The 72,089-nt window shown below is 36.5% G+C and overlaps 1 protein-coding gene across 4 annotated transcripts; it reads left to right on the plus strand.

The window, feature by feature from the left end:
- The first annotated feature begins 21,275 nt into the window (after window positions 1–21,275).
- MBIP (MAP3K12 binding inhibitory protein 1) lies at window positions 21,276–43,399 on the plus strand. Of its 4 annotated transcripts, none has more exons than XM_055291505.2 (9): window positions 21,276–21,509; window positions 25,173–25,292; window positions 27,075–27,299; window positions 27,382–27,478; window positions 29,959–30,024; window positions 30,257–30,409; window positions 33,866–33,963; window positions 41,162–41,200; window positions 42,777–43,399. In XM_055291505.2, the coding sequence occupies exons 1-9, from the start codon at window positions 21,381–21,383 to the stop codon at window positions 42,882–42,884; spliced, it is 1,035 nt and encodes a 344-aa protein (XP_055147480.1). In that variant the 5' UTR covers window positions 21,276–21,380; the 3' UTR covers window positions 42,885–43,399. The 4 variants fall into 4 exon arrangements, with proteins under 4 accessions (XP_055147480.1, XP_055147481.1, XP_055147482.1 ...); XM_055291506.2 differs by having other exon boundaries at window positions 21,289–21,509; window positions 42,780–43,399; XM_055291507.2 differs by lacking the exon at window positions 33,866–33,963 and having other exon boundaries at window positions 21,289–21,509.
- Window positions 43,400–72,089: the final 28,690 nt, after the last annotated feature.

Below are 72,089 nucleotides of genomic sequence, written 5' to 3' on the forward strand. Positions count from 1 at the left end.
AGAATTGGTTAGAAGAGTTGCCATCTCTAATCTTTCTTGTGGAAATTTCCTGTGGAAATCATTAGTGCACTAAATATTCTGGCTTTTTTCCTTCTAGGCACATGAGGGGATTACTCTTCTTGACCCCATTTGAAATTAACATGGCCATGTGATTTGCTTTGATCAATTAGTGTGATCAGAAGTGACAAATGGTAATTCTAGGGAGAAGCTTTAATAGTCTGTGTGCTATTTGCCATTTTACTTTTTCTTTGCTGCAGTATTCGTGGAAGAATGAAGATGGAGCCTCCTCCTCAGCCAGGGTCCTTAAATGAGGAAAATGTAGAGCAGAGTCCCCGGCCAACTTATGGCCACCATGAAAAAAGGAGTAAGAAACAAACTTGCCATTTTAAGCCATCAACGTTGATTACTGCAGCACAGCCTCTCCTATGCTGACCAATAACTTCTTAATGTCAAGGTGGGACACAATATGCCAAAATGGGAGGAGACTGAAAAACAGAATGACTGGCTAAATTAAAGCATCTTCAAATATGATCCAGAAGTATATTAGATTAGGCATTTCATTTCTGAAACTGGTAGGTAAAGAATTAAGCTCAATAGATCCTTCAAACATCTTCTTACTGAGTTGTTCACAATTACATTTCTTTCTCCCCTTTGGTATGCATTGTCCCTTCACACTTGGCACATTATTTTGAAATTTTAAAATTTTATAGTGATCACACACTCCACTAAAATCTTAACCACCAGAAAATTTAGTGGCAGATTTCTGTAACTTTTGTATGTAATATTTCTGATTGAATATTAAAATATCATTTGTGTCCTCATAGATGCAGCTGTAAAATTGTATGCCTATTTTTGGCTTTATTTTGCTGTTGGTATGTCCATTTAGTCAAGATAATAAATTGCTGATCTGGCTCTGCTGATCTATTTAAGAGTTGTTTTTACCTATTTATAGCATAAATATATAAACGTTTTCATGTGTTTCAAAAAAGGAACATATATCCAAAGTTTCAAATATGAAATATGAGAACCTACTGAGTATTCTTATTGTTTTTACTTTTATTCTCTTTTATATATCAGTATGCTGACAGATACATTCCCCTATGACTACATTCTTCACCACACATAAGTACTGTATAGTTATGAATAATGAAATGATTAAAAAGCATAATGAAAGAATGACACAACTTTTTTTTTAATTTTTAAAATTTCTCACTCTTGAGGACTCATTGCAATATTTCCTGCTCCATATTAAACTTGAGAGCTTCTGAGAAGTATTCTTAGAATTCTGATCTTTTGGAAAGAATAATGATTCAATTAGAGTTTTTTTAATCACGATGATTACCTTATGATAATGATCTTACATGGCTAAGACGTTGCACTTACATTGCACTTAGATGCAGCATTTCATTTTAGCAAATTGCAAGAACCATTCACGACTTTATTATTGTACCTGATTTTTACAAGTTCTTTATCCAAGAAGCTCTTCATTCTTAGTCAAAATGGGGAAGCTATTTGACAGGTACAGTGATACCAGCACCCACTGAAAAACATAACAAAATGAGGAACATCAGAACCATTTGAAAGCAAATCAGAAATCCTCATTTGTAGTCTTAAGTAATACATCTTGGAATTGGTTCAGAAATCAGTCTGTCAGAGGTCCTTTGAAATTGTCTTGAAGTTTTATTGGATAAATTGAATCTTTTGTAACACATATTATATTAGACATTAGTTTCCTCCCACAATAGAACGAAGGAACTAAGATATCACTATCAACCATTTCTAACAATGTCTTGCTAGCTAAGACTGAAACTAGACAAATGTCTGAAAACTTCATTCATTTGAGTGACGACATGAAAAGAAATGGCATTAAAAATTGTTGGAGTTATTACACAAAAAAAGTACATTGTAAAACTTTAATCATTTTTTAATTTTGCCATTCCCATTTAAGGTATTCAGTTTATCAATGCTCATTCAACCAATATTTATTGAACCCTGATTATGTTAGGGAAATGAAACCCATGATATTGCATGGAAATAGAAAACAGATGCTATGGTTTGAATGTCCCCTCCAAAACTCGTTAAATTTTAATTGCCATTGTGACAGTATTAAGACATGGGACCTTTAAGTAGTGATGACACATTATCACAGGAGTGGGTTAGTTATCACAGGAGTGGATTCCTTACATTAATAAAACAGATGAGTTTGGACCCCTTCCTGCTCTTGTTCTCACACTCTGTGCCCTTCTACCTTTCACCATGGGCAACCCCTCACCAGATGCTGAGCAGATGCCAGTACCAGCCTCCAGAACCATAAGCCAGATAAATTTTTCTTTATAAATTACCCAGTCTGTGGTATTCTGTTATAGCAACACAAAACAACTAAGACAGGAGGTAACGACATATGTCATAGGAATAGCACAGACAATGCTGGCTCTCTCAAGGAAGCTTCCAGTTATGAGGGGGCCAGAGAAAGCCTGGTGGAAAGGGTGAGTCTCAAGCTGAGTCTTAGAAAAAATAGGTGAGATTTTACCTATTTTAAATAGGAGTAATAAAACAGAAGTAAAAATGCAGGGGGACAATATGGATGGCAAGGAAATGAGTATACTGTAGAAACTGCAAATGACTTATGCAAAATAGAAGTATGAAAATAGGATGCTTCCAGCTAACAGGACATGGTAGAGTTTTAGTTGTTGAAGCTGGTGGTGGATAGTGTGTGAGCATATGAGTATATGTGTTCAGGTATAGTGAAGATGTCCTCCTTTGGGAGACACAAATCAAGTTCAAAGAGGAAGCACAAAGGGATGGTATGAGTTTAGTCTTGGGAATAAAAAACACTTCTTCCTTTGAGAGAGCAACAATCCTACTTTACCATGAAAGAACATCTGAGGAGGTCACAATACCTATTGTGGGTTTCCTTAGTTTCCCTCTCCTCTGGCTAAGGCATCTCAGCCACTAGATCTATTTTTTCATTCATAGGTACTTTCATTTTAACATTTATTGAACACCTACTATGTGCCAGGAACTGTTCTGGGTGTGATGGGTACAAAAATCAATCAGCTACATCACTACTGGCATACCATTGCCTAGGATATGGTTGATACTCAATAAACATTTGCTGCTTTAAGGTAGAGATAACAGAAATGAGAAAGCACTCACTAGTTATCTGTGAATTTCTCAGTAAAGTAGGATGGTTATTGTCTGTTGAGAATAGAAAGGGTAAGTAGTGAATTAGATGTGTGAGCAACGAGAGACCTGAAGCATCAGCTAAGGGAAGTGTGCTGGGGAATAAATGGGAGATCAATATCAAGATAGCCTAGCAGCAACGAGAACCCAGTTGGAATAGGAGAGATTGATTTTTGTAGTAGGCCACAGTACATATGGTGGTATGACTTTCTCCAAGAATACTATTTTAACAAAATTATCTATCATACAGGAAAAAGATCACGGGAAACACATAGGTAGGATGGTGGTGGAAGGTGAGAATTGGCCTGGACAAAAGATAGGGATTTAATAAATGCAAAGTGGAGTTTTAAATTTTGCTAAAGGCAAGCCCTGTCTCCCTCAAATAGCTTGATGTTACATGATATTTCCCCCATATTCTTAACCCATAAAAAATGAATTACTGTCTTCTAAACTGTTCTATTCTAAATTGCATTTCAACATGACTTCTGAAATAGCTGTACCATTACTAAACCTGTTGTAGAATTATCAGGATGTCCACAGAAGTGCCTTTTCATGATAAACTCCTACCCTGAACTTTTGTAAAAGTATATAAATGTTAAATGCAAGATATTATAAAAATTAATATTAAAGTAATAAATAATATTTACTTCTTCCATTGTGAGATTTGGGAAATTCCATACAATAAACCCTATAAATTCCCTTTTTGAATAAATGAGACCCTTTTAGAGGACATTAAATCTATAAAAATTAAAGAACAGCCTCCACTGATTTAGCTACTATGATTTTTATTTATGCTGTTCCTTATCTACCTAGAATTTACATATTCCATGTGTCTGCATATTTGAAATGACTGTAAGAACATATGGCAATATGGCATTAGCTTATCCAAAAATGATATGATTGAATATAGCACAATTCTAAAACTCTTTATGGCAGAGTTAGTATCTTTTATTTTAACCAATTTTCTGACACCTGGATTTTCCTCAGTTTAAATGGATTCCTAGTTTTAGACGAAAAGAAGCTGACTGACTCTGTTCTCAATTCCCCTCTCTTAGAAAACTAGGTAGGTGGGTCAATGTAAGTTGCTGTGAAGTTCTCAGGAAAATACCACTCAAGAGGATAAGAACTCAGAAGCTCTTCAAGCATATGGAGTATCTTTTCCTTTAAAATTCCCAGGACAGGGCCAGACTCACATTAGACACTTGAATATTTGTGTGACTAGACTCTGCACAACCCACGAGTAGGGCTGTATCTGACTTGTTCACAGTTGAATCTCCATTGCCTACCAAAGCATCAGACATATAATTAATGTTGAGGAGAAAGAAAGCCTAAAGGCCCAAGATAGTTAGCTTCAGTTCTAAGTAACAACATTCTCTTAGACAGTGTACTGAAAGGGTCAGGCACTGAACAAAACATCTGCACTTTAACAACTGTCTTAATAATAGCACATGTTATTAAACACCAAAGAACTTTTGGAACTACTCACATTAAAAAAATTTAGAAAATTGCATTCAAATTACAGGTAATTTACATACGAAATTGCTTGCAGTTAACGTGTTGCTTAATAGGCACACATTTGTTCGTATAAATTTTAGTATTTTCTTTGCCCATAATTTAACTAACTTACCTTTTCAAGAAAGTTGCTGTAAAACTATACTTGAAATCTCAATAGTTTTTCCTTTTTTCTTTGTGAGGGAGATGATGCTGCTGTTTGGGTGTAAGGATAGGAGGTAAAGCCAGCTGAAAGGGTTTAAAAACAATAACAAAGCATATAGTACAGTTTATTTTCTTCAGGGAGATTTTCCAAGTGTTTTGGAAACCCATTTGTATTGACAAAAATAAATGAGATTAAATTGACTGAAAAGAGAGCTCCCATTAAAAAAGTTCAAAATATAAACTGTATTACCCTTCAGTTATTGATAATAACAAGAATTTACCTATTTCAGTTTACAGTTTACAACATGCTTTTACATACTCTATCGCAATGGATTTGAACAACTAATAAGTTGTCATGCAGCTAATATTTGCCCATTGATTGTTTTCCATTTCCTGGATTATTCAAGTAATTCTTAGTCATTACGGAAAGTTAAAATATGGGGAAACACACAGAAAAAGTTCATTCTAAACCAATCACAATACTTTGGTGAATTTCTTCAGTCTTTTTAATGCACTCTTACTACATTGTAGTTAACAGACTATGTATAGTTTATTATTTATCTTTTTCTTTTCACAGTATAACAAGCATTTTCCCACTTTGTTCAAATATTATTTGAATAACTGCATATTTCTAGTTTTTAAACATGCATAAATAGAAAGATATTGTGGATATAATTATGCTAAAAAGTTTTTGTATTTCAGAATATTTTCTTAAATTACAAGATTACATTTAGCAAATAGTAGAATCAACCACAGAATCAGACAAGTTTATTTTATGTAGCCAATCTTACTGCCAATGAGAAGAATTTTATTTTTGCCTCCCTTAAAAATCTATAGAAAATTTTCCTTCCATCTCTCTTAAAGACAGGAGCCCTCAAATCACAGTTTGCATTATCTCTTCTCACTATGTTACCCAGTAAAGAAAACATCTAGTGCTATCTTGATATAAAAATATATTTAAAGAATATCATCAATATTTATATCATTCTCTTTTCAAAATAATGTTTGTTTCTTAAATCTTTCTCCGTATGTTGTTTTCCCATTGTTTTTGTGGCTTTCCTGTGCATGCACTCGTCTGCATGATTTATGACATAATAAAATGCAAGGCTTAAACTATAATAAGTACTATGATTTTATTACTTTAAAATAGAATTATAAATAGTAAATTTAAGCATTGAAGAATTTTAAGAAACTGTAAAATCTGAACATTAGAACTATAGATGAATATGATAATAATAATGATAGCAACCAACTTAACTGAGAACTCATTATTTACTTGGCAGAGTAACTCAGTAAAGATAATGACATGATTGAGAAAAAAGAAGATAATCACCTCAACAGCTAGGAGTGGTGAGCCAACTTACTGACGCAGGAAGTAAGTTTAGCCTTCCCTTAAATACATGTATATAGAATATTAAGAAGAACTTCCCCTAGTTAACCAAGAGGTATACAAAAAGACACTTTCTGATCTTGAGGGTTGTTGTGGAATCTATACTTAGAGACTATTAAAAATGAAAGGGGAGAACAATTGGCAGAAGGAGCATGACTTATTGAGTACACTTTTCTTTTCTTTCTTTTTAAAATAATAGATGGCTGAAAACAGAAGAGTAAGAATGGGAATATAAATGAGGATCATGGCCAGGCGCGGTGGCTCACACCTGTAATCCCAGCACTTTGGGAGGCTGAGGCGAGCAGATCACTTGAGCTCAGGAGTTCGAGACCAGCCTGGCCAACACGGTGAAACTTCATCTCTACTAAAATTATAAAAATTAGCCAGGTGTGGGGTCGTGTACCATAATCCCAGCTACTTGGGAGGCTGAGGCTCCAGAAACACTTGAAGCTGGGAGGCAGAAATTGTAGTGAGCGAGATCATGCTACTGCACTCCAGCCTGGGTGACACAGCAAGACTCTATCTCAAAAAATAAAAATTAAAAAACAGCTGGGTGCAGTGGCTCACACCTGTAATCCCAGGTCTTTGGGAGGCTGAGGCGGGGGGATCACTTGAGGTCAAGAGTTCGAGACCAGCCTGGCCAACATGGTGAAACCCCCTCTCTACTAAAAATACAAAAATTAGTTAGGCGTGATGGCAGGTGCCTATAATCCCAGCTACTCGGGAAGGTTGAGGCAGGAGAATCGCTTGAACCTGGGAGGGAGAAGTTACAGTGAGCTGAGAATATGCCACTGCACTCCAGCCTGGGCAACAGAGCGAGACTCTTTCTCAAATAAATAAATAAATAAATGTGGATCAAAGAAAGGAAAATAATCAAATGTCTTGAAAAAAGGGATAAAAATAGTAGGCTTATTATATGTGCCAATCACTATGCTGAGAAATTTTTTATGTTATCTAATTTTCATATTCACAATGCTATGAAGTAAAATTATTCCCACACAAACCAGGGAAGAAACTGACCAGCAAATGCATTACGGGGTATAGAAGTCTGGGTTGGGAAGGGGAAAAGATGGCTGGATAAAAGTGAGATAAATGGATACGTAAAATTTTTATTAAAAATAAACAATTGAGACAAGGGGAGCACTAAAAAGATAAGCAATTAGAAATAAATCTGTCTTTAAAAACTGAATAAAATATAGAAAGCCATGAAAATTGTTTGTCCTTACTCAATACCTGTCTATTATACAAGTATTTTTTTTCTGTAACACTGGGCTAGTCACCATGGAAAAAGAACAACTGAAAAAAATGACATGATCCCTGATCTTATAAGCCTACTATCTTTTAGAGAAATAATAATAACAATTATTTATTTACTTAATTGCCTGCCATTATACACACATCTCATTGAATCCTTAAAACATCCCCGTGAGGCAGGTCTTATTGCTCCAACCCAAATAATGGGGAAACTGCCCCTTAAAGAGGCTAGGTAAACTTCCTAAAGTCACATGGGAAGTTAATGCAAGAGCCAGGACTCTAATTCTAAAGTCCTTAAACACCACTATCTTTTAGAAGACTTTCAAATGTGAAGTATTTAGAAAGGAAACAAGTCAAACATAAAGTAGAGCATGAAATGCATTATATTCATTTATATTCTGTCTTGTTCTATATAATTGCTATATAATCTATACAATTGCTATATTTTAGATATAGCAATCTGACATGACAAAACAGACAATATAAATAATAAGTTATTTGGCACATTGCAAAGGCCTGTAAGAATTAGTTTTTTGTTATATATGGACCTCGAGATAACCTTTAAAAGGATTGCAAGTCTTGGATTGGAAAAAAGTAGAACATTCAAGACTTCAGGGCACAGCAGAAAGAAAGCTCCAAAGACAGTAAAAATGAAAGCGAGAAAGAGAGAGAGAGAGAGAGAGACAGCAAGCAAGCAGGCAGGCACAAGTAGTTCAGTCAAGCTACATTTGCAAATATATTTTGAGATAATGAGTGTATAGGAGGATGCCTGAAGATCGGGTTGGAATGGCACCAGCAGTTATTTCAAAAATGCCACAGGCTATGCTTGTCTGGGCTAAGCTGAGAAACTAACTGTATGACGTCCATGGTTTATTAATGGCATAACCAGTAGATAGAAGCTAATGTATTTTACTAACAAACAATGGCCTGAGACAAAAAAAAAAAAAAAAAAAAATCATAGAATGGTTAAGCCAGTGAACTTGAAAATAAGTATTTTTAAAAATTTGAATGTCATATCCACATAAGATTTTCTCAAATTCATCTTTTAAAACATGAATTTTTTATACCATAAAAAGGATGTGCATAAAAACGTGAAAATTAAAATGTACATACTTAAGTAATCTGCAGATTCAAATATGCAAAGGTAAATCAAAGATAACATACACATTTAGAGGAAAATCAATCTACCCTCTTAATTGAACTGCTAGTCAGTTCCTTGGTGCCAGTGCTCTGCCCTCACTGATGTACACCATTAGGAGTTGCAGGAATGAGAGACAATCACGGGTCTGGTGGGTGAAAGATAAAGCACGTTGAGTTTTGAGGCTATATTTAGGAGAAAAAAAAGGACATGAAAATGTACCTAGTAGGAGTAAAGATACCCATTATGTACTGTGTTGTTTTATAGTAAGACTTGTGGCAAATGGGGACTGTATTAAGGTGACATTTACCTGTACCAGAAAGTTACTGGCTAGGAAAAATCAATAGAAGAGAACTACCAGGTCTGAAACTGAGCCTGTTCCTGAATGTAGGCAAAGGGGGCAACTTCTATAGTAACATCTAGACAAGGGTAAAGTACCATGTTGGCAACATAGAGTTCTCATATCAAACTATTCATGGGAACTCAAATGCCTTCTGTATATTCTCTGTCATATCTAAATCCTTGGGCAATGGCTTCAGGAGAGAAAATGGCAGGGCAGAGAAAATATCACTTTTACTACCTGAAAGCAGGACCTCTCCTCCATATGGTCATTTACGTGTATTAGATCATGCACAGACAGGGTTAGGGCTGAATAAACTAGGCACATGGTTAGTGCTTCATAAATGTTACTTTATTGTTATTATTCCCCAGGATTACCACAGTGATTTGCTATGCATTGGCCTGTCAGGTGACTTTTGTTCATCACTAGGACTAGCATGATCACAGAAACAAGTTGTAGCTCCAAGATTTAGGGGAGTGACTTTGCCCTATGTTCTTTTGCTGATATAGCAAGCCTACCCTCTCCCCAGCCTTCACTGTCACACTAACCACATCCTATAATGAGCACACTCCCTTTACATATGCTCCACCATTCTTAATATTCCAGGCAAGATTTTTCCAGGATGGCCTTTGCCTTGAAAGCTGAACATCATTCAACACATTCTACCTAGTGAACTCTGTGATTAATTCATTATCAGTTTCTGCTGCTATTTTGCTTGACTCCAGGTATCTTTTGCTCTGAAAATACATACCATGCTTAACCTGTACAACTCCTTTCTTTATCTACCTAGAAAGATTACTAATCCCATAAAGCAACCCTCATCATATATGACTTCAATTGCTACTCCCTGCCACATGAACTTGTGATTGCTGGTCTAATTACCAACATATTTTACTCTTCTAACAGAAAATTCTTTCCCCAACCTTAATTATGATTAGTCACATATATCTTAAGTTCTCCAAAAAGGAAACAAAAAGTCATAGCTTTTATTGGTGACTTTTGTGCAAAGCGTTTAATGTTGTATGCTGAAAAACACCATAATTTAAAAGTTAACAGTTGGATAAAGAAAATGTGGCACATATACATGATGGAATACTATGTAGCCAAAAAAAAGAATGAGATCATGTCCTTTGCCGGGACATGGATGAAGCTGGAAGCCATCATTCTTAGCAATCTAACACAGGAACAGAAAAATCAAACATAGCATGTTCTCACTCATAAATGGGAGTTGAACAATGAGAACACATGGACACGGGGAGGGAAACAACACAGGGAGTGGAGGGCAAGGGGGAGGGCATTAGGACAAATACCTAATGCATGGAGGGCTTAAAACCTAGATGATGGGTCGATAGGTGCAGCAAACCACCATGGCACATGTATACCTATGTAACAAACCTGCACATTCTGCACATGTATCCTGAAATGTAAAATAAAATAAAAAATAAAAATATATAAAAAATAAAATTTAAAAAGTAACAATAACTAACATTGAGTGCTTACTAAGTGCCATGATCTCTAAGCACTTCACATGTATTAAAATAAATTTACTCCTTACACAACCATATAAGGTCGGACTATAGTTATTCCCATTTTACAGATAAGGAAACAGGCACAGAGAGGTTATCTAACTCAGCAGTCACCAACCTTTTTGGCACCAGGGACCAGTTTTATGGAAGACAGTATGTCCATGGCCTGGGGTTGTCAGGGGATGAGGGAAGCAGGGGATTGTTTCAGGATGAAACTGTTCCACCTTGGATCATTGAGTATTAGATTCTCGTAAGGAGAGCGCAACCTAGAATCCCTCATATGCGTGGTTCACAATAGGATTCACACTCCTGTGAGTAGTGAATGCTGCTGATCTGACAGGAGGTGAAGCTCAGGGGGCAATGCTCACTCGCCCACCACTCACCTCCTTCTCTGCGGCCCGGTTCCTAACAGGCCACAGACCAGTAATTGTTCACAACCCAGGGGTTGAGGAGCCCTGATCTAACTTACTTAAAACCATACTGCTATTAAGTGTTAGAATTAGCAAAAGAAGAGACAGGAAAAATAAACAGAATAGATAAACCAAAGGTAGATACTTATGTATAGAAGAATGATACTGAGGTGCTACGTTCAAAAAAACGGTTAGTGTATTAGTTTCCTAGGTCTGTTGTAACAAGTTATCACAAACTGGTAGCTTAAAACAACATACATTTATTATCTCACAGTTGTGGAGGAAAGAAGTGCAAAGTCAAGTTGTCAGCAGGGTTGGTTCCTTCTGGAGATTATGAAAGAGAAACCGTTCCATGCCTTTTTCCTAAGCTATTGTCAGTCCTTGGCATTCCTTGGTTTGTTGCTCCATATCTTCAACCTCTGCTTCCACGCTCACAGGACCTTCTCTCTCACTGTCTCCTTCTTTTTTGTTCCTTATAAAGATACTTGTCATTGGATTTAAGACTTGCCCTAATCTAGAATGATCTCATCTTGAGATCTTTACCTCAATTAGATCTACAAAGACCCTTATTTAAAATAAGGTCACATTCTGAGGTTCTGGGTACACGTCTGTTTTAGGGGCCATAATTCCCACTACAGTTAGACAGTATTATTCACCATTAACTGCTGTAACAAACAACCCTAATATCTCAGATGCTCAAGCAACAAAGATTTATTTTTTGTTCACATCACAGGTCAACCTGGGTGCTATGGGCCCTTTGGGAGTCTGGTGAATGCTTTGGACTTGTTCTCAGAATGATTTTTTTTTAAAGTATAAGTGAAATGCAGACAATAAATAAGATTACAAATAAGATACATAAGATTATAATAAACAAAACACAGAATTACAAATGAAAACAATTATATTGAAATACAGTTATCAAAATAACAAAATAGCAATAGATGCTTCTTTACTAAGGTATTGAAATAAAATCCAGAAATGAATCTAGTAATTATAATAATTTCAAAGAAGTAATTAATGCAAATGATCTACAACTATCCTGTGATTAAAGAAAAATCTGTGAATTCTGTTGATATCAAAGTCACAGGTACTAATTTGGTAGGTTTTTTTTGCCTTCAATCATGACTGAAGATAATGCTAAATTTCAGATAAAAGATAGTGAAAATAAATATGTGATTTTTCTTCCATAATCAAGTTTATGAACTCCCTGATTTCTATCTGTAAATTGTTTAGGGGATCTGTGGATCCTAGAATGGAAACTCCTAAACTTGTGGCTGTGGCATTCCTTACACCTCAAAATCCTGTCCTGGATTCTCTACATCTTGTCAGCAGACAGGGAAGAGATAGAACACAGAGAACCATGCAGCAGGTTTTAGGAGCCAAGTCTCGAAAAGGTGCACATCACTTCTGCTCACATTTCACTGGTCAAAACTCAGTCATATACCAGCACCTAACTGTAAGAGAAGCTGAAACTAAATCTCCAATACTGGAAGAAGTCCACATGTCCAAAGTCTGACAATATACCTCCACCTTTTTCTCATGCAAGATGGGGCTAAATCCCCTGAGAGACAGCTGGGTTTTTACAATTCTTTTGGGAAAAAAGTTCTTAAAGCAGGTGTCTTCACAATCAGAGGTTATTTCACAATCAAAAACAGAAGATCTAGGGCTGGGTCTTGTGGATCATGCCTGTAATCCCATTACTTTCTGAGGCTGGAGTTCAAGAGCAGCCTGAGCAACATAGGAAAGACACAGTCTCAACAACAACAACAAAAAAAATTAGGCTGGCATGGTGGCACATGCCTGTAGTCCCAGGTGCTTACAGTCTGAGGCAGGAGGATCACTTAAACTCAGGAGTTTGAGGTTACAATGAGGTATGGATACATCACTGAAATCTGGCCTGGGTTGTACAGCAAGACCCTGTCTCTAAAAATAAATAAATAACCCAGTAAAATCAAAGTGTATCAGCAATCAAACACACAAAAAGTCCAGTTAAAAGAAATAGAAGACCAATATCACGAAAAAACAAGTACATTTAGTAAACAGAAGAATTTACTCCAGGCTAAAGGTAACAGAGTGAAAAGAATTTTTAAAGGAATAATTTTAATATCTTCAGAAAGACATAAAGGAGGAAATCGACAAGCAGGTAAAAATAGAATATAATAAAACAGGAATGATAAGAAAAATAACCAATTAGACATTCTACAAATAAAACTCTATTTGAAATTTTAAAAAACTCAAAATATGGGCTAAATAGAAAACTAAATACAGAGGAAAAACAAATTAGTGAGCCAGAAGATGGAACTGAGGAAAGCTCCCAGCACCAACAAATAAAAAGACATGAAATATAAAAGAAATATTATAAGACATTTAGGATAAATCTTTTCAGAAAGAAAGAACAGAGGGAATGATCAGAAGGCATATCGTAAGCAAGAACAACTAACAATTTCCCAGAAGTTAAAAAAAAAAAAGACTTCATCTTCCTATTTTAAAAGTTTATCTCATGCTGAGCAAATTTAATTTTAAAAAGCTCCATATGGTAGAAGAATCAATTCAAGAGGGATTAAAGACTTAAATGTAAGACCCAAAAACGATAAAAACCCTGGAAGAAAACCTAGGCAATACCATTCTGGACATAGGAACGGACAAAGACTTCATGACAAAAATGCCAAAAGCAATTGCAGCAAATGCAAAAATCGACAAATGGGATCTATTTAAACTAAGCTTCCACACAGCAAAGGAAACTATCAACAGAGTGAACAGACAATCTACAGAATGGGAGAAAATTTTTTAAAACTATGCATCTGGCAAAGGTCTAATATCCAGCATCTATAAGGAACTTAAACAAATTTACAAGAAAACAACCCATTAAAAAGTGGGCAAAGGACATGAACAGACACTTTTCAAAAAAAGACATACATATGGCTAACAAGCTTATGAATAAAAGCTCAACATCACTGATTACAGAAATGCAAATCAAAACCACAATGAGATACTATCTCACACAAGTCAGAATGACTATTACTAAAACGTCAAAAAAGAACAGGTGCTGATGAGATTGTAGAGAAAAAGCAATGCTTGCTTATGCACTGTTGCTGGGAGAGTAAATTAGTTCAACCATTGTGGACAACGGTGTGGCAATTCCTTGAAGACCTAAAAACAGAACTGCTGTTCTACCTAGCAATCCCATTACTGGGTATATATCCAAGGGAATATATATTGTCCTGTCATAAAGACACATGCATGCTTATGTTCATTGCAGTACTATTCACAATAGCAAAGATGTGGAATCAACCTAAATAGCCATAAATGGTAGACTCGATAAAGAAAATGTGGTACATATACACCATGGAGTACTATGCAGCCATAAAAAGAACAAGATCATGTCCTTTGCAGGAACATGGATGGAGCTGGAGGGCATTATCCCTAGCAAACCAACGCAGGAACAGAAAATCAAATACCACATGTTCTCACTTACAACTGGGAACTAAATGATTAGAACACATGGACACATAGAGGGAAACAACAGACACCAGGGTCTGCTGGAGGGAGGAGGGTGAGAGGAGGGAGAGAATTAATAACAATAATAGGTATTAGGCTTAATACCTGGGTGATGAAATAATCTGTACAGTAAACCCCCATGAAACAGGTTTACCTATATAACAAACCTGCGCATGTACTCCTGACAGCAAAACTTTTTGTTTTTTAAGCTCCATATGAGAAAGAGGGAGAAACGAATAGGGAGAGCACAGAGGATTTTCAGGGCAGTGAAAATTGTCTTTATGATAGTATAACGGTAGATGAATATCATTATACATTTGTCCAAATTCATAGACTGTACAATGCCAAGAGTGAACCCTAATGTAAAAATGGGCTTTGGGTGATCATGATATGTCAATGTAGGTTGATCATTTGTAACAAATTTACCATTTTGGTAGGGGAATATTGATATATTGGGAAGGCTAAGCATGTGTGAAGGTGTAAGAAAAACATTCAAAAGACATAGACCCAGAAAAAAGACATAATATAACTAACAAAGAAAGATATTAAAATACCTAATATAAATATGCTCTATATGTTCAAGAAAATATCAGAAAACAAGATAATAATGAGGAGAGAAATGGAAGACACAATTAAGATTCAAATTGAACTTCTATAGAAGTATTTCTATATAATAACTATATATATAATAACTATAATAAAATGAGAAAAGAAATTTTAAAAGTGCCTTTTCCCCTTGAATTTATTTTCTTTTAGTTGGTTTAGTCCACTAAAATTAGTAATTCACATACTGTATTTCTACTGTTTCTACCAATTACTGAGAGAGGTGTGTTAAAGTCTCCAAGTATATATGTGGATTTGAATATTTCTCCTCTTTCAGTTCTAGCAGTTTTTGTTTCAAGTATTTTAAAGATCTGTTGTTAATGCACATTTAGTATTAAGTCTCCTTTGGGGAATTAACTCTCTAACATTACATCATGCTCTTCTGGCAACTACATTGTCTAATATTAAAATGTTTACAGCTTTATTGTTACTGATGTTTCCATAGTATATCTTTTTCCATCTTTTTATAATACTTTTAACTACCCTCTGTCTTTATACTTAAAGTGGGTTTCCTTTAGTCAGCATAATCTTAATTTTAATGCAATGTGCAATCTCTGTTTAGATCATTTATATTTAATATAACTACTGATATGGCTGGATTAAAATCTACTTCCTTTTCTATTTGTTCCATCTCTTCTTCTGTTTCTATTTCTTTTCATGACTTTTTCAATAAACTATTTTTTATGATTCTCCATTATTAATTTATAATTTATACCTCTTAAAATATTTTTAGTTACTCTAGGTCTTACAATGTATATCTTTATTAGACTACCTTCAATTAATATTATATTGCTATATTGTAGAAACCTTACAACTGTGTACTTACAATTCCTCCCTCCCAATTTGTGTGCTATGGTGTAATACATTTCTTTATATATGCTATAAATCCACAATAATTTGCCACTATATTTGCTTTAGACAGTGAATTATCTTCATGGCAAATAAAAATAAAAATAAATATCTCGTGTCACTTTATCATAACCATTTCTTAAGATTTTTGTTTCATCATATAGATACAGGTTTCTTCCTCGTATCACACCCCTTTTGCCTGAAGAACTTCCTTTAACATTTCTTATAGGGTAGTTCTACTGGCAATAAATTATATTAGTTTTGTTTTCTTTTAAAAATATTTGGCCGGGCGTGGTGGCTCACGCCGGTAATCTCAGCACCTTGGGAGGCCGAGGTGGGTGGATCACCTGAGGTCAGGAGTTCGAGACCAGCCTCAACATGGAGAAACCCCATCTCTACTAAAAATACAAAATTAGCCAGGTGTGGTGGTGCATGCCTGTAATCTCAGCTACTCGGGAGGCTGAGGTAGAATTGCTTGAACCTGGGAGGCAGAGGTTGCGGTGAGCCGAGATGGTGCCATTGCACTCCAGCCTGGGCAACAAGAGCGAAACTCTGTCTCCAAAAAAAAAAAAAAAATCTTTATTTCTCTTTCATTTCTGAAATGGAGATGTGAAGTCTAATTTCCCTTCCCTTGAGTGTCAGCCAGACACAATTACTTGCTTCCAACAAATAAATACCAACAATGTGTAACTTGAGAGACTAGGTCCTAAAAGGTATGGCTTATGTCTTGCTGTTTTTTTTTTTTTCAGAGTGGGTGATAGAACACCAAGCAAAGCCACTCCTGAATTTCTGACCCACAGAAACTACGAGATAAGAAATGTTGTTTTAAGCCACTAAATTTTGAGATGATTTGTTGTACAGTAGTATGTAACTAATATTGAGGTTCTCCAAACTTCTTGGATCTGTGGTTTGATGTCCTTCACTATTTTTGGAAACTCCTGTCATCATCTCTTGAAATATTTCATTGCCCTATTCTCTCTCTAGTCTCCTTTTAGGATTTCAATTACAGGTACCTCGGACTGAATAATGTCCTTCAGTGCTTAGATGCTGATTTGCAGTGTTCAATATTTCCCAAATCATCTCTTATGGTGCCCAACCATCTCTAGCAGAGCAACACCCTCTTCTCTGAGGGGCTCCACAGGGCTGTTCTTCTAAATTCCACAATTTTAATAATTCCTCTTTCTTTTGTTTCCCCCAGCCCTAGAGATTAGCTGCTTCCTGAATGTACTACCTCTGTGATACTTTGTTTTCTTATTGCCTTTTCAGTTAATTAACCACTTACCATAATTAACAATGTTTACAGTAAACTTTCTCTGTTCAGATAACATGTATGTTAGGACTTCTGTATGGCTTCTGTTTCCTGATTAAACCTCAACTGATACAGAAATTGGTATGAGATTTATTTATACCAGTAAGTAAATCTTCAAAAATGGGAGTTTGAGACTGGTTTAGTTATGTCCTTGGGCTTGACTGCACTGCTAAACTCCTTGCTAATAGGAAGGAATGTTGTGATCCACTGCATGAAATGGCAATAAAATTTGCCAATTATTATCCCAATTTACTTGATCATGAACTGTTTTGTTAAAATTAGCACCTTATAGAGTAGCATTCCATAAAATACACTTTAGGAAATGCTTGCTTAGCCATACTTCTCTATTTAATGTATCCTCCCTAAACATATTAAGCATGTTCAAGTAGCTGTTCATGTTTTCTATAAATTCCTCGAGAATTCTTATTTATCAATTCATATTTTGATATCAAATTCATATTTTTATCAATATCAATTCGTATTTTACTTTAAGTGTTTATAGCTTTTCCTGATTCTGGACCCAACCCCCTCCCCAAAGGAACTAATTGGCTGTATTACTTTATACATACCTCTAATATGGCCATTGTCACATTATATGAAGTTGTTTGTTTATATATCTACCTATCCTACTAGAACTGGAGCTCGTTGAGGAACAGTCCTTGTCTGATTCACCTTTGTAGCTCAATGTTAATTAGAGTGCATGGTATATAGTAGGTACAATTAATTTGCATGTGTAAAATTATTGAGAATGGTTAGGAAGGCTAGCTATATTTACTCCCTTAAGAAAACTTAGAACACTTTGAATTTGCTGCCACAAAAGAGAATAAACAGACATGTTTCATTATTTAAAATAAATTGTTTATAGCAGTCTATATGTTATAATTTTCCTTCAACAATAGGCACTTGTTTACTTTTTTCCATTTTACAAATCTGTTCACTTATGAAGGCAAATAAATTCAGCTCAACAGGCACATACTGAGCAATTAACTCTGTGCCAGAAACTATGCTAAGCCTTATGTACACCAACATATAAATGCTTATAGTTCAATAAGGAGACAGATATAGTCAAATAAATTCAAGTATCACTGTGATAACTATGATAATAGAAGTATATACAAGTTGTAGGAGTAGTTTAGCAGAGGAGAAAATAAGCTCTTTATGAGAGGTGATTCCCCAGAGATTTTCTAACTGAAGTTTGAAAATGGAAAAGGAGTTTCTCAAGCAGACAACAGGTACTGGGTAAAAATCAAAGCATGGAGGCAAGAAATAGTAAAGTGTTGAAGACATAAAAGCAGTTTCAGAAGCATTAAGCACCAGATGGTTTGTGGCAGAAAATGAGGCTGGAAATTTAGGCAAAGGCCAGATCATAAGAGCCTTAATGTCATTCTAAAGAACTTGGACTTATGCAGCAGGTGATGGGGAGACAAGGATGACAAATACCATTTATTTTACCTTTTCTGCATTGAAATAAAATCTGTATTATCATATATGCAACAAACATCAGTTGAGCCCTTCTAATACCTCAGGTATTTTGCTGGGAACTGGGTTATTTAATAGAGTTGTGCCATTAAAGCTCATCATAAAAGACATTTTTGTTGATAAGGTAAATAGCCTAGATTTCATTTATAGTCTCTATCCTCCCAATTGATTCTTGGCATAAGCCTGCAGGACAGTATTTCTAACTCTGTTGCTAACGCGAACACCAACACTTTGAATCATTTCTGCCAGGCAGCAGATTTTTCAGCAACCCACTTTATAAACTGTAATTAGTTTTCCATAAAGAGCAAATTATTCCCTTTATTCCCTTTCTAAATTTCATAGCGTTTATTATACTTTTGTTATACATACATATACACATACAATATCTACAGATTTCTATTTTGAGTTAGCCCAAAGGAATCTAAATCTTTTCAGGCTACAAACTCTTCTATTTAAAATAGAATTTTCTATTATAAAACAAGAAAATGAGAAAAATTTCCAAAATGAAGGTAATAGGCATCAAGAAGGAGTAAGAAAGGTCCTTAGAAAGAAGAAAGAATGCACAAAAGAGTTAACAAATTTTTAGTACTCCTGGTTGAATATCCCTTATCTGAACTACTTGGGATCAGAAGTGTCTCAGATTTCAGATTTTTTTTTAGATTTTGGAATATTTGCATACATATAATAAGCTATCTTGGGGATGGGACCCAAATCTAAACACAAAATTCATTTATGTTTCATGTATACTTTATACACATAACTTGAAGGTAATTTTATATAATGTTTTAAATAATTCTGTGCATGAAACAAAGTTTTGACTGCATTTTAACTGTGACCTGTTATGTCGGATCAGGTGTGAAATTTTCCACTTGCGGTACTGGCACTCAAAAAGTTTCAAATTTTGGATCATTTTGAATTTTCAGATTAGGAATGCTCAATCTGTACCTAAGTAAAGAATACTAAGATACAAGTGCAGGTCTGGATATCAAATCACAGAATTACATGGAGAAGCAATACACAAATCAAATGGCCATCAGTTAATTCTATATTGAAGGCTCAAAAGAATAAGCAAAACTTGAAAATTCAAAATCAATGATGGCAAAGAAAGGAATAGCAGCACCTTGTTAAAGACAACATTTTTTTAAATATACAAAGCATATTCCCAAATGTGTTGCATATCAGTGTTCTCCATATTTGAAAAAATATGAAACACCTCAATGAAAAAAAATGATCTGAAACTGATTTCTAATTTGGTACAAAAAAAACTTACAGTTACCCCATTACAATTATTCTCTATTAACAAGAGAACCAGAAGCAAACAAAATATGCTAACGTTGCAAAGAATCATGAATTTAGGCTGGATATGGGGATGAGTGGCTTGAACAAGAAGGTTGCTCAATTTGAGACTGGACATTGTGAAGTATTTTTCTGCCTGTAGAAACAGGCTGGAATATCAGTTGTATATCTTGCTGCCAACAAGGGAACAGAAAAGATTTCCCAAGATTCTGTCAAGCCTGGTGATCCCATTTGTCTTTGGAAATGAAAGCCTAATTAAGAGACTCCCTAGGGACAGGTCAAAGGCGTTTTTATCCCCATAGTCCTTATCCTAGTTCCTTGATGCGTTAGTCCTTCCCTTTAATTTAGTCTACCCTAAAATTAAAGAATACACATTGTGCAAGTTTCCACCTTTGCTTTCTCTACTGTAAATGCATTAGACTATTAACAGAATTAAGAGTTTTAAATCCCACCTTCCTTATCTCTAAGCTGATGTTTATTTCTTAAAGTGTTTTTGAATAAAGCTTAACACTAAAAATTCTTGTAATACTTTAATTGGATAACACTTTTTAAAAATATCGCAGTCTGACTAAAAGATTACAAAACCCCACAAACATCTTTATAATAAAGCTAATAATAGCTTTGTAAAATTTCAATTCGGTTTTACGTCCTAATTTCAAAGATTGTGGTTGCATGATATTATTTATTCAGGTTAAATTCCTGTTGGAATTATATTGACAGTGTTTCATTTCTTTGAAACAATTTTAGGGTTAAGCGTCTCTACAGTTACAGAGAATATCAACTGTAGTCCCAGTTACTCAGGAGGCTGAGGCAGGAGAACCGCTTGAACCTGGGAGGCGGAGGTTGCAGTGAGCCGAGGTAGTGCCACTGCACTCCAGTCTGGGCAGCAGACTGAGACTCTGTCTCCAAAACAACAACAACAACAACAACAAACTTGAAGAGATGAAAATGTTCTATCCAATCATGATAATTCCGTGTGAGTTTTCCAGTGTTTAGAAACACGTGTGGGCACCACTCCATCCCTGACCAGCAAGCTTCCTCCAAACCCACTCCACACCGCCATGTTAAAATGTCAACTTTTAATTTTCGGACTCAAACTACAAAATTTAACTATGTCTCCTCTTACCAAGATTCACAATGAACATCTAGGAGTCAAGGTAGGCTTCATAACGCTAAAAAGACCACGACTCTAATGACCACCCCAAACAGCATTCTAGCCTAGCTTTGGTCTGCAATTACCCACTTCAGAGCCTCGACGCAATGTCACAGCCGCAACTGATTGGTGTAACGTGCTTGTCATTCACACAGAGAGGGTGGGGCCTCAAAGCCCGATCTAAACGAGACGCCGTGTTACGTCATCGCCAAGCGACTAAAGCTGGAAGGGAGGGGGCGGGGTTGTGAGCAAACCTCGGTGGTGGTGGTGGTGGTGGGGCGGCCTGAGAAGATATCATGGCTGCTGCCACGGAGCTTAGTCGCCCGAGCAGCGGTGACAGGAGCCTGGAGCGAAGATGCAGTCCCCACCTCTCCCGAGAGGTGCTCTACGAAATCTTTCGCTCCCTACACACCTTGGTTGGACAGGTGAGAGGTGGCCTGAGGGATTGGGAATATGGAAACCATCCGATCCTTCCCCACCGTTCTTTTCCTCTAGCAGAGGCCGGCGGCAGCTAGGCCTGCAGAGGTGTGGGATGCGGTCCCCGAAGCCGAGGTCTGGAAGGAGCCCGGGCCCAGCCGCCTCGGTCGGAATGAGGAGGACGGCGGTACCGGTTGCAGAGTCGTTTACTTTGCAGCTGTCCTCCCCAAGAGTGGGTGAGGTTGGCCTAAGTGAAAACCCAGCTCCGAGAGAGGCAGGCTTCCAAGCCTAGAATGAATGTGGAAAAGCTTCACTGCGAGTTTAGGAGGCGCCTAGCGTTCAGGGTCCCTTTTCCTTCAGCTTACTCTTTATGGGAGTTGGTTGGTCAGTAGGCCTGAGATTTATAGAGAAGCGCGCGCTTATTAGCTTTTTTTGGTGGGGGAGGGAGTAATTTGTTCTTATGAGTTACTTGGTTTTGTTTATTTCTTTTTTCCTTCGGGCTGTTTTGTGCATCTATAACCCTTTCAAATGGGGAGGAAAGTAAAAGGAATTCATTTAAAATACTTCTAGCGTAAAGTTGGTTGAGTTATCCATCGTTGATGCTGTTTGCGTTAGAACTGTCGTTATTTAACTATTAACTAGTTTGACTGGCTGATAAGTCGCTTTTGCAGAAATGTCACAGTAAAATTGGTTTTAAATTGAAGTGGGCTTCTTCGATCAAGTCACTGTTTCGTTTCATGGTGTAAAATTCAAGTTTTAAATGAGAAACAATTTAAAAGTATGCTTGTTTACCTGCCTTTTAAAAGGAAATATTTTCTATCTTACATAGACCATTTTCTAGCCGTAAAAGTTTGTTTTGGGGCTGGTACTAGCGCAAGTGGACACAGCAGGCATTTGTGTCAAAGATAATGGTAAATTCCTATGAAAATAGTACATTTGTCTGATTTGTGAAAATTATTTTTAAAGCCTTGAGTAGATAGAGAATCAGTCTTTTAAAAAGTTACTATTTTTAAAAATCATAGTATGTTGTGTCTTACCAAGAACATTACTGTAAGTTAAACGGTTTTATGTAATAACGCAATTATTAATGGAGTCTGCTTAAAGATATAATTTTTAAATTCAGTTGTTTGCCAAGTACTTACCAAAAACATTTTTTAAAGACTTGGGGTGTTTTGTTATTAACATTCCATTCTTAAGACCCAAGACCTTTAAATGGTTTAAAGGTTAGAGAACTTTTTATGGCGACGTTGGAACTTAAGTTTATTTTATAATGTCAAGTTGAAAAAAGTTTATGCTCACCTATTAACAGAAGATGGAATATTTTTTAAAAACACTGAGCAATGATTTAAACGTTTCTTTTGAAATATTTTGCATACTGAATTTTTCAAACTCTAGAAAATTTTAAACATTCAAGTACTGTACAAGTAAAGAAGTGATTACAATTTACTTATGTCACCTGTCAAAAATGTTGACAGTAAATATTTGGTTACTTTACCATGACACAGTGAAGGGATCTCCTATACAAGTGTCACAAATATGATTGTTTCATCAATGAAATGCGAACTGTTTTCATAATACTCTATATTTTGAGAAGTGTTGAGTGAAAATCAGAGTTCCATACTTATAAAATTGCCCCCAGGGAAATCAGTATTTTCTTTTGCAACCACTTTAAAGGATTTTTAGAATGTATGTTGTAACATGCCTAACTTCATCCTGTGTCATCCCTAAGTATCATTGTATCATTAGATCTCCTCAGTAGGAAACATAAAACTGAATGTTAAAAATAATTTTTTACTTAAGATCACAAAATTTACTAATTTTAACCATTTTGCTTGCCTCTGGATGGTCCATCTTACCAAGCTAAACAATTATTTATTTTTAGCTTGGGTTTTTGTATTAATTTAGTAAAGTTTTTACTGAAAATATATATTTAAATAGTCTATATTAATAGCAAACTGATAGAGATTTTCGAGTGAGTGGTTTACTTTTCCAAGTTCTGAAAAGCAAAATGCATAGAATTCATATTACTAATAATGAATTTGTTGAATGAATAGTTAGATGTATTAGGACAGTTTTAAAATTAATTTGTGACATTATGTGGTTTTCTTAAAAGACTAATTATTCTTAATTGCACTTGAAGCTTATGTAATTCTGCTGAATTGAAATGAGAATATGAACCAAACGTTAAGACTTATTTTTCTATAAGTTATTTTCTCTAGAAAATATGATACTTCGGTTGAGGATTTGCCTGCTTTATCCCCAAGCTGTATTCTTAAGTTTTCTGTAGTCAACTATAGATCTCCTTGAAGACTATGAAAGTACATTAATGGGTTACTTCCATACATAATACAGGCTGTTGTCTAACAAAATCTTTATAGGAATTAAAGTAATATAAATTAATGCATTAACTTTAACATACAATCTTAATATATTCTAGTCTTTGCCAGTGCAGCCTACATGAAATTTCATGTCTCTTTATACTTGTCTAGTATGGACTTTTAAATGCTTCCATTCTCATCTTCAAAGGGCAGTAAATTTCTGTCACATAGTATTTATTCAATATGTTATCTTTTTATTGGTAACCTTACATCTTTTTGATCTTTGTACAGTGATTCATCTTTTTTATTATAATTGTGACTCATAAAATCTGTACTTGAACTCATGTAACACCTTTATTTTGTAGAAAAGATGACTCATTTTGAATAAGTTATGTTAACTTGATTCTACTATCAAGTATATTCTTATACTATGCTGTAAACACATGTCCCTAGAAAAGTTTATGATGGTTCACTTTTATTCACTCAAATGACTGCAGATGGGCACTCTCATTGTAAAATTTTCACTCATTTTGATAATAATCTTATATTCAGGTTCTTGGTAGTTTTCTGGGTATGGTTTTATTCTATTAGATCACCAACTGATAGAAATTTCCATATAATGAGCCGTCACATCTTAGCATTTAGCAAAAGATCTGGACATTTCATCCAGTCTGACAACTTATTTCACTATGGTGGAGAAGTCTTTGTTTTTCAGCTTCAGACTTCCATAGCTAAATAATAGTTTTTTATTTGAAATAAACATGTTGCCATTTATCCCTACACTTTATATGTATGAATAATCTTGACTTTTAAATTAGTTTAAAAACTGGTTAAAAATTAAAAAACTAAAAATGTGATTTGGAGGACGTCAGAATAATGATATATTTCTGATATGTATTTGTGTACATACTTAAAGAGAAAGATGCATGTTAAAACTTTCACAAAACACTTGTACTTCCTCTCTTTAAGGCTCTGAGCTAGAAGTAGTAGGATTCTGAATAGGGCAAGCCTATATTGGACTCCATCCAAAGGTTTGCATATATTGAAGTATCAAAAGAGCCTTCATCTTTTCATCTTTCATGAATGGTTTTACCTCTAAAATGGTCCCGTTACACAGACCCAAGAATAGAATTTGAATGACATGTCATTTTGTTTTTGTTTTTTTATGAAAATCTGTAGCTTTCTTGGCCTTTTAAAATGGTAACTGGGTAGAGCATTTCAGTGTATTATTAAAAACTTGATAACTTAGAGCAAAATAGACCCGTTACTCTAGAAATCTTATTTTTGTGACAATTCCATATGTACAGCTTAATCGTGTAATTTTTGTGATGTTGCTGGTTTGCCCCTTTGAAGCTTAACCTCAGAGATGATGTGGTGAAAATTACAATCGATTGGAACAAGCTCCAGAGCCTCTCGGCATTCCAGCCTGCATTGCTCTTTAGTGCACTTGAACAACACATTTTATATTTACAGGTAAATTTCTTGTTAGAAATGATAACGCGATATTGAAAATAGAAATTGATTGTGGTTAAATTAGTTGGAGTATTTGACAGTTCTAAACACTATATTAATAGTGTTGCTAATAAAAGGTTATTTACATCCGGATTTAATCTAAATCTGTTAATTTCAGTAGTGATCAGGACAGTTAAGGGAATGTATCCCAAAAGACCAATGTGGGTATGAGAGTGAATGAATGCAATTCTATTCAATTCTAGACCTGCACTGAAAATTCAATACAATTCCATCTATGGTGGGTTATAATTAAGCAATAAGACACGGCAGGTGTGTGTCATGCTATGATAATGATTCCATGCCTTGGGTGAGTTTGGAGGCTCATGGAGTGCTTTCAGTGGTTCAAGAAGGGGCATTATCCCAGCATGACACATCCTGGAGTGTCTATTGCAATTAAACAGTTTCAGCATAGTTTTTAAAAAGAAAGTAATTTCTATGACATTAATGTCTCATCTTAGTAAGTAGCCAGTCACTATTTTATCATTTCTTTTCCTTAACAGTTTGAAATAATTCATTCTTTATATTAGAAGTTAATATTGAATCGGTATTTATAATAGTGTTGTTAGATTTTTAAATATTTCATGTTAATAACTGAACAGTATTATGACCTTGCTGGTTTCTAATTGAACATCTTTGCAATTATAATTGATGTAAGTTTGCAGTTTATCTCTAATCAAAGTGTAAAATGTGAAGTGTCAGGAAGATAAGTGGAAGAACTGTTTGGATTGGTCAGTTTACTGTGATTAAGGTGTTATAAGGTTTCAAAAGAGTAGTATAGCAAACAATGGAAGCAAAATTGTGGGTATGAAAAAAATAATTGGAACATTATTAGTATTAGTGTGTTTTGACTAATGGAATAGGCATTAATTTTCAGCCCTCCATTCATTGACTTTGTGGGAAATTTTAACTGTTTCATGTTAAAAGTAATAGTTAACCTTGTTTTTAAAGGGCAGAGCAGTGAGCTGTAGAACTCAAATGAGACCTAATTGTGGGCAGTGGGAGAGGGGAACAGTAAATGATTAATATAGTTTATATTCTACAACAGGGGTTTTCCCCCTGTAGTATAGTGATAGGCCTCTGCCTGTTTTCAGCTATAGATCTTTTTTTTTCTTGTTCGTTTTCTTTTTTTTAATTTAATTTTATGACCAAAAGATATCTTGCCATGTCAGGAAAAGTCTGAGTGTTCACTCAGCCTAACACCTATATATTTCGTGTCTAAGCTTCCTCATTCACATTGGCCAACTGCAGTTTCAAGTGGAGAATCTCCAGTGATATAGTGATAATGCAGGGCTTTGCTGAGTGAGAGCACTAGCTCTTGTGTTAAGGAGGAAAAATACTAAGCCTTAGTGTTCTGAGGAGGCATTTGAATGACATGTTAATTAAGTGGCATTGGTGCCAGAGGCTGAAGGCTTTGATTTGGCACAAAATAAAAGATGAGTGACAGAATGATTCTTTCAAAGAAAATTTTAAATTTCCTTAGGTTTTCTTTTCTTTTTTCTTTTCTTTTTTCCTCTCTCCTTTTTAAAAAAACAAATTTATAGCAAATGATAATGGTTACAATAGCAGAGAATAGTAAATACTTATGTGTGGTCAGATCTATGTGTCCTGCTATACCAAATTTTTATATTTATTAACTGATATTAAGTATTTCATTTACTTAGCAGAAACTTATGTAAATATATTAAGTGTGTAATTAATTTTGGTCAGATTGAGCCTCAGCAGATGGAATTGTGTTGTTCTTAGCCTTTTTTAGCAAAACTTCAGTCTCCGATTAAAGAGGAGAATACAACTGCTGTTGAAGAGATAGGAAAAACAGAAATGGGGAACAAAAATGAAGTAAATGACAAATTTTCCATTGGCAACCTACAAGAGGAAGAAAAGCACAAAGAAAGTGATTTAGGAGACGTGAAAAAGACACAGATCCATTTTGATCCAGAAGTAGTTCAGATAAAGGCTGGAAAAGCAGAAGTAAGAAGATTTTTTGGCGGGGGCGAGAGGGTATTATGTTAAAAAATCTTATGTTTACACTGTTAAAACTTGTTGTTTGTAGATTGACAGACGAATATCTGCATTTATTGAAAGAAAGCAAGCTGAAATCAATGAAAACAACGTCAGGGAATTTTGCAATGTTATTGATTGTAATCAAGGTAACTACCTAGAAATTAATTTTCATAAGGTTTTAAGCACAATTTTTATAGTTGGTCTAATCTTTTATTTATTTTTTTAAATGAATAGCTTTAAGAACACAATTCAATTTATTTCACGGATTTAGTAATTAAGACAGTAGCGTTTCCTTCTGCTTAATTAATAGACTATATTGCAAACTGGTTTTCATTTTGGTTATGCAAAGTAAATGCTAACATTAAAAGTGTTTATCACAGGTGAAGATTATTTTAAAGTACCTTTAGGAAATGAAGGTGAAGTATGAGTGAGAAGGTTGATCAATCTCACTAGTAAAAGGAACTGAGCTCTGAATTTCCAACTTATACATGTACTGTGAAATCATGATGTTAATACATAAGTGAACTTGGTAAAGTTAATATTCCTCCAGAGGGAGCAGTTTTCTCACTACTCCTGAGCTGTTTGAAATGTCCTGTGTCACGATACAACCAATTTAACATGAAGACCATGGTGTCTTGCTTTCTTCCTTTCTGCCATAGTGCATACATTTGCTGTTTTTCATCTGATTCTCCTTTACCTCTCTACTTGATGCTATAGTACATTTACAAATCTGCAAGTATGCTGCAGAATACAAAATATTGCAAAGCAGTGCCATAGATTATACTCAGGCACCATAGTAATAATCAGAACAAGTAGTTCTTAGGAAAAATTATGGAGAAGAGTTCATAATTGTAATGAACATGTTTCTTGTTGCCCCTAATATGGCTAATTATGAACATAGAATTGTCAGATGAACCTAGAAATGACTCATATCACATTGGTACGCTGATTCTCTTAATGAAATAATATAGGCTGGTATTGGGTCCTGAATTTAGCTGTGTGCTACTATTAACATTACACATGTGCATCTCTATATTTGGTATATTTTCCTATTAGCTTTTCAGAACAGGTGCAACAATGGCAAAATCTCAGGTACTACAACCAACTACAAGCCACTATGAGAAAGGGTTTGTTGAGAGAGCAAGCACATGTTTCACTAATGTTATTCCTCTGTTCTCCCTGCTAACTCTATTATTATAAACCACCAGGGGATAGAAATTGACAAGAATTGAAATGCTCAGCAGGATTCCTTGGCCCATTCAATTCCTTGCTGGCTCAAAACAGTGCTAGCAAGAATTGCTGTGGAGAGTGACTAGCACTCATACACTCACACCATGCTGAATTTCTCACTGATGGGTCAGTTAATCTATATGTTTGGAATATAGTTCTGGAATGGATGATAGCTTCTTTTTTTAACCCTTAGCCCCATGAAGTGGTAGGAAGAGAATGGAGAAAGGATGGCTCTTTAAGCATATTTTGAGGTGCCTCCAAAAAAAAAAAAAAAAAGGAAAGATGACTGTTTAGTCTCTAGATATAAAAGCTAAGTGGATTTGGAATTTTATGCATACTATTTGATTTATCAACAGAACTATTAAAGAAAGTTCAACTGAAAAAATATAAATGTATTTTAATATGTTAGTGTGTTCCTTTTAATACCTACAAATTTAACCTAACTATAAGCAGTGGAATTTTTAAAAATCAAATATCATAGGGGGGAAAAAAGAATTTTTTTTTTTTTTAAGAATCTCATTTACCAGCCATTTTTTACAAAATATTCAGGGGGATTTTACAGGAGATTTACTGCCAATGTGTGGCTTTTAAACATTATTTCAAACGTAAGTATATATTATTACTATGTAGTATCATGTTAATATATAACAATTATGTTAATATTAGTTGTATTATATGTTAACATCTTTCCAATTTCCCCCCTTTGTAATTTATGCATTGATAACTTAATTTGAAAGAAACTATACTTTTCAGCTTGGAAAAAAAATAGGAACAAATTTTCACAATAGACCTTTCCTAAAATGAAACTTTTTTGAAAAGTGGTAGGATGAGAAGAAGTAGATGACTTTTGTGATGAAGGGTTTTTAAAATGAGCACTGGAAATCTAGGTAGAGTGGAAATGTATGTGTACTTGAGGTTTCGAGGTCATCTTTGTGGAGTTGTGAAAAATGTGTTCATTATATAATTCTTTTTGTTGGGTGTTCACTAATTTGATCATTAAAATAAAAAATGCTGAATTAAAAGAATTCTAGTAAAAATGATGAGTTTTATTTCTACGATGAAGTAGAATTTAAATACTCTATAGTAGATTATTTTCTCCAGTGGCCCTAATAGTGACATTGGTTTTCAAAATTGTATCAATTTGTGCCACTTAATGTTGATGGCTTTTCTGTATATAAATCTGAACATTAGGTAAGAATATTAGATACTGTGATAAATTTTGACAGGTAAAGGTCACTAAATTCTATCCTGTGTGTGATAGTAATTTATTGTTACTTTTATTTATTAAAATTATTATGAGTAAAATGTTAATATGAATTATTGAAAGTTTATTAAAATCTCATACATTTGAAGGGAAGAATATATTTAAACTTATATTTATCTAAATTCTCCTTAGAAAATAGTTGTGCAAGAACTGATGCGATTTTTACCCCTTACCCCGGATTTAAAAGTCACGTAAAGGGTAAGTAACCACCACATGACATCTGAGTCACTGACAGAAGTCTAGATTATTAGCAAAATGGAATAGATATAACTTTCCCATCTAAATTTTATTTTAAAACCAAAACATCTTGCTGTCCTTCATACTTGTGGTTAGATGGTCTTTATGAGAAAAATATAAAGTGCTGTTAGGGAATAAGAATTTCTGATTTTTGAAATATAATGTATATAGGCTCAAAAGTTTCTTAATTTAGTTTCTAGAGTTGTGAATACATACGGACCACAGACTAGACCTGAAGGAATTCCAGGGTCAGGGCATAAACCTAACAGCATGCTTCGAGACTGTGGTAATCAGGCTGTAGAAGAACGACTACAAAATATTGAGGCCCACTTGCGGTTACAGACAGGTAAGCAAAGTGCTAAGTGGTACCTCATAATGAACCTTTGCAAATGGTTAAAAAATTGCAGTTCATGTAATCACCAAATTTTCATTTAGCTCCTAACATTTCTTGAACAGTAAGTGCCAGTCACTCAGAAAGTGTTATGTATATGTCAGTTCACTTAAAAGGTCATAGTACCCTTTTGAGGTGTTGTTGGTGTTATCATTGTACAGATAAATAAATTGAAGTTTAAAGAGCCCAAGCAAACATGCCTAAGATAGTAAGTGACAACTCTTTTAAAAAAAAAAAAAAGAAAGAAAGAAAGAAAAGAGATAGTCCAGTCTTGCCCAGGCTGGACTTAAACTCCTAGGCTCAAGTAATGCTCCTGCCTCAGCCTCCTGTGTCAATGGAACTACAATCATGTGCCACTGCACCCTGCTCAAACCCAAGTCCTCACTGGGTGCAGAGCCTGAGTCTCCCTCTCCATTTAGTCACCATGTCTGTTGATTCTGTTTTCTAAATAAATACCTCTCAAATCTGCCCACTTCTGTCTTATCTCTGCTGCTACTACCAGAGTTGAAGCCACTGTGATATCTGGCTTGGACTGATGGAAGGATATTTACTGGTTTCTTTGCCACTAGACTTCCTCTAGGTCATTCTCTGCCCTGTGGCCAGATTGCTTTTTCTAAAGCTCAAGTTTGATCTTGTTTCTTCCCAGCTAAAAATGTGGAGATTGGGATTGGAGGGAGTTGTAATTTTAAGTAGTATTGTCCACATCTGTAGTTCCAGCTACACCTCTGGGCTTCCCATCTCCCACTCGTTTTGCTGCTTTAGGATCTTTATACTCATGCCCTTCTGTCCATGCCTTTTCTTCCTAATCCTAGACCAGTGCAGATTCACCTTTTGTATAATCTTATATAGCATCTGGTATTCCCTGCTCCCCTTTAAAGCAGTTATCATGGTTCTGTTTGTTTAATTCTGTCTCCTGCTAGATAGTCCGTGAGAGTGCACTATGTCTGTCATATTCATTACTTTGTATCTATTACAGTGCCTGGCACAAAGCAAGTGCTCAAATGTTTATTGAATGAACAGTTGCTCATTTCACCTTTGCAGATATATGTACGGAGGGACAGAAAGTTAGTGTTTGACTCTCTCAGGGTGGGTCAAGGGATGATGGCATCCTAATGAAGTGACATTTGAGGCCTTCAAGGATTAGTAGGAATTTTCCAGAGCAAAGCATTCCCAAAAGAGGGAACAGCGGAAGCAAAGCATTCCAAAAAGAAGAAACACCATTTGCAAAAAAGGACAAAAATACAAAATATGGTTCAGGAGATACCTGAATCCAGTATAGCTGGAGTATACTAGCTATCTGAAGCTATACTAGCCAGGTGAAGGTAGAAGAAGAAAACAGAATGAGTAAGTCTTTGAGAGTAATAAGACACTGGCATTAAGAATTAATCTCCTCCCTCAGAAGTGGATGGGTTTAAAATGCCACTGTATAAAAGGATTGACTGGTTAAGTCTCTAATAATAGTATGAAATAGTTAATTTTTTGGAAAAATATCTGTTGAATGCTTACTATGCTCCAAGCACTATTTTAGGCACAAGGGATACTGAGATGATATAATCATAGTCCCCAGCTTCAAAGACTTTATAATCTAGATGAGAAAAACTCTAGTGAAGTAGAGTTTTAAAGGAGTAATGAAAGGCTGGGTGTAGTGGTGTGTGCCTATAATCCCAGTTCCTTGGGAGGCTGAGGGGGGAACAGAGCTTGAGTCCAGGAGTTTGAGACCAGCCTGGACAATATAGTGAGAGTCTGTCCCAAAAAACTCAGGAGCACTGAAGAATGGTGGGGGCACAAGGAGCCTTTATGCAAATGAAGAGGTTTAGGCAGTGCCTGCATCACCCAATGAAGCTTGAACTGGCTCTTGAAAGATAACAGAAGTAAGGCAGAGGACATTGTAGGTAAAGGGAGCAACAAGAGCAAAATCAAATGATTAAGTTAACTTATTTAAGAACAAGGACAACCAAGGTCCTAAGATTTTTTAAAATCCTCAAAATTTTTAGAATTTTTATACATAACAAGTTGACAATTTTGATATAAAAATGTATCCATATTCTTTAATTGCATAATGATTGGCTAATCATGTATTCATTCGGTCAGTAAATATTAAGCACCAGCTTTTTGCCATGGATTGTAGTCTTATGAACTGATGCTTCCTAGGTTTGTGCAGTGCACAAGCTGCACAGCCCTACCTAATGAACAAAACAGATAAAACTCTGTCCTCTTGGAGCTTACATTAGAATGGGGAAACAAACAATACAGAAAGAAAATATACTGAATGTTGGGTAGTAGTAATGGAATGGAGAAAATTAAGGTAAGAAGGATAAGGGAGTGCTGGGTAGGGGAGTGGTAGTACTGGTATTTTTAACAGGATAGTCAGAGAAGGCGTTACTGATAAGGTAACTTTTGAGCCAAGACTTGAAATTGACTTGGGATTATGACGGTAGAGGGAACCAGCTAAAGCTTACAGGGTGCTTGGCCTCTTTGAATAACAGAAAAAAGTAGTCAAATGGCTGGAACCGTGTGGGCATAGGGAGAATATCCACATTGTGTATGGCCTTGTAGGCCATTGTGAGGGCTTTGGTATTTAATCTGAGTGAAATGATCAGGTATTGGAAGGTATTTAATCTGAGTGAAATGATCAGGTATTGGAAGTATTTAATCTGAGTGAAGTGATCAGGTATTGGAAGCAGAGAAATGATGTGATCTAACTTACATTTTTAGAGGATCACTGGCTCCCGTGTCGAGAATACACTCTATGGAAGCATGGCAGAAACAGGGAGACCAGTTTGGGAGTTGCGATAATCCAGGGAGAGGTGGAAGTGTCTGGACCAGAAAGGCCACAGTGTGGAGGGGGTGAGAAGTAGAAGGATTCTTGATATAATCATAAATTTAAAATTTGAGTGGCCATAATTTACTCTCCCCCTCCTCAGAAAGTTAGTTTAGAATTATGTATGGTAAAGCCCCTTTTTTACATTCTTTTAGGTCAAAGGAAAAAATATGGCATGTAGGGAGAAATATTAATTGAAGAATATGACATATTGCAACCACTGCATTGAATTATCGTCATTTGTCACTATGCGTTTTTGTCCTCCCATGTAACTACAAAGCTATCAGAAATATAAATTGTTCTATATGGAAGCTATTCAATATCTTGTAAAATGAATTTAACATGAAACTCCTAGAATATAGGAAGCATAAATGGGGTTTGGAGAGAGGAAATGTAGTACAATATGTCCGATAGTGTATAATACAAAAATATGACCTAAGGACTTCATTCTGTTTTACTTTTGTTTTTTATTTTCTTAAGTATTTTCCATTCCTTTGCATAAGTGTCTTTGCATGGTATTTTAAGAATAAAAATTGTGAGAAGAAAGAATTATTCAATAGTATCTCAGAATTTTTTTTTAATGTATTTAGGTGGTCCAGTGCCAAGAGACATTTATCAGAGAATTAAAAAACTTGAGGATAAAATCCTTGAATTGGAAGGCATCTCTCCTGAATATTTTCAGTCTATAGTGAGTATAAGTGTCTTTTAAAAATAAATGAAAATGTTATTGTATTCTGGATTCTTTGTGGTTTAACAGTCACTCATTGATCTATAAGCAAAACACTTTTAATAATTCAAAGATGAATGAACACAGTCCTGTGTAGGGGATATATCTAGTTCCTTAAAAACTCTGGTTCTGAATATTTTTAAAATTTAGAATTTGTAAAAAGGGATACTTCTATTATATATTACCCACATTCTCAAACTTAGGCCATTTTCATGGCATAGTAAGTCAGCCTGGGTGGTGGTTGGGCCTGTCACTCTAAACTTGCTACCTTGTAAAACAGAGGCTTCCTCTGTAACCTTGCTCTTTCAGTGATCCCTCTGCCTCTTTAATCTCTCTTCCCCAACAGGCTCCTTCTCTCAGCTCATATGCAGTTAATACTAAGCAAACACACACCTCAAGCTGCCACTCTTACTCTTTACCTTAACCACTAGACTTTCTATGTTTTTGTAATTCCTTAACTCTAGCATTCATTCATTCCTACCCCTTTTTCCAAGAACATTAAGAAACAGTGTTGTGCTGGTAAGTTAGTATCTTTAGCACATCAACATTTTTCAGAAAAATGATCCTGAGCTCATTGTGTTTTTGTCAGTCTTCTGAGGTGATTATATATAATAGCTGCCTTCTCTAAGTTTTGTTTTTTTTTTAAAGCAGTACCATATTAGAACTAAAATAATATCAAAGTGAGATTATACCAAAACTCCTATTTCTGAAAAATTATGTGAGATAGCCCATTTTAGCATGGATCATATAAGTTAGTGGTGAAAATATATTTAAAATTTATTTTAGATATGACAGCAATCTTCCAAAGTTATAGATTGAGTATTAGAGTGAGTTACAGAAAAGAAGTATTTCCAGAAGAAGAAGGCAGGTTCATGTAACAAAAGGGAGCAGCAAGTCCTAAATGACAAAATTTCAGAGAAGAGTTTTAGTGATTTACTGCTCTCAAATGTAAAATGAGGTTTATAAAAATAGTAAGGGCTGAAGCAAAGATCAAATGAGATAATGCCGATCAAACACTTAGCATACTGCTTAGCACATGGTAAAAACCTCATTGGCATTTATTTAGTTTTAAAACTACAAAGTAGCTGCATAAACATGGAAAAGTCACTCTATTCCTCTGATCTTCAAGTTGTCTAATTTTAGAAAATGTGTTGGTTGTACTACATAATTACAAAGGTCTTTTCACTTTTAGGATTATTCTTTGAATGTCTTCCTAGGAAACTTCACAAAGATTTTTAATGACTTTTCCTACAGTAGTCTACCATAAGTTTCTCCCATTCTAACTGCCTTCATTAAAGAAGGCAATAACCTAGGAAAGTTATTTTTCTATTTCAACCTTGTTAATATAATTCTTATTAACAATAGAACCGATCTTACAATAGAGTATAGTAAAATCAGATGCCTCCAATGAGAACTTGCTGCAGCATCATTCCTCTCTTCTCTCTGATTCTGATTTATAAAAACTTAACATAGGCCAGATGCAGTGGCTCACACCTGTAATCCCAGCACTTTGGGAGGCCAAGGCGGGCAGATCACCAGAGGTCGGGAGTTCAAGACCAGCCTGACCAACATGGAGAAACCCTATCTCTACTAAAAATACAAAAAAATAAAAATAAAAAAAGTAAGCCGGGCATGGTGGCACATGCCTGTAATCCTAGCTACTTGGGAGGCTGAGGCAGGAGGATCACTTGAACCCAGGAGGCTTAGGTTGCGATGAGCCAAGATCGCGCCATTGCACTCCAGCCTGGACAACAAGAGCAAAACTGTCTCAGAAAAAAAAAAAAAAAAAACTTATAGATATGTTTAACAAAAGAACAAGCCCTCCACATCATAATCTTTTTGTTTTGTTTTGATCTGTTACCGATAGGATAGAGTGGGTAAAGAGGTAGAAGTAGCCAAATTGTTAGGACCTTAAGTGCTATGCTCAGAAGTTTAAAATCTATTTTCCAGGCAGGGAGCAGGGGGAATCTACTGAAAGCATTTGAGCAGAGAAGTGATTTGTGAACACGATATTTAGAAAGATTTATCTAATACAGTTGTGGGAGACAAAAGAGAGAAATTAAGGACAAGGAGATGGTATTATGCTAGCTTAGATGTGACGTTAGATCCTAAAATAGGGACATGAGTGAGAATGGAAAAGATTAATGCAAGTAGGGAAAAAAAATGGACAAATACTGATGTTTGGATGTGGAAAGAGACAGAGAACAAGGATAGAGTCCAGTTTCTGGTTGGAAAAATGATACCATCATTGATAGAAATAAGAAAATCTAGAGAGAGAGATACTTTTGTGGGAAATGTGAATTTGAAGGCAGAGGAGGTTATGAAGGTAAAAATACCAGGTAAGCTTTTTGAGATATAGCACTTACACTTGGGACAATTGGGAGAGTCTCTGTAGTGGTGAGAGTCCATCGATGGATAGGAACACAGATTGTCTGAGGCCTGAAGTCTGAAGCTTGGTGACTGCCTAATTTCAGGGGCAGGAAGCATTTGTAAATGTAAACAGAAGATTGGCATATATGTATTAAGCATTCAGAAAAGGATGGATGGTGGCAACCTGTGATAAAACAGGTGCTTTTTAAAAGTTATTTCCAAATATGTTTAAAAAAACTATATATCTTTTAGAAGAACTGCTTCTGGATTAGTGTTGGAAGTGACACATCAAATTAGTAGTGAGCTACAAGGAAGAACAAAACACTGGAAAGGTTTAAACATTCAGACTCATTCTGACCTTTAAGCCTGTGAACATACATGACACAAGCCCTATGGGAAAGAAGATTTCATACTCATCATCCTTCTGTAATAGGATAAATGAGCCAGCTTTAGGAACCTCACTTAGAATACAGTCAGCTCTGAGTGTCCTTGCAAACAGGAGAAGTTGAGCACGTACCTTACAGAGGACATAGTACATTATTCATCACCCTCACCATCATGCTGGGAGTACATGCATGTATACAGAAGAAACTACATATGTAGCACAGTCCTATAGCTTCTAAAGATAGGAAAGTGTTGAGCCCATTCAATTTATTAAGGATTGAACTTTTGTTGGAACTCCTGAACTCTGAAAAGATTTCCATTGAAATATGTTTATTCAGATTCACATGTAGATGAATTCTAAACATGGGGGGCTTCTTGCAATTGGATAGAGATTGATTATCATGGGTAACATTGAAGCGTAGCATAGAAAAACAAATATTTATGGGGAAAAAAGATGTCATTTGTATTTGTTTTATAAAACGTAATCAGATTAGGTAAAGTTTTCATTTTACGACCAGACATAAAACTCCAAAGTAAGTTACAATGTGTATAAAACAGGATTTATGACAAAAGTTAATAATACTTTTTGGACATTTTGATATAAGAGTTCTAAAGATCTTTATTCTTCACATTAGCCATGGAAAGCTTTAAATGTAATATTTTCAAAAGTTTAAGGGCATGGCCTTAACAGTCCATTTAAAAGAATGATCTTTGAGTATCTCCAAAGACTTACTGATTTTAAATTATGATACTTGAAAACAGTAAGCACCAACATGCTTTTACAAGTATATTGTTCATTTTATAGCATTTATCACTCATATGTTTATACATGTTTTTCACTTTATATTTTGAAACTCTCAAGGGCAGGAACTATGTCTTGTTCATCTTTGAGACACAATGTAGTAGATATCGAGTAGATGTGCAAATGAATGGATAGGACTTGGCTGATAGCTCATTATTGGACTTTGAAGGTGTGTTAACTTTGTTCAAAGCACTGACTGAGTGTAATTTTTAGTCCGTAACAGTAACTCCTGGTTCTTAAGGGAAGTATCGGGGGAGGGGAATGCTGAAAACCAGGTCAACATCATGTACACAGGCCATGTGCGTGTGAACGTGTGGTGGGTCTGAAGCATGAGTGAACAACTGGATTCAGCTAGAAAATTAGATTGTAAACATATTTCAGAGGGCCTTGAAGGTCACACTAATCAGTTTGCACTTCTAGTATCATTGGAGCACAATTAAGTTTTAGAAAAAGAGAGAAACTTGCAATTTAGGTCCCTGTCTGGTGGCATTATAAAGTCTGAGTTGGAGTGAAATTGGAGTCAAGGAAACTAGTTTAGGAAACATGTCATTATCCAAGCCAGAGAGAAGGGAAGGTCTGAATCAGGGCTCTGGGACTAGAAGGGAAGAAAAACATTTTAGATACTGCACGCATAGAATCAGTTTCCTTTTACAACTGAAAGAAAGAAAGTAGCCAGTCATGGAAGAGGCCTCCTTACCCTTGAGTTTCCTTAGAGCACCGGTTCCCTGGATTCACATGTGTGTGTGCATGTGCGTGAATGTGTGTATGACAGTCATGCTCTGCATAAGGATGTTTCAGTCAACAGTCAACTGCATATATTACAGTGATCCCATACAATTATAGTATGGTATTTTTACTGTATCTTTTCTATGTTGAGATGTGTTTAGATACACAAATACCATTGTGTTACACTTGCCTACAGTATTCAGTACAGAAACATGCTGTAAGGTTTATATGCTAGGAGCAATAGACTATACCATATAGCCTAGGTGTGTACCATCTAGGTTTCTGTAAGTATACTCTATGATGTTCATACAATGACAAAATTAACACATTTCTCAGAATATATCCCCATCATTAAGCGATGCATGACTAGGAACCTGCTAAGGTAAACTAATGAGTGAGGAGAGACAATTTTGCAGTACCTTTCTCCAGCTCTTTAGTGTGCTGTGCTCTCAACTATTTTCTCTCAGGTACCAAAACCTGTTAAAATGTCCACCTTTTATACTTCTATGCAGATGGGGTTATGTCCCAATAAACCCATCAAAAACTGAAAATATTATTAAGTCTAAAATGCATTCAACACCTCTGACCTACCAAACATCATAGCTTAGCCTAGCCTAAAACATGTTTAGAATGTGTACACTGGCCTATCGTGTACAGTTGAGGAAAGTCACTTGGCAGCACAGTACACTGTAGAGTATCGGGTGTTTACCCTCATACCCCATGGCTGACTGGGACTGACTGGGAGCTTCACTCACTGCCACTGCCCAGCATCACAAGAGAGCATCGTATCACATGTCACTAGCCCAGGAAAAGATCAAAATTCAGCATTTGACGTATAGTTTCTACTGAATGTGTGTCACTTTCACAGCATTGTAAATTTGAAAAACCTTATCTAGCCATCATAAGTCAGGAACTGTACTGAGATTTCCTTATACCTAAAACAAATAGTAAAGTTAATCTAGTGTATCCACGGTAGATATGGTATTTCTAAGTGTTCTTCTTATCAAAATATTCTGCTCAGACCTAAAACAAGGCCAAAAGGCCTCATTTTACTGTTTTTAAGTCAGTGAGCCACTGATGACCTTATTTTCCTCATTCTAATATTTCTTGCTCTGATTACAGTAGTAATCCGATTGTTTAATAGCATAGAAACTATCACTATATTACAGGTTAAATGATAGGAGAACAAGGGGAATTTTTTTTTTAGATGGAGTCTCGCTCTGTCGCCCAGGCTGGAGCGCAGTGGTGCTATCTCGGCTCACTGCAGCCTCTGCCTCCCGGGTTCATGCCATTCTCCTGCCTCAGCCTTCCAAGTAGCCGGGACTACAGGCACCTGCCACGACACCCGGCTAGTTTTTTGTGTTTTTAGTAGAGACGGGGTTTCACCATGTTAGCCAGGATGGCCTCGATCTCCTGACCTCATGATCCACCTGCTTCGGCCTCCCAAAGTGCTGGGATTACAGGCATGAGCCACCACGCCTGGCCAAGGGGAATTATATTTGCATCAAGTGTATAAAAAGCCACCTCTTACGAAGTTAGCAGACTGATCAATCACCAAATTAAATATTGATTCCTTATTTGCCCATAGGCCCTACCACAGGTATCCAGCTTGGTTTGGCAAAGGAAGGAGCATAATTATCTGAGCTCTATTATTTCATAATTACTAATTCTAATACTTAATGATTTCCCATTTATTGTAACTTGATAAGAAGCATACCTAGATGTTCTTTGAATCAACTTTTGACACAAAGGAAAATGTGAGTTTTAATGCTGTCTTTAAAATCTCAATAGTCAGAAATGCTCATGAGAACGTTTTGTCTCTGACATTCACAGTTTCTTTGTCAAATATACTCATTTACTAATTTGCCATTCAAAAGCTAGTGCTTGAGTGAAACTAAGAAAAAGTCTAGAAAGAATTCATTAGGCCAAAGTTTAAAAGGCTCATTAGTGGATCAATGAGAATGTTGTTAGCTTCAGCTAAGAAATTTGAACTCAAAACTGGCTTAAACATTATGTAAATTATAAAATAGGAAGTCCATGGTAGCACAAGCTTCAGATTTAATTGATTCAGTGGCTAAATCATAATTGTAAGAAAATAGGTTTCTTTCCCCTCTTAATTCTGCTTGGTGTTAACTTCTTTCCCAGGCAAATGACAAGATGGGTACAGCACTTTCAGGTGTCTTACCCAGATACAGCAGTATCCTGAGGAACTGCCTTCTTTGAGGGCTTTCTCTCAAAAGAAGTGAGGAAGCTTTTTCCAGAAGCTCTGCTCTTAATCTCCAGCAGAATTCTCCTTTACTCGTTGGCCAGAACTGGACCCATGCCCATTTCAGTCACTGACAAGACCGGGAAGCCATTGACTTGGGCCACACAGAGAAGTAGTGGATAGGTAGCTGCTTGCATAAACAACCACAGTGTCCACTGTAGTCAGTCCAGGGTGTGTGTGTGTGTTTTCACCCCTTGGCCTCATATACCAGATTCCATTTTTCCTTTGTCTGTTGTCACTTCACTTGTTCAATACCCTGGGATGGAAAGGTTATGAAAAAAAACTAAGCAGAAAATCCCCAGAGCACCTCTTTCCGCAATCACTCAGGCTCATTAGAAGCTGGTAATTGATGGGAAAATATGTATTGCCAAGGATGAGCATGTTGCTGCAATATTACTATTATATATTGTTAATGTCATCCTCTTTAGAGGGTAACTTGCAGAATATAAGGTAGATGTTGGTTACAGACAGTAATTGGTATTGGTAAATTGGTTGGCTTTTTTTCTGTCAGGGTTCCCAAGGCTGTATATAATTTGTACAGTATTTTATAAAGAAAACAAAATGATGCTTAGATTTTTCTAAACATTGATTACTTTTTTTTTTAAATCTAGAGCTTTTCTGGAAAAAGAAGAAAAGTTCAACCACCTCAAGTAAGTTACTGCATTTTCATTTTGGTTTCTGAAATAGTTTGATTAGTTTTATACCTTTCTTATTAATAAAAGTTTCTACTACGGTTGCTTTTAGGTCATACCCTGGTAAAATTTAGGACTGAAGAAAAGGGCAGTATAAACTAATATACTTGAATAGAAAAATTATTTTAAGGGCGTGGAATGACTCAGATAGGTTAAATAAATAAAACCTTTGTCCTGCTTTTAGTAGTACCAGGATGTGTCATTCTCAAAGTGCTTAAAAATAGTAAGTGCTCAAGTAATTTCAGTCTCCCCCCATCCCTTCCTTTTGTGAACACTTCTAGTTAGCAGCACCTGGATCAAAAAGGGTGTTTGGCAGAGTTTGACTTCAGCCAGCCCTGTCTAAAGTGCTACTTTACTAATTAGTTGAACCTTAAATAGGCTTTGCTAGAATTTAACAGTGGTAATGTGAACCTAAAGTTGGAGAAAACTTTCTAATTTTTAAGAGTAGCATATTTTTTCTTGTAAAATTCTGAGTAAATTTTTTGATAGCAACTATTTTTTCCAGAAGTAAATGATTGTAGTTGATCCCTCAAGAGAGAATTTCTAGGTATTTTAAGCAGCTATTTTTAAAGTTAACTTTTTTTACTATTGATTATGAAAATAATCAGGTTTTTAAAAGTTATTCTCTTATGTAGTAAACTGTAACACTTTGTTGCTGCTTTAAAAATACAATTCACATAACATAAAATTCATCATTTTAAAGTGGCTGTTAGTATATTCACTATGTTGTGCAACCATCACCCCTAAGTCTAGAACATTTCCATCACTGCCCCCAAAAAACCCTGTATCTATTAGCACTCAGTCCCAATTTCCCCTTCTCTTTACCCCCAATAGCCACTACATAATACTTGTGTCTAAATTAGAAATATTAATATAAGTGAGGGTGTTCACATAGACTTGAATAAATCCAGTTTTTATTGGAAGATAAAAGAAGTGTTTTCTTCACTGTTTTCCACTTCAGGTTAACTTTAGTAATCAACATAGAAAGTTTTCCATTAAAAGGGATAGCTGATGTCTCAAATGATTTTTTTCTCCTGGTAGCAGTATAATTAGCATTTTTCTTCTTCTTTCCAACTTTTACTTAAGCTCAAGGGGTTTTCAGGTTTGTTACATGGGTAAATTGCATGTCACGGGGGTTTGGTGTACAGATAATTTTGTCACCGAGGTAATCAGCATAATACCCGATAGGCAGTTTTTCAGTCCTCTCCCTCCTCCCATCTTCAAATAGGCTCCAGTGTCTAATAATCAGGCTTTTTTTTTTTTTTTTTTAACTTACTGTAAGTATAAAAGGTTCAGGAGAGCTTAGTCATTAGAAAAGAGAAAAAGGAATATTTAAGCCTTGTTATTTTATGCCTTTAAATTTATGATGTAGTCAACATACATAGTTGCTCAGTTTTAAGATTATTCTCATGAGGGAAAAAACCATTTGATCATGCTTTTGAATATTTTAAATATTTATAGTTCATTTGGCACTTTATCTGCATTAAGATACTTCAGAATCTTATTCAGCAATTTGTGTCGTTATTGTTTACAGCAGAACTATTCACTGGCTGAACTTGATGAGAAAATTAGTGCCCTCAAACAAGCCCTCCTCAGAAAATCAAGAGAAGCAGAATCCATGGCAACCCACCACCTTCCATGAAAAACTCCTCTCATCCTTGTCATTTTACTTTTTTGTATACATATGTGTAACTTACACTGTTATTAATTCAACGGATATGTATTTATCAATGTAGACTTCTTTGTGAAGTCAAGGTTTATTTTCACGAGTCCAGCTTGCAGCAAGTAATCTTCAAATATTCCAGTAAGTTTTGAAATAATGAATGCATTGAAAACAGCATTGTTGGAATTTATTCCCTTCTGTTTTAAAGGAGGTATTTTGGAAATTGAAAAACTTAATTTACAAGTGCTGATACATCTTTTTTCTTTTGTGGATCACAGAAAGGAAGATTTATTTTGATATTGATACTTTAAAAGGACTTTATATTTGTAACATTAATGTTAACCAGTTTATTAGTTTAAATCAGTACTTTGCATATAATAAGCATTCAACAAAAATTTATTGACTGAAATGAATTTTAAATGCATGTATGAACTTGTTTTTCTTAATCTTTAAGATGTCAGTATTCATGTAAATAAACAATAGATCCAGCTTTATCCCTTTGACTGTGTGACTTTGAACAATTTACTTAATCTGTCTTTGTCCTTATTTCCCAGTCTGTGAAATGGGAATGACAATAATAGAAACTACCTTATTGATTGATTGTTATGAAGAAGAGGTGAGATCATGCATGTTTGAAACTGTCTATCCCAAGGAAATTGCTCAGTAAATGTTAATATTATAAAACCAGGTCTGTTTTTGGACAGCAATTAGGATATTACAAAGAAATTATAGTACCTCTCTTTTGAGAGCCTCACCTTTACAATACCCCAGTTACATTAGGCAGTATATACATTACCACGGTTACAAATTAAACATTTGAAAGATGCAGCTACAGTTATGTGGAAATTCTTTCATGGAGCAGTTGTTCAGGTCAAGAATTGTTTGGTGGTTCACTCCTGTAATCTCAGCACTTTGGGAGGCTGAGGTAGGAGGATCGCTTGAGCCCAGAAGGTCGAGGCTGCAGTGACGCACTGTATTCCAGCCTGGGTGACAGAGTGAGACCCTGTCTTAAGAAACAAACAAAAAAGGTTTGGTTACAAGAATCAGAAATCTACCAAATAGCTTGGAAAAGAGTTGTTGTTAAAAAGGAGCAGAAATCTGGAACTTTATTGCAGGAAGTACAGTGAAACCCTGTAGGATCTAGAATGTCACCAGCAATTAATCTCTATGTCTGATTGCCTCTCATTCTATTTGTCTCTGTCCTCTACTCACCTTGTTTTCTGCTCTCCCTCTCCCTTTGTCTCTGTCACTCCACCTTTGTTTTTTAAATCTTACACATAATCATCTGTGTACCTACTGTATTATCTTTCTGTGGACTGGTTTCTCTGAAGACCTTTTTATCTCTGCTTCCCCACATGGAGTGACATGTTAGTCCTGTCCTCATTAGTCCTGTCTTCAGAGCCTCGGCTTGTTAATGTGTTTGAGCTGCTATGGTGCAAACTCTGAACTCAGCTCTAGAACTTCACAACTCCAGTGACTGCTGCTTACCTCATGTTTTGTGTTTCTTAGCTCATATTCTCCAGAGATTAAACCAGACTCAATGTGACCAGGCATCTCAGTCAGCTGTGGCCAGATGGGGCCGAACCTCTTCGTAAGAAATTTGCAATGTACACACAACCTTGTGAAACCATTTGTGGCAGCCCTGAAATTGTGGTCACCTCATAGAAAATGTAGGCATTGGAATCATTCCCAAGAAGATAGAGGCTAGGTGGATTCCACCAATGACTTACCACTGTGTTTCATTTCTGCAGAGCAAACTTACCCCTCAAGATGTTCTTTTCTAGCATGATCCCGTATTATAAGTACAGCTACAAATACCTGTTACCCACTCTGCATCTGGTCCGTGTGATCATCATCCTGTCAGAAAGACATCCTCCACATTTAGTGACACATTTTACTATCAGCACACCAGCCATTCAGTAGGGAAAATGAAAATAAAAAATTATCAATTCGAAAAGGAGGCTGACTTGGTGGTAGGGAAGGAACTTAGAAAACAGGATCATACACTGATCACTAGTCCAGACCAATAAATGCCATAAGTCTGTTTCTTGCCTAGGTAATAGAATAACTTCCTAAGTCATGCTCTGGGGGTCCTAGGATATGCTCACTATGATTCCCTCTTTCCATTGTCCTCAGGCCTACCTTCTGAGGGACCTAAGAGAGGAGTCCCCTCTCCACTTGAGTAATTATTGTCTGGTGCCAGCAGCCTTTTCTACTTGAGTCTGGAGCCTGCAGCAGAGGCTCAAGATTCAACACCATCTTGATAGGAGTTGGGAGAGGTACTTGTCCAAGACTAAGGTTCTTCGGGTGATAACTACCCCAGAACATTAGTGGGCTCTCAGTCATTGTCCTGAGTACATCTTTGACTGAAACGTGATGCCAGGAATTTCTGTGGGATAAATTTGCTCCCTTCTTCACAAGGCTGCCTAATGACCTTTTTACCTTCAGGATTTTTGTTATTCAGCTTTCTATTCCCATTGTTTCTAATGGCCTTGTCCTCAAGCAAATAAAGGAGCACAAGTGATTGGAAAGAGGCTTGCTTGCAGGGACTGGAAAGCACCTCTTCCCTAGTCTGCCCTATAGATCTCTCCCTTCCACAGGTTAAATTCCAGTCTATAAAAGTGTTTTACAAGGGGTTGGTGGGGCTGGGATTGGGCATCAACATGTTTATCCTGTGGGAAAGGCTTAGGATTCCCACACTAGTCTGGGTACTGTTTGATATTCTTTCAATTGCTGGCCTCTTGAGCTTTTTCAAACTCATGAATAATATCTGGACCTGGTCTCCAGCAATCTCAGCAGAAGATTTCCCTTTTGAAACAGGTCATTTTCCCCGCCTTTCTCTATCTGCTTTTAGCCACACAACCTGCACATGTGGTTTGGGTGCCAAGAGATAATAGGTCATTGTTCAGCTCTTTTGTTATCACTTACCTTCAAAGTACCAGTTTTCCATAGAATAGGGAATCCTCTCTGTCCACCCCCTACCCCTATCCCTTCTCTTTGCTTTAACTCCATGGTTAGTTTTACATTTTCACTGAGGATCTGTTACTTGAGCAATCCTATTCCTGGCACTAGTTTCTGTTTTAGAGATTTGCTGTTTTCAAGAAACAGGAGCCAATTCTAAAATAAAGGGGTGGTGGTATAAAGAATGTAAAGAATCCAAACTGCAGGAAGTTTAGGCAGGTTTTGTTACCCTTTATCCCTCACTGGGCTACATTGTCTGGATTCTGCATACCCTTCTTTCCCTTTGGAGGCTGGCTTCTCTGAAGATTTCCTCCTTTCTGCTTCCTTGCAATTTAGGCTTGCCCAGGGCTTTGGGCTCCGTGGAGCTATTTCTGACCTAGCTCTTTGCTTCCAGTATCCCTTGTTTGTTCTTTTTGATTCCAAATCTGGAACAGGAGTTCATATTCTCAACTTGGGACAACTGTCCACCCCAGAACAATGACCTGTGGCTTGAACGGTAGAATCTCCAAGAACAAAATAGCCACATGTGCCCAGACCTTTGGGGAATGAAGAGCACTTCCAATAAAGAAAGCATGAGCTGAGACCCCTGACCCTGTTACCTAGACTGATGAAAATGCAGCTGGCCTTTATAAAACTTTCAGTTCCATAAGAAATACTTTTTTTTTTCAGTGACATTAACGGGAAATACTTCATGATCCAAGAGATAGCATCCAGGTTCATTGTAAAAAATTTTAGTTTGGGGCTTCTTTTTTGAGCAGTTCTAACAGTAAGAATTAATATTTCATGACTTTTACTCTTCCTTAGATATCCTCCAAATGACAAAGAGAAAATTTACTTTTTAAAAATAGAATAAAGCTCCTATTTTGTAAATCTCATATGGGTTCTTTGGACTCATAAATCTAAGACATGAGATCTTTTCTGTATATTTCAAAACTCACTATCTCATTATCCTAGGAATTATTTAATCATTACTAATCAATTATTCCAAACTATGCTATAAAAATAAAGACTAAAATAAAAAGGAAATGAACATTGATGGAATTACCTAAAAGGATAATGTGATAGGAAAATAAATGATCATTATTATAACATCCTTCAGTTTTTATATAGCATTGTCAAAAGTATTACATCATCTTTCAAGAAAGCATGAAAGTCTGGAGAAACACCATCTTTAGAGTCCTTTTTGTTTAAGCTTTCAGTGAATACAGTTAAGAGTTCAGGATTTTTCATTTTTTGCCCATAGTAGCAAGTAGAAGAAACCAGAAGAATTTCCACAATTATTAAAGCAGAAGGTGAACACAGAGAGACAGAGGGCAGTACTCTAGACCCTAGAAGACAGTGGTGAAATTGATCATGTAAGCAAAATCTCAGACCATAAGTCTAAAGATGCATGTTCTAGATGAGTTTTCTCATACGCAAGAATGAAGGAGTGAACCATATATTTCCAAGGACAACAAGGAAATAGTGTTTCCAACCAGGTACTCAACAAGAGGAGCTTAATCATGCAATATTTTGTGACAAGAACCTGGACCATTTAATTTTGCTAAATACTGTAACAGTATTTGATCTTTTATGATGTTTATCCACCAAAATTTACTTGACATAGTTCCTAAGTTGAAAAATGCTAAAGATAGCTATGTGCACAAAGGTTATTTAAAAAATCAAAAGATGTAGAAATGAAAAAAAATCATTCTAACTGGTGCTTATAAATCTAAAAATGAAAATGTTTTGCAATAATCGCCATCATTTGACAAAATTATGTCATTAAAGCTTTAGACTTTATTTTTTATTTTATTTTATTTATTTATTTATTTATTTTCTTTTAGAGATGGGGTCTCACTCTGTCATCCAGGCTAATTTTTGTATTTTTAGTAGAGACGAGGTTTCACCATGTTAGCCAGGCTGGTCTCGAACTCCCAACCTCAGGTGATCCACCAGCCTCAGCCTCCCAAACTGCTCGGGTTACAGGCATGAGCCGTTGCACAACAGCCTGATAGCTCATTTCTTCTGAGCACTGAATCACTGTCCCTACTTTTTACATAGGGAAAGAGGTTTGCCAGCCTTGCATGTTTACTTTTTTAAAAAGCAGAAGCATGTGAACATTTCACAATCCCCAAATTTTCTAACACTTTTATACATTCTTTGTGGCCAAGGTCTCCTGGAGGAAGTGTCAGGGGGTGGGGGGAAAGCAATCTCACATGTATTCAAATTTTTTTGGAGCTACTTTTAAAAAATAATCCTTTGTATAAGGTGTAAGGAAGGGATCCAGTTGCAGCTTTCTACATATGGCTAGCCAGTTTTACCAGCACCATTTATTAAATAGGGAATCCTTTCCCCATTTCTTGTTTTTGTCAGGTTTGTCAAAGATCAGATAGTTGTAGCTATGCGGCATCATTTCTGAGGGCTCTGTTCTGTTCCATTGATCTATGTCTCTGTGGTGGTACCAGTACCATGCTGTTTTGGTTACTGTAGCCTTGTAGTATAGTTTAAAGTCAGGTAGCGTGATGCCTCCAGCATTGTTCTTTTGGCTTAGGATTGACTTGGCGATGCGGGCTCTTTTTTGGTTCCATATGAGCTTTAAAGTAGTTTTTTCCAATTCTGTGAAGAAAGTCATTGGTAGCTTGATGGGGATGGCATTGAATCTATAAATTACCTTGGGCAGTATGGCCATTTTCACGATATTGATTCTTCCAACTCATGAGCATGGAATGTTCTTCCATTTGTTTGTATCCTCTTTTATTTCATTGAGCAGTGGTTTGTAGTTCTCCTTGAAGAGGTCCTTCACATCCCTTGTAAGTTGGATTCCTAGGTATTTTATTCTCTTTGAAGCAATTGTGAATGGGAGTTCACTCATGATTTGGCTCTCTGTTTGTCTATTATTGGTGTACAAGAATGCTTGTGATTTTTGTACATTAATTTTGTATCCTGAGACTTTGCTGAAGTTGCTAATCAGCTTAAGGAGATTTTGGGCTGAGACAATGGGGTTTTCTAGATATACAATCATGTCATCTGCAAACAGGGACAATTTGACTTCCTCTTTTCCTAATTGAATACCCTTTATTTCCTTCTCCTGCCTGATTGCTCTGGCCAGAACTTCCAGCACTATGTTGAATAGGAGCGGTGAGAGAGGGCATCCCTGTCTTGTGCCAGTTTTCAGAGGGAAGCCAAAATCGACAAATGGGATCTCATTAAACTAAAGAGCTTCTGCACAGCAAAAGAAACTATCATCAGAGTGAACAGGCAACCTACACAATGGGAGAAAATTTTTGCAACCTACTCATCTGACAAAGGGCTAATATCCAGAATCTACAATGAACTCAAACAAATTTACAAGAAAAAAACAAACAACCCCATCAAAAAGTGGGCAGAGGACATGAACAGACACTTCTCAAAAGAAGACATTTATGCAGCCAAAAAACACATGAAGAAATGCTCCTCATCACTGGCCATCAGAGAAATGCAAATCAAAACCACAGTGAGATACCATCTCACACCAGTTAGAATGGCCATCATTAAAAAATCAGGAAACAACAGGTGCTGGAGAGGATGTGGAGAAATAGGAACACTTTTACACTGTTGGTGGGACTGTAAACTAGTTCAACCATTGTGGAAGTCAGTGTGGCGATTCCTCAGGGATCTAGAACTAGAAATACCATTTGACCCAGCCATCCCATTACTGGGTATATACCCAAAGGACTATAAATCATGCTGCTATAAAGACACATGCACACGTATGTTTATTGCGGCACTATTCACAATAGCAAAGAGTTGGAACCAACCCAAATGTCCAACAACGATAGACTGGATTAAGAAAATGTGGCACATATACACCATGGAATACTATGCAGCCATAAAAAATGATGAGTTCGTGTCCTTTATAGGCACATGGATGAAACTGGAAAACATCATTCTCAGTAAACTATCGCAAGGACAAAAAACCAAACACCGCATGTTCTCACTCATAGGTGGGAATTGAACAATGAGAACTCATGGACACAGGAAGGGGAACATCACGCTCCGGGGACTGTTGTGGGGTGGGGGGAGGGGGGAGGGACAGCATTAGGAGATACATCTAATGCTAAATGACGAGTTAATGGGTGCAGGAAATCAACATGGCACATGGATACATATGTAACAAACCTGCACATTGTGCACATGTACCCTAAAACCCTAAAGTATAATAAAAAAAAAAAAATCCTTTGAAAGTGATTTTATGTTGCCTAAATATATGATAGATTTTTTTAAAAAATTGATACTATTTTAAAAATTTAATGTTAGGCATTTGGACTTTACTAAGATCTTCAGATTTAAAAAATATATCTTAACTCTCATGCCAGGAAAAATACTCATCACCGTTTACCATCTAGTTCCAATGAATCTTAAAACTTTAAAAAAATATATTTTAAGGCCATGCACAGTGGCTCATGCCTGTAATCCCAGCACTTTGGGAGGCCGAGGTGGCCGGATCATGAGGTCAAGAGTTTGAGACCAGCCTGACCAACATGGTGAAACCTCGTTTCTACTAAAAATACAAAAAATTAGCCGGGCTTGGTGGCAGGCGCCTGTAATCCCAGCTACTCGGGAGGCTGAGGCAGGAGAATCGCTTGAAACTGAAAGGCAGAGGTTGCAGTAAGCCGAGATCACACCACTGCACTCCAGCCTGGACAACAAGAGTGAAACTCTGTCTCAAAAAATAAATAAAGAAAATATATTTTAAGTCATTTTATGAATAATTTACTGAATTATAAAGAGATAGTTTAAAAAATAAACTTTACTAGAAATTTTAGTAAGAACTTAAACACAGTAAGCACAATTTTTATTTTATATTTTCTTAGTGTTGAAGGTAAAAACGGGCAATGTTGGTTGAATGTAAGTAACTGCTCAATATGTGCCGTGAACGAACCTAGAGGATACCCACCTTGTAAATAATTATTCCATGTCTCAGATATATTTCTTTTAGGTCCCAGTTCCTTATTACTTCTACTTCTTCTTGTACTTGCATTGCTAAAATGCAATACCTCTTGAAACTTTCAGCCAACCATGGTGGCTCAAGCATGTAGTCCCAGCTATTTGGGAGGCTGAGGCAGGAGGATTGCTTAAGCCCAGGAGTTCGAGGCAGCAGTGAGCCAAGATCGCACCACTACACTCCAGCCTGGGCAACAGAGTGAGATTCTGTCTCAAAAAAAAATTTATATGTGTAATATCAAACAATGAAGAGACATGGAAGAAATTTAAATGCATATTACTAAGTGACAGAAACCAAGCTGAAAAGGCTACATATTAAATGACTCCAGCTATACCATATTCTGAAAAAGGCAAAACTATGAAGACTGTAAAAAGATCAATAGTTACTAAGGGTTGAGTGAGGGAAGGTGAGGGGTAGAGATGAATAGGCAGAGCACAGAAACTTTTATGGGCAGTGAAAATACTCCCTGATACTATAATAATAGATGAATGCCATTATACATTTGCTTAGACCCATAGAATGTACAACACCAAGAGTGAATCAATGTGAAGTGCGGACTTTGTGTGAAAACGACATGTCAGTATAAGTCCATCAATTTTAACAAATGTACCACTCTGATGAGGGATGTTGATAATGGGGGAGTCCATGCCTGTGTGGGGAAAGGGGGTATATGGGAAATCTCTGTACCTTCTCAGTTTTGCTCTGAACCTAAAACTGCTCTAAAAAAATAAAGTCCTTTTAAGTAGGGACACTTTCAAAAATAACCCATCCTTACATGACGCAATGCTTCGAATATTCTTATTCTTGTGACTTGCTGTTTTTGGTAACCACAGCGCTGTCTGAGAAATCCAATTTATTACAAGTACTATTTTCTTGTCTTTAAATGGCTTTTGTAGGAGGGTCTTTGTCTACACTGCTTTAAATCACTAAGAAATAGAATTTTCTTCCAAGTTATCTTAAAATTAAAAGTTTGAATTATTTATATAATTTTAGATTATCAAGTTAATAGAATTTTTTTTGCCATTCTAGAATTGTGAAATTAGGAGTCCATTAAAAAACCATAAACTTTTCAAACATACAGAAAAGTGCACAAAATCATATATCAAACAACTGTGTCCTGCCACCTAGACTTAATAAATGTTAATATTGGCTTCAAGTTTTTATTTTTAAAGAACCAGGCCAAGTGCAGACCTAGATAAAATGTATCCCTTTCTCTTTCTCTCTCTCTCTCTCTCCCTCTCTCCAGTGAGAATCACAATCCTGAAGTTCATATGCATCATTCTCAGGCATTTTTAGTATTGTTTTGTTTTTAACACCTGCTGTTAATTTTATCATATTTGAAATTTGCTACATTTCACTAAACATTGGTTTTGGGTTTTAACCATACTGATTGATGTAGCTCTACTTTACCAATTTTAATTGCTATTTAAATATCTCAAATGTATGAATAAACCAGAGTTTATTTATTCGTTTCCCAAATAAGAGATACCCAAGTTGTTTCTACTTCTTGTATTTCTTGTACAGGATCCTGAGCTGTATGTGGCAGCCTCTGGAGTGAGTAGCTATCCCAGCATATAGCTTCCAACTATGGAAAACGAGCTACCTAAAAGATTTACTAGAATGTAATTTTAAAAGAGGGATGAAAATTAACAAGTTATTTATGTATTACTGATAAAACCATACAAATATCTAGCAGTAGACAGGAAAGTATAACCAATCATAAAGTGTATATTCGATTTTTAACTATGGCAATTCTGTTTCTTTCCTATATCATCTCAGTTAATTTAAACATCTAGACTTTAATAGCCTGGGAATTATGCTTTGAAATTCACTGTATTGCTAAAGGACTCCAGCCTTCATGTGGCAGCCTATTAAATAGCAGCTATTCACTGCCTTTTTTTTTTTTCCTCCTGCTCTCAGAATCCTGATCTCATTTTTCTGTCTCAATAGAAAGACAAGGGGTAGATGAACTCTCATGCCAATTAACAAATCTAGAGAAAAAATATGACTGGTGCTTGAAAGGTCATGGCCTCTGACCTTTATTTACCTGTATAAGGTAAAATCCAAAACAAGGGAATTAAAAGAGCATTCATTCTGTTAACCTTCGTCTCTTGGCTGAGACTATCAAACCAATGTGTTATTGCGATTAAAAAGAGGAATTATAGAAAGTCTATTTATTCATTCAACATATATTGAATAACAAGGACTGTGCTGGGGCTGGGAATACACTGATGGAATTTCTGCCCTCCTGAGCTTTAATTAGTATGTGTTCTTCCCCATAGCACTGACAACAACCCCAGTTGCTTCTTTTCAAGAAATTAGGGGGTTCCGGAAACACCCAAAAAGCATAATTAACACGATCAAGAGGAGGCGTGAATGAAAATAAGCAGGAGAGGTAAACATTAGGGTTTGTGTACAGTTTGAGTATCCCCTATCTGAAATGCTTGGAACCAGAAGACTTTTCTATTTCAGAATTTTTCAGATTTTGGAATATCTGCATATACATAGTAAGATATCTTGGGGATGGGACCCAAGTCTAAACACGAAATTCATTTCTGTTTCATATACCCCTTATACACATAGCCTGAAGGTAATTTTGTACAATATTTTAAATAATTTTGTACACAAAATGAAGTTTCGCATTTTGATCGGGATTCCTCACGTGAGGTCAGACGTGGAATTTTCTACTTGAGGTGCCATGTTGACACTCAATTTCAGATTTTGGAACATTGCAGATTTCTGATTTTGGGATTTGTGATATTTAACCTGTATTCATTATGCAGCTTTTATATGCAAATTACAGAAAACTTCTATTCAACTGGCTTAAACTAGGGGAGGACTTATTATTATATGTAAAGAGAAGCCCAAGTTGGTTAATTCACAAGCTCTGTAACATTGTCACTGAGGACCTAAGTTCTCATGTTTCTGATCTGAAGCCTCTATTTCATGGTGGCAAGATGGCTGCCACACTTCCAGGTACCACATCCAGATAAAACAATATAGGACAACAGAAGAAATAGACCTCTTATGTCTCATTGGCCAGAATTGTATCACATGTTTCTTCCTAAACTAATCACTGGCAAGAAGAATTTTTATGATTAGCTAAATTTAATTCAATTAAAAATGATAATCCACATGCCCACTATTCTCTATTTATAGCTGGAAGAAACAATACTGTATGAACCAACTGAAGGAGGACAAGCATTGCATAAAACTCAGGAGTATACAGACACTGATATGAATGCGAAATTAAAATCTCTGTGTTAAACAAATTGATTAACAGGTTTGCATTTGATATTTCCAGCTGAAGATACTAGTTACCTGCAATAGGGAGACAAGATTAACATTGGAAGGTGCATATTCTTCCATACACCACAAATCTTCCTGATATTTCTTGCTCTCAGCAATAATTACAAATCTGAAACTTCAAATGGGAAATATAACAGAAATTAGGCATTACTCAATAGTTAAACTCTTATTCATTTCATGAAGGAAACACACCGAAAGAACATTCTTCTCCCTCAAGAAATAAAAGTATGTTCCTGACTGTTTTATATTTTGCCAATGAGTCGAATTTTATGTTTTATGTTAATTATTAGAGTAGAAGAAATTCTTCTTGGATTAAATGATACTGCTGACAATACAGCAATAATCCACTGAATTTGTAGCATATTTTATGTTTTCAAAGTGCTTTCTCATACAGTAATCTGAGTTACATCTCATTCTTACTCCAGGAAGGAGTATATAACAGTGCTGATTCCTCATCTTTTAGATGTGAGAACTGGGACATGTCAAGAGTTAAAAGATTACTCAAGCTTCATGGCTAAGTAGTTAAAAGATCAGGATTAAAACTGAATTACTTTATTCCTAATCCAATGTTTTTGGAGCAATTTGGCAAGATCTTGTGCAATTTAAAATTATTTGATGCTATGCAAGGCTATTTTAAAAACTAAAAATAATCAGAATCTCACTTCTGAATAAATTCAGATATAAAATCTTCTTTCAGATTTTATCTTCTCCAGTCTAGCCCCAGCTATTAGGTCCCTGAAATTTAGGAACCTTAGATTTTTTAGGTTCAAATGTTCTTTTTCCAAATGGTCCTATCCCTTTTCCCTATTAGATATATTCCATATTAACTCAGAATTCAGCAAGTCTCAGCCTGGACACTTGTGTGACTTTAAATCCTACTTTAAAAGTTCTGAAAATATTTGGAAAGAGCCAAAAGTCAAAGTAAAAAAGAACAAGAGTACCTAAAATTGGGCTGGAAAAGGCAAATTTGAGAAAAATCTCACTAGAAGGAGTCTAGTGTAGGAAAAACAACTCTCCCACTTTCCTGGATTTCAAGGAGCAGAAAAGCAAAGAAATGTCATGAAGCATCAAACAGCCCCTATCTTTCAACAGTGATGGATGGTTGATAGGAAGCTAAACAAAGCAAAAGGTTCAAGGAAAGAGATATTTTTTTAACTAAAGCTAGAAGGGAGGAGCAAACATTTCCTTAAGAGAATTGTGACATGTCTTTTCCCTTTGGGAATGCTGATTTAAGTGGAGATTATAGAGAACATAAAATTGACATCTCCTGCTTGGACCGGACTCCAGTATCCAGTGGCCCACTCAAAATCTCCCCCTTGGATGTCTGGAGTCATGTCAACTCTCCACTTTGAAGACTGAACTCCTGATCTTTTCCTCTGACCTGCTCCAGTCACGTCTTTCCCATCTCAGTGCATGGCAACTCCCTTCTTTACAGGCCCTTGGGTCAAAAAACCTTGAGGCCGTCTTTAACTCCTATCATACATTTTGTCAGAAAATGCCGTGGTCTCTACATTCAATATATATTCAAAATCTAACCCTCTCTCATCGCTTCGCTGCTACCACACCAGCTTGAGCTGCCATCATACTAATCCCTTGGATCACTGCAAAAGCCCCTTGTAGTCCCCCTGCTGACCTTGCCATTCGGCTCTCTATTTTTCACACAACAGCCAGAATGATCCTTCACAATCGGAAGTCAGTTCACGTCACTTCTTTGCTGAAAACCCTACAATGGATTCTCAGTTCACTCAAGAGTAAGAAACAAAGTCCTTCCAAAGGCCTACAGGGCCCTACATGATCCGCCTGGCCTGCACCACCCCCCTTCCTCCTCTGACAAGCCCCCTTTGACTCCTGAGCCCCACCACACTGGCCTTCTCACTGCCTGGACGGGCTCTCCTGGGTTACTGTTCCATATCCCCTCATATCTTAGCTGAAATCTTACTTTCAGTGGGATAGGATTGCTAGACAAAATACTGGGCACCCATTAAATGTGAATTTCAGATAAGCAATGAATAGCATCTTAGCACATGCCCCAAACCCCCTAAATTTCGCATGGGACACGCATATAAAGTATTGGCTGTATATCTGAAATTCACATTTAACTGGGCGTCCTATTGTTGTTTTTGACTTTTTTCCTCCATCTGGCAGCCTTACAATGGTTTCTACCCTGATCTAGGCACATTCCACCTCCCCTTCACCCCAACTCCAGACTCCTCTCACCTGCTCTATATATTTTTTTCCCTGTAACACTCAGCTTCTTCCAACAAACTACATGATTTACTTAAATATCATGTGTATTGTCTGTCTCCCTCTTCTGGAAAATCATCTCCAAGTAACCAGCTCCAGCAGAAAAGCAAGATTTAATTTGTGGTTAAATAATTTTATTTTTCAGCATATGTTTTCCCACTGTGTTGGAGTTGGAAGTTTTTTATGAAAACACATGGGAAAACATAGGTGTTTCTATCTTTCCACTCTTAATATTGGTACACATCTAATATATAGGCACATAGGTGAATATAATTGATTCCCATTCAAAGCTAACCATGTGCTGTGAACTGTAGTAAAGAAGTATGTCTTCCAAAAAACATACCATACACATAGTTGACAAAAGAGAGAATTCCTATGGGGGGAAATAACAGTTGCCTTAAAAAAATCCAAAACATTTTGATTGACTGGCCCAATTATGTCCCTTCTTTCATACCAGCCAAATACAGGTAATTATTATATTTAAAATTAATAAACTTTTTTCTGCAGCAGAAAGGCCATCTGTTGAACTCTGTCATTCAGTAAAAGCTATAGAAAATGTAACCACCTTGTCTTCATTTATTCATTGAACTTATTGTCATTGTTTAGCTGTCACGCATGGAGCACTGTGTCATACGATGGGGCGGGAAGAGCGTGAGAGGGACCCTTGAGAGGGAAGAAGGGTCCAGATCTGAAAAGCCTTGCAAATCACTGAATCACTGGCTTAAGGAGCCAGTGGGAAGAGCAGGTGGATGGCCCGATCAGAGTGGCACGTTAGAAAAATCACTCTGGCTTCTGGCTACAGTGTGCAGAATGGATTACTATGCTCAGGTATATTACATTTGGTTAATAAGTTATTTTTGCAAACAGGGTCTTAACCTCTAGGCCTCAAAGCAAAAATTTCAGGAAAGGGCATTGAAGAAGCCACAAACCTGTTTTTAAATACCTTATTATGGTCTGTTTAAATATAGTTTTTAAGGTAATTATCTGTACAGCAAACATCTGCAATTTTATTCAATTCTGTGAATTTTTACTAATAGATAAGAGGCAAAAATGGAGAAAAAGGAAGAAAGAACTGGCATGAATTAACAATTTTGAGTAGTGTATGAGGACTTCTCATGCATTACCTCATTTAATCCTTACAATAAGCAAAGAGGTTACTGTATTATTATCTCTATCTTCAGACAGGAATTTGAGACTCAGAAAGGTGAGAAGTCCTCTGTAAGAGACAGGGCTGGGTAGCCTGCCCTCATCCTCTCCAAAGCCCATGTTCTTGCCTCTGTAACAAATGGCAGATACATATACAGAACTGCTAAGTTAGGCAGCAGATGAGTAGGAGAAAGGCTGAGATAACCTTGAGTAAAAACAGAATAAAGGGGAAAATGTATAGGCCAAAGGGGAAAATTAATCGGCAAAATAAAATTATGAGGAATTACCCTCTTGAAAAGAGCAAAAAGGCAACTGGCTTCTTGAATGAAGAGATACAGAGATGATCAACTTTGAATTTTTCAGCACATTACAAGTACAACCGTAACAGAATTGCCATTGAACTACAGAATTGAAGAGATGGTCCTCTTGCAGAGGCACTAATATTAAAGATGAACTGCTACAGAAAAGAAGCCTGCTTACTAACTTATTTTACACAACCCCTCTCACATGCCCTGGTATTTGACATTCGCGCGTGAGGCTTGATCAGCATTATATCCTCTGAAAGCCAGCTGCCTTTAGTAGACATGGCTGCCTGGCAGGATAACACTCCTTGCTATAGGGAACAGAAGGTATCCCATCCCCAAAAGAAACCTTCACTCAGGTTTATGCCCCCAAACTCTTTGGAGGGAGATACCGTTACCCTGACTGCATGCCCTTTCTAAGACACAGGCTAATCCAGGGTTAGTTGGGAAGACAATGGTCCCCCGTATATTGAGATGTGAAGAGCATGGGAACTGTCTCCTTTAAAGCAGGCTCCCTCCTGCCCAGTAGGGATCTTGAATTAATATGTGTGGTTGAGTCATTACCCCACTAACTTCATTCATTTTGGGGACTCAGCTACCAAAAACTCCAGGGAATGGAGCACTGAACTGCTGAGCTGTGATGGGGAGAGTGTGGTGGGGAAGGCGCTGGCCCAGAGTAATCAGCGTCAACAAGGCCAGCTAGGCAGGAAGCAAGTAAATCTATTTAAGTAAAGAGGACAGAGGCTGCATATCCAACGTATCACAGAGTGTTGTGTACATAGAGTGTGTAATCGATGTTTCTTACATAATTGTTGAAGTGTTAAGAGAAGTAGGGATTAGGTGTCAGTCCCCAAACTACTGCTTATTTGACATGTTTTTCACTAGTTGTATCTGAACATGCAAAAAAATTGCTTAGTTGCGTAACGTGGTGATGAAGGTAATATATGCCCTTCCCATGGGATATGCTATGAGCTGTGTGTGAGCTTTTGTCTTCCAAGTATGAATGGATGTTTGTGTCTCTCTACTTATTATTAGCAAGGTACCAAAGAAAAAGGTGGAAGAGAAGGAGAAGAGAGGCAAGACAAAAACATACCAATACTCTTAGCTCCTTCCTGGCCTCTAAGGCTTATGTACACCTTTGTCCCAGAGGCAGCGTTTATTGAAGAATACATTTTTGCTGAGAGACTTAAAATCTAATTGGCATTAGCTACCTAGAGATGGAAGGGAGAAGTCTTTGAAAATGTTGATTTAATAAACTAGCCAGCAGCCAGTACACCGGATGAGAACAGATGGAGGGGAGAGAAACATTCCCTCTGCCAGAGCATTTTGCAGATAATTAAAGTAGAGACTTTGACTCACAGCAGGGCAATTTTAGCATACCTGACACAGGGCTTGACTCGAGCTTCCTCAATGTCCCTTCCAGTGCAGTTATGCTATTAGCTTTCATAATATTCCACATAAGGGAAAACACCTTTCTTCAAGCTATTCCATTTTTCAATTATTAAAGAGCTTTGAGTTTAAAAGTTCACCAAAAAACCCATCATGCCCCATCTTGGACGTTGCCCTTGTCTAATGGGTGGTAACAAGATCACTCTTTCAGACTCTCAGTCCACATTACTTAAACATTCATCTGCACCATTTCACACTTGGAATGGGCTGTGCAATAAACGTATTTGATCTTTTCTTTATTGTCTGCTTCAGGAATGTATGCAGGGTTTTCTTCTTTGCTATATAGGAGCAGATTTCTCCTTTGCAGTGTAGGAAGTGATTCACCTCTAGGAGGCTAATTTTTTATAGTTGAGTGCAGGATCTTAATAAATAAACCAAAAAGTGAAGTGCTATTTTGAACAGCCCTCACACCAGCAGGAAGAATCAGTGAATGAGGAACCATGGAAGACTGTTCACTACATACCCATTTACTCCAAAATATTATTTGGATCAGCATTGGATATTTTTAATAAATTATAAGTGATTCTTCTTTCTGTATTAATTAAGAACTTACACTACTCTTCAAGTGTTTTAACTCCCCCAGTGCCAAGCTTAAGTCCTCTGGATTAATCCTGATGCATGAAGAGCTTTGAAAACATAACAATGGTAAGCAACAACCCTGAGTGATTAAGAAATCAAGATGTGTGCAGGTGCTGGTAAAACACACACACACACACACACACACACACATACGGCAAATGAAAATTAGAAAAATTGCCCAGACGTATTGTCCGAACAAACTAAAAATGTAAGGCTTGGAATATGCTAGATTTACATCACATCTCACTTTAGAAGAAAGTGTTAGAGGAAGAAGGCCAGGAAGACTATGAAAAAGCAAAGCTCTTAGCAGAGGGCCCACCACAGAGGAAGCACTCAAGAAAAATGAGCATGGAACAAAGAAAAATAAGGACGAAAGATAGAGATGAAAAGATAGCAATGAAAAGAAAATAACTTTTCTGCGGTTATTTTCTGTAGTAGATTTACAACACAAATGGGGGACTCAAAGAATCTTTTGTCCAAGCTGGTGACATCTGATGAGGTATCCTAGATATGGCTATCAATGTACGCAGCCTATTTCAGTTGAACCAGTCAAGGATTAAAATCATTCTTCGTATGCCAAGATAATACTCTCTTTCTGTAACACGAGACTGTTTCTCCATGCATCATCTCAGTTTGGAGAACTGGTAGCAGAAAAATGGCTTCCTCCAAAGCAATTTTTTTCTATTTTGTTTTCCCCAAAGCAACTCTGAGAGGATGGCCACCGGGATTTTCAGCCCAGATCCTGTAAACCAGAGGCTTCCTTAACAAGGAAGGAGACAACCAACACACAGTGATACTGAAGTATCTCCACTTAACAGAAACAGAGAACCAGAACCGGAAATTCCTCCCTCAGGGCTTCCCAGCAATGATCTCCCTAACAGTCTCATGGTTAAAACAGTAATCTCATTAAGTCATACTTGTATGGAATAAGAACATCCCCTAAAGAGCTAGACGCTTCTGATTTTGCTTACCTTTTTCACAACATGCACATTCTCTTCACTGATAAATTTTTCATGGCAATAATACATAATTTGATAAGACTTTCTTGACAAACGCCCAGTGGAAATCTTAAACAGTGTTTCCTTTGGTCTCTCTCAGGGTAAGCCCCTGTCCACAGGTTGTTAGTTCTAAGAAATCATCTTAAAACTAAATATGTACACACTTCCTTCCTGACAGTCGATGTTCACTTTCACCTAAGCATAACTGAGCAGCTGGAGTTTTCAGGTGGGTTACAGAGTGGAAAACAAATACAAGCTAATTTCATGGAATAATCTCTCTAGGAAGAAACAAACCATATCAAAACAACCCCTTTTGTAGATCTTCAATTAAACTGCACTGTATCATGGACAAAACACTCATCATAACTAGGAATAGATAGGTATTGTTTCAAAGGTATTATGTACAAATCATCTAATTTTTCAAGGTTAATGAGTATAATTTATCCATCTTTGGTTACTGAAGGGGTTACATAGGATGAACAAAACTTAAGAGTTCATCCATTTCATTTCTGTTGATTTGCCTCTATTTGTTTGGCTTTTATGTCCATGTAATTGATTTGTATAAATCTGTCCAAAGCAGATGGGCAACTGCTCATGACACTTGCAAACCATTTAGATTATTATTGTACTGATGTTTATTCAAGGCCAAATGGGGAGAATATAAAAGGTGTGATGTTCAACTTAGCATAACAATATCATGAAAAATTTATTTGGTCTCAGCAGCAAAATAGATACTCTCTACCAATCAGTTTCATAAGTGCAGGTGAATTGCTTCTGTCTATGTGGCTGGACTAGCTACCCAAATTAATTATGGCACCATTTTCCAGTTTTACAACGTAATGCAAACTCTCCAAGAGCATAATAGAAAGCATAATAGAAAGACAGTCATCTCCAGTGCTGCTAGATGTTAATATTTACACTGAAGAATTGTATATCTCTCCTCACACTTTTGAATCAGAGGATTAAAAAAAATCATCTGCTAAAAATAAGTAAATAGATAGATACATATTTGAGAACCCAGAGAGAGCCATCGTCTACTCAAATAGCACACTGATAGCATTGATTCTGTTCTTGTTTTTTTTTTTTCAAGGAATAGATTGTGATTATAATTTGCTACACAAAATTATGTTTTGTTCTGTGTTTAGATTTGACACTTGCATAGATCTAAACAAATTTAAGTGCCATTGCTTAATAGACAAATAGAGATACATTGTTTTCTTTATGCAACCAGAAGCTAATTAAAACTGTTTCCCTAAAATCCTGATCAGTTAAAATGCTTTGGAAGCACTGGAAAATTATTTTAATTTTTTCCCCCAAGTGCTAATGATCAACTCAGCCTATGACACAGACCAGAGGTGTCACAAAGACACTTAGGATGTGTGCCCAAATAAGTCCAGCTTGGAAGTGGGTATGCCTAAGTGAGAGGAAAAGCAAATGACCTCTAATATTTGACCTCACTGTGGTTGGATCTGTTAGGGTCTCACCAGTACTATTTTTTTTCCTCTAGGCACAAGAGAAGACTACACTTCCCAGATGCCCTTGCAGTTTGAGAGGAACCATGTAACTGAGTTCTGGCCAATGGAATGTGCGTGGAAATGAATAGCCTGGTGTACGCTATTTCCTGAACTGGCCATTACCCTCCTGGGCTCTTTCTTACTAGATTTTCTTTGAGGCCAACCCAAATTTACATGGGGAAACTTAGGTTTACTTTAAAAATCAGATAGAATTTTAGGTGACTAGGCTGAAACTCTCTAAACAAAAAGGGTTTAAAATCCTTGAAGAATGAAAGTTGCCTGGGCCAGTCTAATAAAAGCTATGAGCATCACAATAAACTCTGTTTTTTAAAGACTGTATGTCTTGGAAACTGAAAGTTCCACTTATAAAACACACATTACTGAGTATCAAGGCTTAAGACACAGTCATATAAAAAGGTTTTTAAAAAATCTACCACATATAATGCAATTTTACTTTTGATTATTGTGAAGTCAGAATTCCAAATGCCTCAGACTCACCATTCTGAACATCAGTATTCTTTGAACAGTACTTCTGATGCAGAAGGTACAGGTGACAGCTGAATTTAGAGCAGCCTATGCCATTCCCTAAATTGCATTTTTAATAAAACCCTTAAATGTAAATTTTTATTGCTTTTCTCTATGATGCCACCCAGACAAAACCACTTCAGTTATTTTAACTTTCCTACTTATTTATTGCAGATGAACAGGAATTTATTTTATATACATTACTTCAAAGTATTCTTATCATAAAATCTGTATTTACACCCTTCTCACAAAGACCAATTAATAGACTCTTTCCATAAGTAAAGGACTATTTAACTTACAGAAATATAAATGATGCCATGCCTGTACATACTGATATTTTTAAAACCTCAATTTAAAAGGTGACAGATTTTACAATGATGGATAGGGCATTTAACAACTAACTCTAAAGTACACTTTAAGTCCCACATTTAAGTACTGCATAAAAGTTACTTTCTTTGTTTCCTTCTTTTATTCATCTATTTATAAATTCAAGGTCTTTGAAATGTTTTTCCTCTTATATTTAACGTAGCCTGATATTTGCTTAGAAAAATACATTGCAACATTTATCAATTTTCTGATAGCTCCATAAACAATGTTAGCTTATAAAATGCTAGTATTCTAATATAATGGTAACACTACAAAAAGTTACATATTTTTTAAAGCTTTTCCCCTTAAACGAATAATTATTGCTTAAAGAATAGTTTCTTCCAAAGGTGGCATTTGAATGGTATGGTTCATAATGCCACATGATAACCTCAGAGAGTGAATGAGCTTGTCACTAAGGCATCTAATCCTCTAGGCAAAAAATAAGAAAATGTGTTAGGACATAATTAAATTACTACTTTTGGGGAAAATATAGGAAAAGAAACTTCATCTTTTGTCAAACACACTTTTGTTAACCCAGACTTTGCCAGATTTGCAGCATGTCAAAACTGGTTCGTTCCTTAGCAATTTAAGAACCAAGAATGCACACTCATTGTTCATGACTAGTTTCCGCTCGCCTGTGACAAAACAGCTAGTTGGAGAGTCAGCCTCGGTCAGTGTCTATTTAGGGCAAAATGTCAAAAAAGAATGTCCTGCATTTGGGCTCAACAATAATGAACATGGCTAAATCTGAAAATTAACAAAAGAAAGTGAACAGCTTTTTAAATTCTGAGAACATTAGATTCTGGTGTCCTTTTTGTTCCGATTGTTGTGGCTTAACACTCTGAAAAGACCACCTGTTGGGCAGCCATTTTGTGATTGTATTGAATGCAGTGATTGCATAAAAGAACACTTTCCAAAATAACCTGGCATTATTATTCACTTATTTTGTAGTAAATCTGCATTCAAAACCTGCATTAAAATATGAGGCTTTCCTCCTAAGTGAAATTTAAAGCTATAAGTTTAATGGAAATGCATACTCAACTGCAAATGCATGATTTTATGGTCAAATGCATTATACTCAAAAATGAGTTCAAGTAAACCTTTGATATGGCAATTAGAGAGTATGTTGAATAAAGTGAAACAGTTAAAAGTGGTGCATAGCAGACAGGGAATCCCAGAGGAAATGACACAAAACTGATAGCATGTAATTATTAGACTGACACAGAGACATAATGTAGTTGGAGAAAATTACTGTTGTCTATTAAAAGAATGTGATATCCTCAGCAATCCTGAAAGCATATTTTACTAGTATAATACCTCTGCTTTCATGAATAAAGGAAAAACCATGTCCCAAATTCACAGGCTTTGTAATTCATTTATGCTAAAAATCTCTCCTAGAACACAGTGTAAACAAAAACATTATTGTTTAAGTCCAACTGGTGGAAAATGCTAGTTAATGCTGCAAGTGACAACTAAGAAAATAAAAGAGAATACTCAAAAGAGAAACTGTTCCTGAGATAAAAAGATCATTTGTTATAACTATCCAATAAATGTTCTAAGAGCATGCATTTTGACATTGAAAATGACACTTGTATCAAAAATCATCTTTGGTGCATGAACACGTTTTGGATGCTTGATTTGATTTTCAGTTTTGTGGCTACTTTAGGATAATGTGAAGAACAATAATTCTCTATTCCATGATTTTTATTATTACATGAGCCTGTAGAATTAATGCATGTTCTGAATTTGGAAAACACAATAACTTTCAAAATATTTTTTAAAATTACATCAAATTAAAGGATTCTTAAATATGTTACATTTCAGTTTAATCCTGATTATAGTCTTTTTCTCAATATAATTTCATTTATTTTAAATTTGCTCTATGTAATGACCTAAAGTATATTATGTGGAATGAATGACTATATTGTCACAAACATCCAAAAGTTTTTCCTCAGTTTTTCAAACTTTATACTCACTCATGGCCTTACTTCTATATATTTTTAAAATAGTAAAGATTTTTTGCATTAAAAGTGAATTGTAAGCCCCAGGCAACATGGCAAAAACCTATCTCTACAAAAAATACAAAAATTAGCCAGGTGTGGTGGCGTGCACCTGTAGTCCCAGCTACTTGGGAGGCCGAAAGGTGGGAGGATTGCTTGAGCCTGGAAAGTAAGGCTGCACTGAGCTGTGAGATGACACCACTGCACTCCAGCCTGGGTGACAGAGACCCTGTCTCGGGAAAAAAAGAAAAAAAAATGAAAAAGTGAAGTGTTTCTTTAAAGAGAAAAAAATTAAAAGTGCTTTCCCTAAGCCTTATTTCCAAAGTGGAAAAGACCACCAAAAAAAAGAATTTTCCAAATTGATTATGTTTGTAAAAAATTCTATTGTTGATTTTTACAAAATATTTTGCTACTTTCATTAATTTTCTGATAAGTTCCTTAACTTACAGAGACTCCAGTATAGTGTAAGCTCTGAATGTTTAGTCAAAGTATGAGTTTTTAAAAATTCCTTTCTTGGTAGATATAAACGAAGACTTTTTTTCTGATAAATAAGCACACTTGACTTTATATTATCTAAAGAAAAGCTTACATCTTCCATATCCACAGGCAAATATGATTCCTTGTTTTCAAGACCATTTTTTCCCTTGTTTTTCAGAGCCTAATACAGAGAAATACAACATCAAAATATAAACATGAGGAAAAATACAGCAAATATTCTGAAATATGGAGGGTATTATAAATAACTCTCATTCATAAATTTGGGATTTTCATGGTGAAAAATTATGAATACACTCAAATGTCATTGCCATGTGCCTAGAAGCTCAAGATACTGAAATTACCGGGCAACTTTAAATTTTAGTTCATCTCTCGTATCTTTAACTCCCTAAAGATCTGTTTTCTTTACATAAATGCCACTCACTGGAATATGCACCTCTCCTCCACAAGAAAAGCCATATGCAAAAATGACAAAGAATATCATGTCACGTTTAAATCACGTCCTATTCTTGTGTTTGAGACCCTAAGAAGTCAGTGACTTAGCAAGTCAATGTATTAGAAAGCTGTTGGTGGTGCTCTTCTATGCTTAGACTAAAATATACTCCATTCTCCTAAAGAAAACAGCTTCTTGCAAACACCCTTAAAACAAAGCCAAATTGTATGCTATATAATAAATTAATATGAGTTTCCTGTTTGCTAAAAAGACTGAGTTTATGAGTTTAGTTAGATAGAATCATGGATATAAACTTGAGTTTATGTAGAAAAGTAGGTTAGACCTGGGAAAAGAAAGAAATAAATCTTATGAGAATCACAATATACTGGGGACTGTGAGGGTTAATAAGAGGTAAGGAGGAGGTGAAGGAAAAGGAGAGATGGAGGAAATAAGAGAAACTGAGCAGATGAAATAAAGGATTCAATGGAAGGTATTGTTGGTCACAGCTAGGTGTCAGAAACAAAACTAGAAAATGGGAACTGCTTCAACATTGGGAGGAAAGTGAAAAAAAATGAATGTATACCACATAGTAAAAAGAAAAAGAAAATAAGAAATAATAAAAAGGCTTTCAGGCTTTCCACAGAGCATATCTGTGAAAAAAAAGTAAAGCAAGCATGAAAGAAAAGAAACAGTGAAACTGAAATTTTCTCCAAAGGTACCTCATCCAGAAGGCTTCATTGTGCCTTCCCTTTCACATCAAGAACTTCATTTTGCATTCCCTTTGTCTGTCTTGAGGCACACTTCTAGTTTATTCCATGAATTTCTTTTTCTTTAAAATTCTCCTTACTGGCTAAAAGAAAGGAATAAAATTCAGATCTTTGCTCAGTCTCTTTTGTCCCAAGTTTAGGAAAGATGGGAATGTCTTATTCATTGACACTTGGGTATTTGCTCATTTTCTCTGCTGTACCAGTAAGACCCACCATTTTCATTAAGACACTCTCTTTGTGACACTAACAGACTAGCAGAATTTTTACTCTCGATTTACCATTAATCATTAAAGCTCCTTCTTTAATGATTATGGAATAGAACCTTTAATGTTCATGGAAAAAGATATAAGAAGTCATAAGTTGGATTGCTGTTATTAACCCCGGGGTTGTGTTTCTAGACCAAAGACACATATTATTTCTGGCCCAAAAGTCTGTTCAGGTTGCTGGGAAAGTTGGACCTCCATCAGGAGGGGTGATCTATTTGGGGATATGGAGGCAACCCTACAGCTTTACCTGAATAAACCCAAATTTGAGATTTGACTATGGAAGGAGTCCTTCCCTGACTCTTTTGCTGGTTTTGAGCTTACCAAATTGAGCCCACCAAATTTTGGGTTGTATTTGCCTCTTATGGTTCATTCTGACCCAAGCTAACCTGCATCCTCAAAGGATGTGTGGCCAATAACTTCCCTAAGATACAGCATACAGGAAAAGGACTAGGACGTGGGCAGCTACATGGGCTCACCAACTGACTCTCCAACCCTGCTCATATTGCCTGGCCAAGGAACTTGAGTTTGTCTCTCTATAAATTCTAGGGCATTGGTTATTTCTCACTTCACAGGATCACAAGCATATGGACTCATTGTCTTCCGCTGACCAGCAACAGTACAATAGTATGGGGCATTTGTTGGGGCTCCATAGAACGAAGACACTACCATTCAGCTGATGATGCTGCCCCACATACTGTGCATCCTAGGCATGCCCATCCCCCACCAGTAACCTGAGGCAGCAGTCCTTATACCGAGCCTCTCTGGTGCCCATGGCAACCCCAGCTTTTAATGCTGAAATGTTACCATAGGGTTGCTTTTTGGTTTGGAGTTTTTTTTTTTTTTTTTTTTCCTGGAATCTTTTTGAAACGAACTGTTGATGTTGCAGTTTTTGCACATCCTTCAACTGTGCAGAATGCAGTCAGAACTTATGAGCCTGAATCCAATCAGGTTCGCTAAGACGCACTATCTAAAAGCTGACTCATTCAAAAAAAAATAAAAATAAAAAAATAAAATAAAATAAAAGCCAAAATGCATTCTTACTGATTAAACTTGCCTTTTAATGAAAGAGCTTGGTATTTCAGAATTAATTTTCCTCTTTTCATATTTTTTCTTAATTACAATAGAAAACTATTTTTGGGAACAAACTTTTGCAAATCTTTACTTCAAATTTATGTGAACATACACTGTGTGTGCACATGCAAATACCTAAATGAATATAAAAGTACATAGATATTCTGTATCTAGAAAGTTCTGCATACCTTTCTTTTCAATTTACTAATTCTCTAGGCTAGCATATAAAATGGATTGACATTAGTTGAGGACAGAATCTTAAAAACCTACTGTGTACCAATATATTTTTTAAATTACTTATTACTCCTTTGTACATTCTTTAAAATCAATTTTTGATTTTTAAAAGAAGACACAAACATCAGTTTCTGAGAAGAAATTTGCTAGGGTCCTAGCTGCATTTAATAATATTTCCTGGTTTAACATCTTTCCTCTCAGAGTGCACACTTACACTGATTTAGGGTCCTCACACTTCCACTGAAACTGTTTATCCATTTTTGCTTTTCTGATACAATTATTATTGTTTTAGCTTTTTAAAATCTCTTTTAAAATTGTATTCATTTAATGTGTCTGACTTTAAGATATTAAAAATCCTTCATTTGTATGTCACCTGTTAAGGGAACGTATTCTATGAACTGCAACAGAATGCCAAGTTAATTAGAAGAGCCAGAACTCTATTCTGGAAGCACCCACCTCTGAAATGCAGCCGCTTCTTGGATAAAAAGCAACAGCTGTGTGAAAGCATAGTGCTGCTAACACTGCACACCTGCTTAAGGCAGGAAGTAAATGGAAAGGTTTTCTCTACCTGAATTTGCAGGGGACAATTTTTAAAGCTGGAATGGGATAACCCCACATAGGAATTTGATCCAACCACTCAGGAGTAAATCTTGCCTTATAACACATGATGGATAAGGACATCCTTATCAAAGAGAGGCATGTCCTTGGGGTGAAGAGAAAGGCTGCCTCCTATGGCATTATTGAGGGTAGCAGCCACAGGTTAATTTCATTCTCTTCTTGTGTCCACCCAAGATTCAAGTTGAACCTACCAGGAATTTAGGCAAGACTTGGTGGCCTGCAGCAGTTGTAGGGAGGCAGTTGCATACAGTCACTCACTACACATGAAGAGGAGCTTTCTGGCTGCTTTTAGGAAGGACTAGCCCAGGCAGGAGGAAGTTTAATCTGACCGGTTTGCTAAGCAAGACCAAGTAGTTACTATAAGAGATGGTCTTGGCCAGGTGCAGTGGCTCATGCCTGTAATCCCAGCACTTTGGGAGGCTGAGGTGGGAGGATCTCTTGAGGCCAGGAGGTCGAGACCAGCCTGGCCAACATGGTGAAACCGTGTCTCTACTAAAAATACGAAAATTAGCTGGGCGTGGTGGCTCGTGCCTGTAATCCCAGCTACTCGGGAGGCTGAGGCAGGAGAATCGCTTGAACCCAGGAGAAGGTTGCAGTGAGCCGAGATCGAACCATTGTACTCCAGCCTGGGCAATAGAGTGAGACTCCATCTAAAATAAAAATAAAATAAAATAAAAAGATGGTATTTTCCTGTGAAGGGTTCCATTAATTATCCATGTGGGCTGGAATTGTTTCTCTTGAACAGTTATTGATACAGATATTCAAACAGTTAATGAGACTCCATCTGTATAGGAGCTTCCAAGTGGGAGTGCAGGCTGAATTGATTAGTTTTAGATGTGAGGCTTTTTTTTAAGCAAGAAGAAAACCCAGAGTCCAAACAAACAGCATTTGTAAAGTTCTGAAAAGACATTGCTACCAGAAATGGGGAGAGAAAAAAAGAATACTTTTGAGCAAACCCTACTTTCTTTAAGATGAAAAACAATGGTAAAGGTTTCCATATGTAATTAAAATCTCATTCTGAAGTTACCACCGCCACTGGCTCCCAAAGAACTCAATTAACAGGAAACGGCAAAGAATATGGTATTTTCTTTGAGACGCTTTAAGAAATGCTCCTAAGTAGACAATGGGTTGGATAGTAGCTGTCACCTACAAAAGGATAAGCAATTATGGTTCATTCCAGGGAAAAAAAGGGGAGAGGATAAGGCTAAGAAAAGTAGGTTTATAATGTGGAAATTAGATTTTCAAGTGTGCATATTTATCATCAGATCTATACTGAAATCCAGGCGGTACAAAGTCTAACTTTACTTAAGAAAATTACCTTATTAAAAAAACAAAACAAAACTGCACTCTCTTCCCTCCTCCCTCATTTAAAATATTTCATCTGAGAAAGGAAAGGTGATCACTCCACGCTCACCTCAGGTCTCCTTTCCCAGATAGGCTTCCTTTTCTCACAGTTGAAGACTAAATATACAGTCCTGAGGACCAGCTCGCTTTCCAGGAGTTGGTTCTCCCGATGTCCCTGACACTAGCAGGTTTAATTTCAAAGTATCGAAGCGGACCTCCATAGGTGTGTGGTCATTGTGGAAAGAACGGAAGAGAGCATTTAGGTCACTCTGCATGTTAGCGAAGTTGAAAACCAAGCCAGTAAGCAGTGAGTGATTTGATGAAGCAATGCTTCAGGTGTCTGCCTCTTTGAGTTCGCTGAAAAGTTGGATCTTACACATTTAGCACCTGAAACAACCGAAGGCTTACGGAGGACACTGACAGACTGGGGCGAGGAGGGTCTCTGCCTCCCCTGAAGACCCGGACCACCCTCCACACCTGGGCAAGGGCTGCAGCGGTGCCTGCTATTAGAGTTAAGCAGCAAGGACAGCGACACCTGGGATGTAAAAAAAAAATGATTATAAATAAACACTAGCAAATTACCTGTTAGTTTCTACCTGTGAGGACCTAAGAAGACTAAACAGTTCCTTAATTTCTGGACTTTCCCTTGGATCACAGAAGGAGACCCTGGGAATTTTCTGATTCCTTCTTTCTTTTTTTTCTTTTCTTTTTTTTTTTTTTTCGGTCTTAATGGAGATCTTGAACCGCAGAGCCGCCGTGTCAGAACTCAGATGGTTAACATTCACTTCTTGCTGTTTTATTGCATATTACTGTGCGCGCCTGAGCAGCGGGAGCAGATTCGGGCAATTACAATCAAGTCAGGGCACACGCCGCGGCGGAGCAACACGAGCATGATGAGGATACTGATGAGGCACTTATCGAAAACCCCACATCATCCACACTCATCAGCCACAACATGTCACCCCAAATGAGGCATCAGCTGCCTTCAAAAGGCTCATTGCACAGTGTTTACCGCTTCCCTCGGACCCACTTTTGATTTTACGGTCAGAACTGGGTTCAAACAGCAGCTGTCTGGCAAGGGCAGGTCTGCGGCTCCTCGCAGCTTCCGCGGGAGTCGGGAGTCCTGGGGCTTTGTCTGGGGAGCTTTGGGGAGCAGGGGCTGGCAGGGCGAGGGGGCGCGGAAGGCAGAAAAGTGTCCAGTTCCGTTTCTCTCAAAGAGGAATCCCTTTCCCAGAAGGGGCCCTTGATTAATTTCAAGCACTAGCACACAGTGGTGGTATAATGGGGGGAGTAGGAGGGAAGCAAAATAAGGAGCCTTTCACAGGTCTCCTTAAAATGGTAGCAGGGTGGGTGGGACCTCTCCCTAGAAAGATCAGTCCCTTTGGAAAAGACAGATCCAATCAGTAGAGCCATTCAAGTGGTCACAATTTTTAATTCTTTCCATCAACAACTCCTTCTTGGGTGGTTGGGGGAGGCATTCGTTAGCAATCTGTAGGAGGACTTCCCCCCATCTAGTTTTTCTGCTGTAGAAGGAAGATATATTCCTAGTAATACTCCTTAAAACTATTCTTTGTTTTTACTCCTTGAAACTCTTCCT

Source organism: Symphalangus syndactylus, chromosome 9 (genome assembly GCF_028878055.3).
Source record: "Symphalangus syndactylus isolate Jambi chromosome 9, NHGRI_mSymSyn1-v2.1_pri, whole genome shotgun sequence".
NCBI classification, from domain to species: domain Eukaryota; kingdom Metazoa; phylum Chordata; class Mammalia; order Primates; family Hylobatidae; genus Symphalangus; species Symphalangus syndactylus.

Bases quoted from the DNA above. Each gene is read 5' to 3' on its own strand.
- MBIP (XM_055291505.2), top strand. From the start codon at position 21,381: ATGGCTGCTGCCACGGAGCTTAGTCGCCCGAGCAGCGGTGACAGGAGC. The intron at 30,410-33,865 runs GTAAGCAAAGTG...TAATGTATTTAG, and splicing joins CCACTTGCGGTTACAGACAG to GTGGTCCAGTGCCAAGAGAC. The intron at 33,964-41,161 runs GTGAGTATAAGT...TTTTAAATCTAG, and splicing joins CTGAATATTTTCAGTCTATA to AGCTTTTCTGGAAAAAGAAG.